The sequence below is a fragment of the Hyaena hyaena genome, unplaced genomic scaffold (assembly GCF_003009895.1).
Source record: "Hyaena hyaena isolate Hyena2069 unplaced genomic scaffold, ASM300989v1 scaffold_50, whole genome shotgun sequence".
NCBI classification, from domain to species: Eukaryota; Metazoa; Chordata; class Mammalia; order Carnivora; family Hyaenidae; genus Hyaena; species Hyaena hyaena.
Genome location: NW_024080682.1, coordinates 82198 through 153632, shown reverse-complemented (window position 1 = coordinate 153632; position 71435 = coordinate 82198). Strand labels below are relative to the sequence as shown.

Here is a 71435-nt window from a genome sequence, read left to right as displayed (position 1 = left end):
ATGAAATTCCATTATTAACTGGGGTTCACTATGTACTGTGTATGTTATTATACTGATTTATTTGGTCTTATGTCAATATCAGACTGATTTCTTTACACTCAGGCATTTTTTCATCCCATGGGGCCCTTAAAGTATTATGTAATTCTGCACATGAGAAGTTGGAATTTCAATTGGAATTAAACACCTATCAATTTTGGAAGAATGCATACTTTCATAATATAGTATTTTAATTCAAGAAGATAGCAAGTTTTTCTATTAGTTTAGATCTTGTTTCATGCTTTTTAATGTGGATGAATTTTTTTTTATAGTTAAGTATGTCATGTATATGAGTGTATGTACAATGTACGGAATATCAATCAAGCCAATGTCCTGTTTAAGAAACAGAGTCTTGACCTTGAGGTTCTCTATCCCTATTTCTTCCTTCTTGGTCACATTGCTCTTCCTCTCACCCAGGTGTAATCACTACCCTGTCTTTTGTGACGATCATTCCTTGATTTTCTTTAGAGTTTTACTGTAAAATTTATGTCTGTTGCTTTAATTAATACATAGTTTTAGGGTTGTCCGTTTTTAACCTTGACAAAAATGGAATCACGCTCCATATTCTCCTGGGAAGTGCTTCTTCTGTTCAACATAATGTATATGAGATTTTCTCAGGTTGATGCTGATACCTGTACTTTGTTCCTTTTTACTGCTGTATATTTTTCCATCATATGAGTATTCTGCAGTTTGTTCATCCAGTCTACTGTTGATGGCTACTTGGGTTGTTACTTGGGTTTTAACCTTAATGAGCTTTCTTATAAAAATATACCATCACGTGTTTATGTAAGAGTTTATCTAGGGCAATAGTCTTCCAACATTTTTGCTTTTCTAGTCACTGAAGGAATTTATTTATTTATTTATTTATTTATTTATTTATTTATTTATTTAAATTTCTGAGAGAGACTGAGACAGGATAAATTGCGAAGGGACACAGAGAGAGGGAGAGAGAGAGAATTCCAAGCAGGGTCCACACAGTCAGCACAGAGCTTGATGTGGGGTTGGGTCTCACAGACCGCAAGATCATGACCTGAGCCAAAATCAAGAATCAGATGCTTAATCCACTGAGTCACCCAGATGCCCCTTCACTGAAAGGATTTTAAAACTCTAAGTGTTCTCTTGAGCATTTTAAACTGAACTTCTAAAACTTTTTCATCCTGAATGCTTCCCAAGAATGCAATTTCTAGCACATTGTAGATATCAACATTTTAAAATAATATTGCTACTTCTTTAAAAAATAATGTAAAAACATAGAAATTGAATACCTAAAAGCTATTTAAAAATATATGAAGAGCACCTGGGTGGCTCAGTTGGTTAAGTGACCAGCTCTTGATTTCGGTTCAGGTCATGATCTCATGGCTTGTGAGTTCAAGCCCTGCATCAGGTTCTGTGCTGACACTACAGAGCCTGCTTGGGATTCTCTCTCCCCCTTCTCTCTGCCCCTCCCCGGCTCATGCTCGCGTGTGTGCGTGCACATGTGTGCGCACACACATAGACACATTGTCTCTCAAAATAAAGAAGCATTTAAAAAATAAATAAAAAATTAAAAATACATGTGCAAAGTCTTTTAATAGTTGGAAACTTTGCACTGTTCCTTTTTCTCCTTCACTGTCCACTTACCTGCCCCACTGAATTGTGTTTTATTATAATAGATTTTTATGCTGGGAAATTCTGATCACTCTAGTCACCTACATTTCTGCTATAAAAATATATGAAAAATGAAGAAAATTATGTGACTATAAAGCTTTAAGTTTGAATCGCTTAGGTAGCAACAAATACAGAAGTAGCTCTTCTGTATTTGGTTATTACTTAGCTGTTACTGGTACCCAATTGATCAAAGCAACACACATGTATATTTATAGAAAAAACCCAGAATTTTATTTTGGAAATGCATTTCTCAATGGGATGAATGAGATTTTTTCCCCATTTCTTCCATATATGTGCATGACTATTATTCCTTGCTAGAATGGGGCAATGTTCAGATTAATCCTATTCCAGTATTTTGTTTTAACCAATGGAGGCATTGAGAAGCCTCACTCACATAAATAAATAAATAGGAGCGGAAGCACTTTTGTTACGGCAATGCCACTCAATTCTTAGTACTCCTGCCAAGATAAATGCCAAAACTACAATAGCGATCTGCCATTAATTTTTAATTGTCTGTTAATGGATACATCTGTCTTCCTTTTTGTTGAACACAAAGTAGTGTAAACTGCTTGACTTGCAAAAGCATTTATCAGCCAGTCATTGGAGACATGAGATTTTGCAGTCTCTGGAAAGTGTATCAAAAAGGTTTTACCATAACCTATCAAATGACTGTACTATCTCTTACTTTCTCGCTGAGAGGTTGGAAGGTATCTTGTTTAACCCAATATATCTAAAATGTTTAGGTAAGTGGAAATATTGTGAGCTTTGACAAAGCTTTGTCAATATATTTTGAGTGGAAAATTCTATGTAAAGAGAAGTTAAAAAAATAGTGTACTGAACTCAAAGTATCCGTCATTAGATGTCCACCGCAACCATACGTGGCAGGCCTGGTTCATCTAAACCCTATCCCTTCCTCTCCTGATAATTTGAAAACCAATCCTAGATATTATCATTTCATCTGTGAACATTTCAGCACATAACTCTAAAGCAGAAGAACTCTCCCTTTTATTAATATCACATCTAAGAAATGAATATGTAATATTAAATATCTAGGCAGTGTTTAGTCTTCCCCATTGTCATGATTTTTTTTTTGCATTTTATTTGAATATAGATCCACAAAAGGTCCATACATTGCAACTTATGAGTGATATGTATACTTCCTTCTGGAGACATATGATGTCCATCTGTATCTCTTTTACAGTTCCTTGTAATCATTGATGATCGCTGTCTAGATTCATTAATTTATTTATAGGTGATGCAAAATAATAATACTCTATCATTCCCGTGTTTATTCGCTATCATATTTCTATAAAAAGAAGGCCTTGGCCACTGGGAACCCTTTCAGGTTGCCTCTTGTGTCCTTTTGATATGCTCTCATAGAGTCCCAGATATACTCTCAAGGAAATTAAATGCATACTTTAAACATTCCCAAAAAAGGAAACTTCAGGCCCAGTTTATTTCACTGTTCAATTCTGTCAAATATTTAAGGAGAAAATATCAACTCTACACAGCACAACTCTTTCTGAGAATAGTGCACTTCCTTATTTTTTTGACACTATAAGACACTCCAGGCCCATCTTGTATTTTCCCTGTCCCAACCCTAAAATCAGTTTCCTCTCTAAGAAATCCTGGTTCCTTTTTATTGGAGAATGGTTTTGAAAACCAAGATCTGTGTGCTCACTGTTCTTGCTGCTGGGATGTATGTATTACTGATACACACACACACACACACACACACACACACACACACACACACACTTATGTCGCTATTAAAAAATAACAGTCATAAATTCATATTGGTATTTCTGACTCCAGTCCAGCATGAGGGTTTATGTTAGCATTCTTCCTTTGTTCATTTGTAATTTCTTTCTTTGACACTGAGAAACTTGGCTCTTGTCAGCTACAGTATATTTGTTATTGGTTGGACCATAGTATTCTACAGTTTCAAGATTGCTAAGTTTCCCATTTCAGGACAAAATCATTCAGTGTTTCACCATTATATATAATGTAATGTAACATAATACATACATTATAATACATTAATATATTAACATTGGCACTATAATATTTTTTGTAGATGCTCTTTATCAGAATATAGAGTTCTTTTCTTAGTGTAACAGAGTTTAATATGTTTCTTGCATTTTGTCAGATTCTTTTCTGCATCAATGAGATGATTACATGGCTTTCCTTCATCAGTCTACACACATGGGGAATTGCATTGATTGATTTTTGAATGCTAATTCAGCCTGGCGTTTCTGTGATGAAAAGCATTTTCATCCTTTCTAAATATTGCTGGGTTTCATCTGCTGTCATTTTGTTTAGGATTTTTGCATCTATGCTATGAGAGATATATATGAGGATTTTCTTTTCTTGTAGTGTCTTTCTTTGATTTTGGTATTAAGATAATGCTGACCTCCTAAACGAGTTGGGGAGTGCTCCTTCCTTTTCCACTTCCAGAAAGGGTTGTGTAGAGTTGATGTTATTTTTTCCTTAAATATTTGATAGAATTACATAGTGAAATAATCTGAGCCTGGAGTTTCTATTTATTTATTTGTTTGTTTGCTTGTTTGTTTATTATTTTGGGTTGTTTCAAAGTATGGATTTAATTTCCTTGAGGGCTATAGGACTACTTAGGCTATTTTTTCTTGAGTGAGTTTTGGTGGCTTGTGTCTTTCAAAGAAGTGAAAGATTGTTGAAAATCTATTTCACCTAACCTGTCATATCTATGGGTATAAGGTTGTTTATAGTATATCCCTAATGACTGTTTAATTTTGGTGAGATCAGTAGTGATGTCTCATCTTTTACTGGAAATATTGGTGGTTCGTTTCTTCTCCCTCTATTCCCTTGGTAAATATTTTTTAGAGCTTTATTAATTTATTGCTCATTTCCAAGAATCAGCTTTTGGGTTCCTTGATTTTTCTCTATTGTTTCTTCTGTTTTTAATTTCATGATTTCTGCTCTCATCCTTATCTTTTTTTTTTTTGACTTTTTTGCTTGCTTTGGGTTTGCTTTGTTCTTATTCCTCTAGTTTCTTAAGGTGCATACAAAATTACTTTTCTGAGAAATTTCTTCTTTTCTGATAGAGGAAATTTATGCTTGTTATGGTCTGAATGCTGATGTTCCCACATATTCATATGCTTATCACTAGTGTGGTACATTTGTTGTAACAGATGAGCAAGTATTGATACATTATTATTAATGAAAGTCCACAGTTTACACGAGGGTTCCCTCTTAGTGTTGTACATTCTACAGGTTTTGACAAATGCATGATGACATGTATCCACCATCACTGTATCCCACAGAGGAGTTTCACTGCCTTAAAAATCCTCTATCTCCACTTATTAATCCAATCCCCCAAACTATGGCAACCAAATGATCTTTTACTGTCTCCACAGTTTTGACTTTTCCAGAATGCCATAGAGTTGGAAGCATACAGTGTGTAGTCTTTACATATTGGCTTCTTTCATTTAGTAATCTGTGTTTAAGTTTCTTCCATGTCTTTTCATAGCTTGATAGATCATTTCTTTTTAAAACAGAATAATATTGGGGCACCTGGGTGGCTTAGTCGGTTAAGCATCCGACTTTCCCTTAGGTCATGATCTCGCGGTTCGTGGGTTCGAGCCCCGCGTCGGGCTCTGTGTTGACTGCCAGCTCAGAGCCTGGAACCTGTTTCAGTCTGTGGCTCCCTCTCTCTCTCTGACCCTCCCCTGCTCACGCTGTCTCTCTCTCTCTCTCTCTCTCCTAGAAATAATAATAATAAAAAAAATTTAAAACAGAATAATATTCCATTATCTGATGTAATGTAGTTTATTTATCCATTTACTTATTGAAAGATCTCTTGGTTGTTTCCATATTTTGGCGCTTATGAATAAAGCTGCTATAAATATTTGTGTGTAGATTTTTATGTGGACATAAGTAATATATATATTTTTAAAGTTTATTTATTTTGAGAGAGAGAGAAAGAATGCATGAGTGAGTGAGGAAGGGCACTGAGAAAGGGAGAGAGAGAGAATCCCAAGCTGACAGTGAGGAGCCTAATGGGGGGCTCAATCTCAGGAACCGTGAGATCATGACCTGAGCCAAAATCAAGAGTCAGATGCTTAGCCGGCTGAGCTACCCAGGTACCCAGTAATATATTTTTAAATTCATGAGAAAGTGGGGAATGGCCTTCTAAGAGTTACAGAAACCATAAAGAAAACAGTTGTTGAGATTTCCAGACTTGGTTAAAAATGTACCATAACTAACATATGACAAACAGCAGGGGGTGGTATTTGCAAGACAGCTCTGTTTTACCCAGCATACAGTGGATTTAAACCACATGAAGATTTCCAAACTCTTTGGTTATTATATTTTGTTTTATTTTACTACCTGTGTGCCTGTGGCAGAAGAGGGAAATATCAGTGATCTCTTTTGGATCTGTCCAAGAAATTTTGTAAGTATTTGGATCTGTCAGGAATCACTAGATTTCAGTATACATCTCACTAATAGAGAAACTCATTATTAAGAAGGACAACCATAATTCCCCAGACTTTTGGAGATGACACCCAGGACAGAGCTACAATTTTCAAACACTCACTAACTCACAGACTTCTTTGTAGGACCAAATATTTGCTGTTTTTCTCTGTAACTGTAGGAGAAAAGGAACAATTTCCCCCTATCTTTATTGCTGACATTTATTTATTTATTGCCTATTTCAGAGTCTGTATCTCCCTCTCTCTCCTACCCTCCCCTGCTCACGCTGTCTCTCTCTCTCTCTCTCCTAGAAATAAATTTTTAAAAAAAAGTGCTGTCACTGGAATTCCATGAATTAATGCTGAAAAAAAGGGGAGACTTAATGGCTATAAACTCTGAGTGCAGAAAAGAAATGGGCAGAAAAGGATTGTTAGCAAGTATAACAGAGAGCAGGTGATATTTTGCTTTCTTGAATCAGAAATAAAGGCCTTTCTCAAATCAACTAGAAAAATACATACAATTTAATAGAAAAAAAAATCAACCAAGTCTGTGAAGAGGCAGCGTAGAGGAAAAGGAAATTGTCCCAAATAGAAGACCATCCCGCTTCAGTCTACAGAGTAGCTGAGGAAATGCCTAAATATAGAATCAAGATTTTTTTTCAGTGATTAATTTGTATTTTCTCTGCTGCATAGAAAGCAGCTGATGGAGATGGTGTCTGTGGTGGGGACACAGGAGTATTAGCCTGGGTAGCTTACAGCAACTTGTAAAACTACATGTTCACTTCAATCATGAAAATCATCCATTTGAGACCTCTGAGCAATGTCCCTTTCTTGCATATCAACTATTTACAAAATATATGCTGAGACAATTAAATGAGTTGGCTTCAGGCATAAAAATAAAATAAAATTCATGATAAAGCAGTTTCGAGCTGATAAAGGTCTATTAAAAATAATTATTGGGGAGCCTAAGTGCCTCAGTCGGTTAAGCATCCGACTTTGGCTCAGGTCATGATCTCACAGTTTGTGAGTTCGAGCCCCACATGAGGCTCTGTGCTGACAGCGTGGAGACCACTTTGGATCCTCTGTCTCCTTCTCTCTCTGCTCCTCCCTTCCCCTGCTCTCTCTCTCTCTCTAAAAAAATAAACATTTAAAAATAATTCTTTGTTTCGGAGGAGTTGATCTTTGGCCCTCTTTTTTTTTTTTTTTTTAATCCTGGCAAAAATGAGGTATCAGAGGCATTTCTAGCTGGTGAAAGAAAATGATGTTCTCTATGTATTAGACACATGCCTTTCTGTCTTCCATAGCAAGAGGGCAGATTTCCACCCCATTCAGTGTACTAGCCATTATTATTTGAGAAGCGAAAATTACAATATTAATATGGGAGACTATTTTGTAAGTCAAGCATGGCTTTCACTGCAAAATGTGAATTGTGTTTCTCTGCATCATGATTGCCCTTCTCTCTAAGCCAAGAACTAAGAGTTCCCTGTATCTCATTTTTCTGCTTAAAGGTGCTTTTCAAGAAGCAGTCGGAACTCAAGTGTGCAAGCCGCCAGTGGAACTCTGCCACACTCAACCTAAGAATGTCTCCAGAAAGGAGTTTCGACCACCCAGGATGCAGGGGCTCCATGACAGGGCCAGTGGGCACAGGTAGAGGTGGAGCATTGCCCAGGGCAGTGCGAGGGGCCCAGAGCACCCCTGACCCCTTCAGTGCTTGTCGCTTTGACTCAATCACACCGTGGGGTGGGGACGGATGTCTCCCTGGTTTTGTGCAAGAGCGAATCCACCTGGGGAAGAAACCTACTAACCCTTGTTTGCCCCTTAGGTCAGAGCACCGCTAACCCAGGGGCAGGGCAGTTAAGCAGTAAGCAGAGACATAAGAGAGAGAGAGAGCAGAGCCAAAGACCATCTCACCGAGGTGCCTGCCTTGAGCTTAGCCTTCACTGCCATCTTGAATTATGTGTAAGAGACTATCTTTATGCCAGAGAGGTACATGGCGGGGATAGGGAGGTGCATGTCCACTTGAAACTTTTATTTCTTCCAGAACCACCAAATTTGGGGTCCAGTGAAAGGCAGTGGCTGGCTTGGTTTGGGAGGCCTCAGAGATTCATTGGCTTCTCTGGGTCTCCATTCTCCTGACTAGCTTGGGTAGAGAACTTGTTTTGCACAGAAGCATCGTGAAGCTGTGGTGGGGAGAGAGAAACAGAGCTGTTACTAAAAGCAAAACAAAAGACTCTTCTCCTCTGAAGTCTCCGAGGGCTTCTGGGTCACTCGGAAGATGGTTTTTTTGAGGAAACACACCTGTTGTTCTTTTCCTGTTGCCAAGGACATGGTCTAACACCTCCCCCCACCAGGGAGAATTTGTGGCGGCTAGTTTTTTCATCCCTCACTGCTTGTGTGTGTGTGTGTGTGTGTTTGTTTAAAGAGACCAGAAGCCAATGAGAGAGAGAGGCTACACAGGAGAGGAGGGAAGGGAAGATTGCTCAGACACTCTTTGTAGAACGTGCAAAATATCCCCGGGCCCACCAGATAACAGGGTTCTCTCTCTCTCTCTCTCTCTTTTTCCATCTCCCTCTATCTCTGTGCTTTGTCTCTGTCTCTCTCTGTCCCTCCTGTACCAGGTCTACTGGTAACATCTGTGTCCGTCTGGACATTTGATCTTTCTAAGCCTTATCTTTATTCTTAAACAATTAGGATCAAGGAATATATACCCTAAAGCCCCCAATAAGAGCAACCTGAAAATATTACTGATACTACATTTTTCAGAATCTAAAATTTTGGACAGAATGAGCTCAGAGCAATAAGAAGCCCTTTGGTGATACTAGAAAGCTTATTTCCTGTGTTTGTGCAAAAGTATTTTCACATACACTCACATCCATTGCTGCACCCGTATGTGGGTGCACGTGTGGGGTGCCCTCCCCACTGCTGGGCGAGGGTAGATGGCTTGAACTTCCTCCCCTGCTCTTGCCCCAGAACTCATAGGGTGCCCTTTGGAAAATGAGCTGAAAACCTGCCTTTTAAAAAGTTTACTTATTTATTTTGAGTGGGGAGGGACAGAGAGAGGAGGAGAGAGAATCCCAAGCAGACTCTGCACTGTCAGCACAGAACTTGATGCGGGGCTCGAACCCACCAACTGTGGAACCATGACCTGAGTGGAAACCAAGAGTTGGAGGCTTAACCAACGGAGCCCCCTGAAAACTTGTCTTTTGATTTTACTCTTCATTTCCATCTCTTGTTTTTGTTGCATCCACCACTCAACTTGGCGGAAACAGTTTCCATTTTAAAGCGAGGGGGAAAGATTCCAGGGGGTATGGCTCAACGTGATCTGCTCAGGTGAAACATTTGCTTTTTGTCTGATAAAGAAATACGCGTATTGTTTCAAAATCGATTTAAACCTCGTCGTTGGGCAGAGTGTAGTTATAAGCAGCAGGGCTCTATTCCTGGGAGATGACCCGCCCTATCCTCTCACTGATTGAATCAGTTTCCCACAAATGCACCTGCTTCTGCTTCCGCTATCAGCACGGCCATCTCCAGCTCCCTCTAGTGGGGAAAGGAGGGATGACATTACTGTTACTCGGTCGTCCAGGGGAGTTGGAGGTCGCGGCAGTTCCCGCAGAGCTGGCTCCACCTCTCGCTCCCCGCGCTCGCCCTCCGACCGCCAGTGGAGTGTTGCAGGACGCAGGGCTTCCCGAAGCGGATGCAGGGGACCCCCTTCCACTCTCCTTCGTTCAGAGGTGCTTTCCTGGCAGGAAGGAGCACCCCTCTGCCTTCCACCAAGTGGATGAGGTGCTTAATAGCATTTGTTAACGAATTAATGGGAGGGCGGATGGCTGGAAATGAGGGGGGCGGCTTGATGGGCAGCCCTGAGTAAGGTTTTGAGCAGGGGGGAAGCGCTATGTCTGGAGGGGACTGAGGGGCCACCAGGGCGCAGCGAGGCGCGCGGGGCCGGAGCGGGGAGGGGTGACGATAGCCACATGGCCCCAGATGGCCGTAGGACTGGAGCAGTAGCACTGTGACTGGGGAGGGGAAAATTCCCCCAAAAAACAATCGAGGAAGCCGAGAAAGCCTGAGATGGCCTGGAGAAGGAACCTCTTATTTCACTTCTCTTCCGCTCAGGCTGGCTTCCGGGGCGAGGGGCCTAGGCGCCCCCCTCCTCCCACCCTGCCGCGCACGAGGCAAGAGACACCCAGGGGTGCAGGCAGGTGCAGCCCTGTGAGCGCCACCGTCCCTCCGTCGCGCGGTGCTGGGCAAAGACGGCTTCTTATCTCTGCCGTGTTAGTGTTAGGGACCCCTCAGTGCAGCCCTTCCCACCCCCAGGTAAAAGGACTGGATGTGTCACCTGACCCTAAGGTCCTCTCTCTGCCAGTCTCGGCACACCAGTCCCCATCTTGTACACCTGCGCCCTGCTCGCGCTCCGGAGACCACCTCCGAAGAGGATACGGGGCAGTATGTGGGCAAACAGAGCACCTTGGTTTCAAAATCCTCAACACTGAAAATAAGCTTTAATCTCAAAAACATCAGCTTTCAACATTGTCAACCTATGGAATGACATCTTCAAAAAAAAATTCTCCTTATAAGCTCCATCCTTGAAAAGAATGAGCCAACGATGAGAATTACGTTCAGATTTGCTCGTTCCCCAACTTCCAACAGAGGGAATTGGGCTAGATTGATGTATCAGTGTTCTCCAGAGAACAGAAGCAATCGGATATATATATGAGTACGTTTATGTTATGGAAACTGGCTCATGTCATTATGGGGGCTGATAGGTCCAAAATTCAGACAGGCTGGCAGTCTGGAAACTCCGGCAAGGGTGGATGTTCAAGTCTTGAGGCAGGATTCTTTCTTCTCTGGGAAACGTTGCTTTTTGCTCTTAAGGCCTTCAATTGATTGCACAAGGCCCACCCATGTTGACAGGCAATCTTTACTGAAGGACATCCAAAGAACACTCTCACAGCAGCACCTAGATAGGTGCTTGATTAAACCACTGGGCACTCTGGCTTAGCCAAGCTGACACCTAAGATTAACCAGCACACTTGATTTGAAAGGCCCCTTCATGGATGGCAGGGTGATGGAAAGTTCTCAGGGCTGGTCTCCATCCAGCAGACCCACACTAGCTTGGACACAAAAGCAAGGCCTGACTTGAATACTCAGTACTGTGGTTCTTCAATCTGGATAACTCTTATTCAAATTGGACATTCAGGGCTGCCTGGGTGGCTCAGTCGGCTGAGTGTCCGACTTCAGCTCGGGTCATGATCTCTCAGTTTCATGAGTTCAAGCCCCACTTTGGGCTCACTGCTGTTAGCCTGTCAGAGAAGAGCCTTCTTCAGATCCTCTGTCCCCCTCTCTCTGCCCCTCCCCTGCTTTCACTCCACCAAAAATAAATATTAAAAAAACCCAACAAATTGGCCATACAGTGAAACTGACTTTACAAACCAGGTGAGACTAGTTTCCATAGGAACTGGACAAAGAATAGCGATCGTAAGGGGTGGTAAGTTGTTACCTTTTCTCTCTTTTGTCTCTAAAATACCATTTGGATAAGTTACGAGACATTACCAGGAAGCTGTATGATAGAACGATTCCCATGTTATTTATTAAATTATTTTTTTCTGCCAAGTTGATCCCTGTGGCTAGTTTGGCATGTGGGGGGGGGGGGAAGCAGGTAACACCCTAAATGGTATGATCCCAAGGGCACTAGGAAATTTGTTTCAAAAAGTAGGGTTTGTTTTTTTTTCTAATTCACCTGTCCTGGACTTAAAACTTACACAATTAGAGATTCATTCATTAGCATTAATTCCTTGAAACTGTTACGAGGGGAAATACTCTAACAGTTTGCATGCAGCGAGGTCTTGGCTTTGCAAAGGGCTCTGCAGGTTTCTCAAGTGAAGCTGAGAAGTCATTCTTGGGTGAGGCCTGAGTGGTGGGGAGTAAGAAGAAAGAGAAGGATCAAGAAAAAGGTGCCTGGGGGACAATGAAGGAAGGTGAATGGGCCGGGGAGAGATGCCCCTGAAGTAGACTATTTGACCTAAGAACATGGGAGCAGGGATATTTGGTAGCTTAACAGTTGGTCTGATTATAACAGATCAGGTCTTCCCTCTATTTGCTGATAAGCACTCCATGCCACCGCGCCGCTGGACTCAGGCAATTTACAACCTGTGTGACCAACTTGTCCTGTTTGTCTGGGACTCTCCCCATGTCCTTTGATCAGGGGACCTCTCGGTTCTGGGTAAACTGGGATGGCTGTTCATTCTCCATACTACCAGCACCATGAAACACGGGGCAGAATTGCTTTTGTGAGTTTACCAAACGGGGATACTTTGCCGGGCAATCTTTGTGCTCTGACAGGTGGGGAAGAGAGGTTAAATCCAGGATTATCCTCACTGAGGCTCGTCCTGGTGGGCAAGGCAGGAGGTGGGAAGAGGGCCATGGAGAACAGCATCCTCTGCCAGCCAGTGTTCGAGTCCAAGCTGGGGAGCCAGGCTGTGACCACAAAGTGCCAGGCGGAGACAATGACCTGGGATGGAAGGAACATCCTGGTGGTTGACACGCCTCCCATCTTCGAGGCAGGGGATCAGGCCCAGGAGATGTACAAGGACATTGGAGATTGTTACCTGCTCTCTGCCCCGGGGCCCCATGTGCTGTTGCTGGTGACTCAGCTGGGGCGCTTCACCGCCCAAGACACGGTGGCGGTGAGGAGGGTGATGGAGGTCTTCGGGGAAGAAGCCATGAAACACATGGTGGTCCTCTTCACCCACAAGGAGGACTTGATGGGCGGGTCGTTGGATGAGTACATCACAAACACGGACAACCTCAGCCTGAGGAGCCTGGTCCAGGAGTGCGGGAGGAGGTACTGCGCCTTCAACAACTGGGCCACCGGGGAGGAGCAGGGGGAGCAGCGGGCCCAGCTGATGGCCGTGGTCGAGAGGCTGGAGAGGGAGGCCCAGGGCGCCTTCCACACCAATGACCTCTTCTTTGAAGCCCAGATGCTGCAGCGAGGTGGGGGCGGTGCCCGTGGGGAAGAGCACTACCTGGCCAGGGTGCGGGAGCAGGTGGAAAAGCAACAGCGAGCCCTGAAGGAGAGCAGGACTAATGAGCCACCAGGGCGCTCCTCAGAGTCAAAGGCTGGGTCACCTCCCAGGAGTTCCATGTGTGTCTCAGAGGGTGCAACTTACCTTTTATTCTTATTTTACTTATTATCCTGCCTCATCTTTAATTCTGTGTCATCTGGGGCGCCTGGCTGGCTCAGTCTGTGGACTGTGTGACTCTTGGTCTTGGGATCATGAGTTTAGGCTCCACACTGGGTAGAAAGTTTATGAAAAAAAAAAAAATCCTGTCCTCTGTATGCCACAGCATGTCCTGTGTGTCACCAGGTCTGAAATCCTCATCATCTGCGGAGGACACAGCTTGTTGTCTGTGTAGCTCCCATTCTCTCTTATCCTTACAAACTTTGGGTTTGGCTCAGGCCCCCAGCTCTCCCAAATGGAGCTCTGGGGATGCCTGGCTTGTCTATATACAACCCCATTCTCTTGTCCAGTGACTAGTTCAGGAATGGGCCTGAGATGCAATTCAGGCCAATGAGAAGTGAGTAAAAACCTGCAGAGATGAAACCAGAAGGTCTCTCCTTTCCCAGGAGACACCTGCAGGAAGAGACCATCGCTGTTTTTCTCCTGGGCATTGTTGGGTGTGAGTGTGATGCTTGGAAACCCAGCAGCCTTCTGCAGCCAGCCTGAGCTTGAAGGCAACACTTCCAGCAGACAGAGGGAACGAGCCTGAGCCCTGAATCAGCCAGTCCTGAAGCCCACCCTGTCTCTGGATTTCAGAAACGTCAACCAACAAATTTCCTGATTGCTTCAGTTCTTTTGGAACTGTATTTGGAAATATTTGAACTAATGAAGAATTCTCCATATTCCTTTTTAAAAATCTTCAAATCTACTAGAACTTTCCTGTTCCCATGCTTCTTCCGAGGAAGGGACACTGAGAACCAATGAGCTGGTTTTGTTCCTAGAATTGGGAAAGGCCTCCCTCTAATACTAAGATGCCTGCTCCATAGTAGATATTCAGTGAATCCCGAGTAAAGCGAAAACTCCATTTAGTTGGATGATTTTGAAGAAATGGGAGAGGGTAGGGGGAATACGAGCCCTGTGAGGCAAGTCTTCTGTGTTTCCTTTACAGTTTTCAGGAGAAACAGAGCCTACCTTACAACACTTTCCAAGGAATTTCTTTGGCAAACATTCCCACGTGAGTAAACGTTTAACGAAACCCTTTCTTCATCGTTGCTGTAAAATACCTTTGGGTATCAGCCCTCCAGCTCTATTCCCCATGGAGAGGTGGGATGGCAATGGCAATGACACAGACCCCTTGTGTGAGCCTGGGGACGAACCAGCCGCACGCCTGCAGGGAGGCTCTCCTCCTGAGGTCCTGCACCCCAGTGCTTTCTTGGGTCAAGTTTATGACTCATCCAGATGCCTGGAGGAGGGAGGCAAGATCACCCGGTATCTCCTGGATATGGACTGATGTCTGATGGCTTCAAGGTTGGCATATTCAGATCCAAAGCCTTCACCTTGCTCTGCTCAAGCCACTCTCCCTCTGAAGGCTCAGGGCAGTGGAGGGATCGACATGTCCCAGGGTGGCCCGAGATAGAAACCTGGTTACCTCCCTGATAGATACAGGAATCTCCTGCTTTTGAAAGTTCATGGTTCACCACTTTGCTTTTATAAAAGACTTCCATTAGTACCTGTTTCGCTTAGTGAAAGAAATCCGGAGAGGATTTTCATTTTCATGACAAATGGCAAAATGTGAAAATAGAGTTCAGCGTTGGTTTTGCAATGAACCTTTGGAGGGGCAGTGAGGGCAGCCCTGTCAGTACCTTCCCCACATAGCATCTCAGCATCCAGCCTCTGGAGCTCCGGGCTTTATCTCAACCGATTTGTGCACCTGTTAGCAAGATGTGTCTGGAGGTTAAGAATGGTTATTTTGGGGGGTCTGGGAATGTTCAAAAAATTTTCATATAAATTAATGGTAGTTGTTTCTTTGCCTTAGGCCATGTTGGCTTTCAAAAGGTTTCCTAGGAATGTCCTGCTTTTGGGAAGCAGAGAGAGGCTGTGTTGTTGCCTGGGACCACCTAGTGTTGATTCCGCCCCTCCTCAGTGCTCCGCATGGACATCTTCTCCTTTCCATCCACTTTTTTGTTGTTGTTGTTATAGCTCAGGCCCTGACAGCTGAGATGGAAAGCTTCTCTTCTAAGTGTTGTCCCTGCCCCCAGGTTTACATTTATATAATCCAACCTTGGCGTTGCTGCTACGGAACTTCCTAAAATATACTAAGCTCCTTAAAAGCCTCCAGTGAGGTCCTTTCTGTAGGAGACAGACATGGAACCCTGAGGGTGGTGCCCAGGACCCCCCTCAGCCCTGTCTCTCCTGACCCCTTCCTCCTGCATGCTGATTCACCTCTTCGTCCTTGACCGTGGCCTCCCCCAGCCGGAAGTGGCTGTTTGGAGAGACCAGCATGTTACTAGACAGCACAAGCAGCGCCCTGTCTAGGGAGCCTGCGTGCTCTCCTTTTGGCGAACACCTTACCTCCAAACAAATTGCTCTTATGCCCATTTCCATGTGCCCTTCATCCCTCCAGCATGCGGTCACGTGTGCGGAGCAGGGGCTGTGTACCGTTTTGTGTTCTATTCCTGGTGCCCAGCCTAGAACGCGGCACTCGGTACTCATGTAGTAAATGCGTGTGGAGTTGGGCCAGAATAACACAAGGAAGGAGAGACGGAGTAAGGTTGGCCAAATTGGGAATACTTCCTACAGGAGGCAGTCCTTGGCCTAAAAACTCAGAGCTCCTTAGCATGTCTAGGGTTTGAGGAGCTTGAACATAACACCCTTGGAACAGGTCTGGAGTCAGTTACACTTATGGCTGTAAGGTTCAACATGGCGTCTTTATGACGAATAGAGGTTTGGAGAATGACTCTCGGGAGTCACATGGAGTTCTTGAGACTCACCCCACATCCAGGTACAGGCTGGCTGGGATGATTGGGGATCTCCCTCACAGGGACAAAGGAGCACAGAAGGAGGGGCAGCTACCAACGAGAAGGCAGGGGAGGGGCCACTAGACACACCCTCATCTGGCTTCCTGTTTCCACTGAGTTCATGACCTCTGCTCAGATTCCATCCCAATGTCTGCCCTCTTCTCTTTACTACCATCGAACAGTCGGACAAGACCCTTTTCCCAAAGTCGCAGAGAGAGCACACGTGATTGAACTGGACTGTACAGTTTGAGGTTAAGATGTCGCATTATAACACAGCTCGACCAGGAACGGGAAATATACCTTGAGATGGACCCTCTCTGGCCTGCTGTGTGTTTCATATTGCCTGCGAGGGAAGAAAGGACTTCACATTTTAAAATGGTAGCAGAAATCAAAGGAAGAATAATGTTTCATGGCCACATATGAGAGTTACCTGACATTCAAATGTCACTGTTCATCAAGTTTTATGGAATGTGGCCTTGCATTACCTGTGGTGGTCAGGGCAGAGCTGGGTAGACTATAGACCATAAATAATTTTTTTTAATGTTTATTTATTGAGAAGGAGAGAGAGAGAGAGAGAGAGAGAGAGACAGCGTGAGCAGGGGAGGGTCAGAGAGAGAAGGAGATACAGAATCTGAAACAGGCTCCAGGCTCCAAGCTAGCTGTCAGCACAGAGCCCGATGTGGGGCTCGAACGAACTCACAAACTGTGAGATCATGACCTGAGCCGAAGTTGGACACTTAACCGATTGAGCCACCCACGTGCCCCAATTTTTAAGCCTAAAATATTCACTATCTGGCTCTGCCAACCCCTGCTTTAGGAAATTACAGTTCCTTCATTCCTCTGCCACTGGAATTTCTCAGTGACTGCTTTTCCTAAGGCTCAGCCCCTACCCTGCTGTGGTACTCCTTTCTCTCCTTCTCCATCATGCCAGGCCCCTTCTTTGCATTCTCTCCTGAACCTCTTCTTGCCTTGGAAAGTCCTCCCCCCCCACCAAGTCCCCTCAACAACCTCATCATCCTCTCTCGAAGTTGTGGGGATGGCAATGGGCGTCTTTTATGACCAACTCCAGTGAAATCAGAGCATGTTTCTGGATAAAATAAAGAATTCTGCTACCAGCTTTTAATATAACATGTGTCTTCTCAACAGCATCACTGCGCAAAATAGGGCCCAGAGGTGGGACATCCCCACAGCTTCACAGTCCACCACCTTCCTTCCTGCAGACGTCCTGTGACAGTTTCTTGTCTCATTTTTTTTTTTACCATTATGATTTTTTTAATGTTTTTAATTTATTTCTGAGAGAGAGAGAGAGAGAGAGAGAGAGAGCGTGAGTAGGGGAGGGTCAGAGAGAGAGGGAGACACAGAATCTGAAGCAGCTCCAGGCTCTGAGACATCAGCACAGAGCCCGACGCGGGGCTCGAACCCACAACCTGTGAGATCATGACCTGAGCCAAAGTCTGATGCTCAACCAACTGAGCCAGCCAGGTGCCCCCCATTACGATTTTTAACAAAACTGAAAAGAAGTATTTTTTTCCTTCAGATTTTATTTACCTAAAAGCACTTGAAAAAAAAATACAGCATGTCTGATGCAAGAAAGAAAAACTTAAGGGAAATTATGTAAAAAAGCAAATAAAGAATGTGACACAGACAGAGAAGGGGACTCAAAAAATGAAACAGCTGATTGCAGAAATCATCTGAAAATGCTCAGTGTGCATGAGTAATACACAAGTTAATTAAAACGGCAAGAAAAATCAGAAAGCATATAACAAGGAAAGCAGATATTCCAAGGTTAGAAAACACCCATATTTTGATTCTGAGGAGCACCCTGAGGGCCCAGTTACTCCTGCTCAGTCTCAGGGCTCGCTTTTGCTTTTCTATATGCTCCCGTACCTTGGCCAGGTAGCGCTCTTCCCCACGGGCACCGCCCCCACCTCGCTGCAGCATCTGGGCTTCAAAGAAGAGGTCATTGGTGTGGAAGGCGCCCTGGGTCTCCCTCTCCAGCCTCTCGACCACGGCCATCAGCTGGGCCCGCTGCTCCCCCTGCTCCTCCCCGGTGGCCCTGTTGTTGAAGGCGCAGTACCTCCTCCCGCACTCCTGGACCAGGCTCCTCAGGCTGAGGTTGTCCGTGTTTGTGATGTACTCATCCAACGACCCGCCCATCAAGTCCTCCTTGTGGGTGAAGAGGACCACCATGTGTTTCATGGCTTCTTCCCCGAAGACCTCCATCACCCTCCTCACCGCCACCGTGTCTTGGGCGGTGAAGCGCCCCAGCTGTGTCACCAGCAACAGCACTTGGGGCCCCGGGGCAGAGAGCAGGTAACAATCTCCAATGTCCTTGTACATCTCCTGGGCCTGATCCCCTGCCTCGAAGATGGGAGGCGTGTCAACCACCAGGATGTTCCTTCCATCCCAGGTCCCTGTCTCTGCCTGGCACTTTGTGGTCACAGCCTGGCTCCCCAGCTTGGACTCAAACACTGGTTGGCAGAGGATGCTGTTCCCTGTGGCACTCTTCCCGCTGCCTGTCTTGCCCACCAGGATGATCCTCAATGAGGACGATGCTGCAAACCAGTTATCTTCCTCTCTGCCTATAAAAAAACCAAGTTGTGTGTGTCTTACTAAGTTAGTGATTCTTAAGATTTTCAGGGCATGGATCTCATGGAATCTCATGAAAGTATGTGTACCTTTCTCCCCCCAAAACAGTCACATCTAAATACATATGAAAGTTCATATCCTTTAGGATGTTCTTGGATCACAGAAAGCCTACATTAGAAATTAGAAGCTTGGACCCACAGCCAAGGGAGGGACTGCCCCACTGAGAAGGATACTCTAAGTGATTCATGTAGAGCAAGGAAAATACAGCTTTTTTTTTTTTTTTTTTTTTTGAAAAGAATGTGGTCCCTATTCTTTTCCATAGATGGTGCTTTGGTCAATTTCATGCTAGATAAATGTGAGATTAGAAGGAGGTAGAGGATGAGAAGCCACGAATGGGAAAAGATTATCACCTCTTTTCCACCCACAAACCCCCAGGCTCAACGCATACATCTGAACCTCAGGAGTAAAGTGTGTCTCAGCTGTCAGAGCTGTGGTGACCTCCCGCCAAGGACCAGCTGAATGTCCCTGGGTCTCTGCTCTGTGGTTAGGCAGTTGGATGCTTGAAACTGACATGGCAGGAGGTTGTTAACTTCAAGGACAAAGTCTGGGAGATGCCCCCTGTATGGGAGGCTGAAGAAAAGTGGAAGAAAGGACATTAGAGGCACGTGTGTTGGAGACATCTGGCTGGTGGAAGTACAGGAAATAGAAGTGGTGTTGGGGGTGGAGTAACACAATCCAAGAGCTAAAATCTTCAAGGGATGGATGGGGGTGAGAACCCAAGGACTTTTAGAGTTCTTAAGAGTTCAAGTGAATTAAGTCCACTTGAGGCTCCTAAAATCTATTATTTTATTCCTTCTATTCTGTGTTGGTTCCTCCTTTTCTTTTCTTTTTTGCTTTTATAGTTTATTGCCAAGTTGGTTTCCACATAACACCCAGTGCTCATCCCAGCAACGGTTCCTCCTTTTCTTAGGCATTTGGAGCAAGCATGGTTACTAACTCTCTGTGAGAACTCTTCCTCTTTCCAGTTGGGAGCAGGCAAGAAAAGAGGAATCATTTTCACAATCTGGTTCCAAGTCCTTCAAACCCTGACATGAAGTTTCACTTCCACATTTCCCACCGATCATGTACACGTGAGACTATGGGGCATGATGATGATAGGGAAAGGGAAGAACATGTGATGGTTGCCTTTTTCTTCTTCGGCTTATTTTTTTAAATGTTTATTTGTTTTGTGAGAGAAAGAAAGTGCCAGCAGGGGAGGAGCAGAAAGAGACGGGGAGAGAGAATCCCAAGCGCTGTCAGCACAGAACCCAATGCAGGGCTAAAACTTGAGATCCCATGAGATCATGACCTGAGCCGAAATCAAGAGTTGGCTGATCAACCAACTGAGCCACCCAGGTGCCTACTCAGTTTAAAATAACTGAGTTTCTGTCCCCTTGTTTGAGGTGAAGGTCGGTGGACACAGAATAGTGATGCTACAGGTGCCTAGACTTCCTGCAAACACTGAGGCTTTCTTACCTTCAGTCATAGTTCCATATCCGCTCCTCTGAAGCCCTTCCATTCTCTTCTGGAATAAAAAAACAGGAAAGGAATAAAAGCAAGTGTCCATATGAGAGTTGCTAAGGCCTGAGAACACTTTCAATTCAGATATCTAAGAATAATTATCCTAGGATGAGCCATTTCCATTTAATTCCATTTTCCATTGCTAATTTTCTAACTCATATTTTCAAACATCTATGAATAACTTTATGCAAGCCAGGCGAAGTTAAGTTAGGTTATGTTAACCCAATGCATTGTTGCTTTTTTTTTTTTTTTGCAACTTACAGGAAATGAAGAAAGATTTTTAGAACGAATCAGTTGATTCTCTCTCCCTAACTTGAAAAGGCATGAAATGAAGAAAGCATCCCCCTATGGAACCAGGAGTAAGGCATCATTATTATTAGTGGGAATCAAAGTAGGAAAACTTGCTAGAATACAGGGGGAAAAAACCCCTGTCTTGCTGTAAATGATACTCGTTTGTTTGAAGTACTGAGAGTTTTCACTCCCAGAAACTGTATCAGATATTCCATTGGCAAAGAGGAAAGTACAAGGCTCCTTCCAGCAGGAAAGCGGGATGGGGACGAGGGTGCCTTCAGATATCGATAGCAGAGGACATAGTTGTAGAGGGCATAGCCCCAACACCTTCCTTACCACCGCACCCCCACCCTGCCCCACACCAGGGAATTTGGTGGAGAAAAGGTGGTGCCGTGACTAAAGGGGCGGAATCAGCATAGAGGACAAATTCAAGATAAACCCACTGCCTGCTCAGATCTTTTTTTTTTTTTTTTAATGTTTTATTTATTTCTAGGAGAGAAAGAGAGAGACAGCGTGAGCAGGGGAGGGTCAGAGAGAGAGGGTGTCACAGACTGAAACAGGCTCCAGGCTCTGAGCTGGCAGTCAGCACAGAGCCCGACGCGGGGCTCGAACCCACGAACCGCGAGATCATGACCCAAGAGAAAGTCGGACGCTTAACCGACTAAGCCACCCAGGCGCCCCTGCCTGCTCAGATCTTAATCCAACTTCTTTCCTGATGGGCTCTGAGGTCCTGATCCCCAATAATCACCATTTTTGGATCCCAGCAGATTTAGTCAGAAATCGGCACAAGGATTGGCATAAGTGTCTCATTCAGATGAGGCAGAATATTGGGTCATTCTTGGTATTAAAAAAAGTAAGTGCGCATTAGAGAAGGCAGGCAAGAGATATGCAACTATGAGTAAGATGAACTCTTAGGTTCTTTGTACTTATCCAGGTTTAAAGACTCTGAGGTTATGAAACACACTTTTTAAGTGGAGAAATGCACAAAGTAGCCGCCATCTGCAATGAACAAATGTAAATATTTGGGCATGTTTACTGGAGCTGTTCTGTTTGATTGAAAAGTCAAACATTACACAGGTACTTCTAGTAACACTGTTTGCCTCCCCCCCACCCAGCCTCATTGCCCCTCCCTCTGTCCTCTGAAAGACAATATTCTGAGGATTTTATGGGTCATTCTCGCTTGCCTATTTATACTTCTGCATACATATGTCTTTATGGATCATATATAGTACTGTTTTTGTATTTTGAAGTTTTTATGTAGGTGACCTTATTTATGGAACATTTTATTAATTCTCAACAAACATTGGAGCTGTTTCAAACTATATGCTTGTATACAAACAATGCTGCAAATGAATGCCCATGTAGGGGCGCCTGGGTGGTTCAATTGGTTAAGCATCCGACTTCGGCTCAGGGCATGATCTCACGGTTCATAGGTTCGAGCCCTGCATCGGGCTCTGTGCTGACAGCTCAGAGCCTGGAGCCTGCTTCGGATTCTGTGTATGTCTCTCTCTCTGCCCTTCCCCTGCTTTCTCTCTCTCTCTCAGAAATAAATATTTAAAAAAAAAAAGAATGCCCATGTACATACGTGCAGCAATTTACCTGAGATATATGGCTGCCATCTGACTAGGTATTGCTAATTATGCACCAGCCATGTATGAGAATTCTCAAACCTTCACTGGCACTTGGTGATATTAGACTTAAATTTTTGTCGCTCTTCTGGGCATAAATAAGGATATCTTAATTGGTCTAAACTTGCATTTTACTAATTACCATGGAACCAAAAGTGTTTTTCATAGCTTATTGGCTATTCAGGTGGCTTCTGTTATGTATAAATAATTTCTGCACATTTTTGTGCTCATGCAGTGGGTGTGTTTTTTGTTTGTTTGTTTTTGTTTTGTTTTGTTTTGGCCCTCCTTAGGGGAAACCATCCTCTTTTACTTTATACGAGTATATTAAGACAATTTCCTTCTTTTCCTATCTTCCTTTCCTTCTCCTTCCTTTTCTTCCCCTCTCTTCCTTTCCTTTAAAAATTTAAAAAAAAATTTTTAAATATATTTCTGAGAGAGAGAGACAGTAGGACACTTAACCGATTGAGCCACGCAGGCAAGCCTCCCTCCCTTCCTTTCCTTAAGCCCAGAGAATAGCACGTCTTTCATGTGTTGTCCTTGCCTTTGGTAAATTATACTCCAGCTTTTGCTAAAACTGTTCAAGTTCTCTGACATCTTTTGTATCTTCAGATGAGATTTTCTGAGGTTTGGGAACCTCAGAAAATATGCTGGAATCAATCTATTGATTCAGTAAAGACGACGATGATGGAAGTGAGGCTGCTGATAATGGTTCCATCATGTGAGCATCCGCTGTGTAGCCATCTGTAAGCTTCAGAATTCTTTCATGTCCGTGATTATAACTGTTCTTCTAAATTGCCTGTGATGTGAGGGGCGCCTGGGTGGCTGTCGGTAACAGTCCAACTGTTGATATTGGCTCAAGTCATGATCTCTTGGTGGTGGGATTCATCCCCTTGTTGGGCTCCATACTGAGCATGTAGCCTGCTTGGGATTCTCTCTCTCTGCCCTTCCCTCTCCCTCTCTCTGTCTCTCTCAAAGTAAAGAAAAATTTAAAAAATAAACAAATTCCCTGTGATGTGACCAAGATAGTCTTGAAATTTCTATCAAAATATTAGGAAATTGAGCAACAAATGACTGGCCCAAGGTCACCCGATTGCCATGGAGCTAAGATATATAAAAAGGCTCCTTTAAGGGGCGCCTGGATGGCTCAGTCGGTTGGGCGTCCGACTTCGGCTCAGGTCATGATCTCATGGTTCATGCGTTTGAGCCCCACGTCGGGCTCTGTGCTGACAGCTAGCTCAGAGCCTGGAGCCTGTTTTGGGTTCTGTATCTCCCCCTCTCTCTGACCCTCCCCTGATCACACTGCCTCTCTCTTTCAGAAATAAATAAAACATTTTAAAAAAAGGCTCTTTTTGACTACATATTCTCCTTGATTCCAGAGGGGGTAAAAGAGACTATTCTAAACAAGTCCACAAGCATCTTGGAACACCGCATACAATGCTAGCATCCCACGGTCAGGACACCAACTGATAGGCTGGAAGCCTGCCTTAGATTCAACACGGAGAATTGTATTGCAAAATCTGGGGTGCACGTCTTTCCAAAAAAGAAAAAAATAATATTCAAAAAAATTGCAGGAGGCAGGAGTTGCTCTGAATTGAAGTAGTTTGGTTTAAAAACAATCTGGTGTTTTTACTTGACTTGATTAATGTGACCCAAGTGGTGCTACGTGGTTGTCGCAAACGGCCAATCAAACTCAGGTTACGTTAGTGGAAGTGCAGTATAGTGGTTCTTCTGACCCATCTTCTGAGAGGGCCAGGCTCCAGTGGGAGACATGTCTCCCCCTGAAGGATGGAGTTTTAGGCAGATATTAACAAATAAGAAAGTGTCCAGAGGCAAGGCAGAAAGATATGGACAGAAATGCTAAAATGAGTCATAGACAAAATATTAACAGGATGGAATAAAGCCTTGGAAAAGACTGGGGGAGCATCGTATACCTGAAGGAATGTGGTATGTGTCAACCTCAACGTAGGCAGAAGTGAGAGAACTGGGAACGAAGGCAGATTTCTTCTCCGGGAGGAAAATTCTGCTAACCTTCTCCAAAATGGGATGAGGTATCAGGAGAGAGTGGCAGGCAGTGTGTAAGCAGAGATAATGACAGCAGCAGCCAGGGATGGTGGGAGGGTCTAGCTTAGGTAGGAGTTTAAAGCAAACATAATGCGCATTCTGATCTTAAAATTAAATGAGCCTGATTTCATCATGATGCGACTTCATTTTGTCAAACCATGAGAAAGCACTCTCTCTCATGCTGTTCTGGAAAAGATAAAGAAAATATTTCTTGTCTAATTCACAAGTATCTCCTTCACTCATCTGCCCAGTCCCTAGATTTCCTGGCTTGAGTCACTTGTTCCGTACTTGGGTCACTGTGAGGTTGTGACACAACTCTCACTAAGGGTTAGCAGACCAAAGAATTGTCCCATATGCCCTGAGCATGTTTGCCATAGACTAGAGTCCTGCTTATTTCATGTCATGGGAAGGGTGGGCGGTATTTGGGGCGAATGGAATGGCTTCCGATCAAAGTCATGAGACAGCGTCCCCTGAGGGGTCTTTTTGGAACGCCTGGCCCATGGGGTGGGGGATGGGGGGTGGGGGATGGAATAATGACCCTACATTTGTCCCTGGCAACCCTAGGAATCCCTCCTCCTCTCCCAGACCTTTCTGGGCCTTGGCACAAGTCAGGGACCCGGGGTGGTGGGGAGGGTTATGAGAAGTCTGAGAGAGTGAAACTGACGTGTGTCCCTACCTGTCCAGGGCATCTGGGGCGTTTGAGTTTTCTCCTTTGTCACAGGGGAGGACCAGAGCCGTCCAGCTTTAAGAAAGCCTGTGGGGTTCATGAGGATCATAGGGGCCGGGAAGGAGACAACGGGCCTGCTGTGCCACGACGTGAGATGGGCTGCGAGCGCAGGCGGAGGGGTTCCCAGCCTGTTTCCCAGCCACCCCGAGCCCCTGTGCCTGTGACGCCGACCATCACCGCCCGGGTTCACTGAAGGGAGAACCCACAGGTCCTGCCCCCCGGGGTGAGATGACACCGGAAGTCACCAGCTGGGACTAAACCGTGGGCCCTCAGACCCCCAACGACGCTGGGGCCTTACCGGCTCCCCTTACCAGGCGCGGCGCTGCGGGCTCCGTGCTCTAAGGCGGGTTTCAGGGCGGCGGCTGGCGGCCTTGGGGGGAGGGTGGGCCGACGGCTGCTCTCGGGGTGACTCTCGGGCCGGTGGTCTCGGGGTGGCGGCGACGCCGGCGGCAGGCGGCTCTCGGGGGACCGCGGCTCTGGAGACGGCTCTGGGGCGGCTCCCCGGGTGCCTCTCGGGGGCGGGGTCGCAGGGCGGCCAGGGCGCAGCAGGAAGCGGGGCGGGTGCACTTATGGAGGAGCCGCGGAGGAGGCCGTGGGCTCCAGGGCTCGGCCTCAGCGCCAGGCGGCAAAGGGGGATCGGGGAGCGCGGCCCGTGCCCCCCGCAGACGGCGACGGTCCCCTCGGGGTCCGCCGTTTCGCTGCTCCCAGCACCGATGGCACCCAGAACCCCGCTTCTCGAATGCTCCTGCTTCTCAGGGACGGAAAGCCCGGGCTGGTCCACAGAGGGACTGAAAGAACAGCAGTCGGACGTGATTTCTAGGGCTTTCCAGACCCCGTGGGTTGGCTGCCCCTTCTCTTCCTCTGAAAAACCAGCCCTGAGGGGGTTGGCCGGGTGTGGAGTTGATGTGTCCATTGATTCCAGGGGCAGGTCTGGGAGGCTATGGCTCTTCTGTTTGTCAGGTGATGGCACATTTCAGGCTAGAGTAATGAATATAAAACAGTTACTTTGCATTTGTTTCTCTGGCCTGAGGAAATTATTGGGGCTACATCAAAAGAAAAAGCTTCTGCACAGCAAAGGAAACACTCAACAAAACTGAAAGATAACCTAGGGAAGGGGAGAAGGTATTTGCAAATGACGTATCTGATAAAGGGCTAGCATCCGAAATATATAAAGAACTTATACAGCTCAACATCAAAACCCAGATAATCCAGTGAAGAAATGGGTGGAAGAAACGAGCAGACATTTCTCCAAAGAAGACATCCAGATGGCCAACAGACACATGAAAAGATGCTCAACATCACTCATCGTCAGGAAAATGCAAATCAAACCCTCACTGAGATACCACCTCACAGCTGTCCGAATGGCTAAAGTAAAAAACTCAAGAAGCGGGGCACCTGGGGGGCTCAGTCCACTAAGCACCCGACTTCGGCTCAGGTCATGATCTCACAGTTTGTGAGTTCGAGCCCCACATAGAGCTCTGTGCTGACAGCTCAGAGCCTGGAGCCTGCATCAGATTCTGTGTCTCCCTCTCTCTCTGCCCTTCTCCCTCTGATGCTCTGTCTCTCTCAATGATAAATAAACATTAAAAAAAAAAAAAACTCAAGAAGCAACAAGTGTTGGTGAGGTTGTGGAACAAGAGAAAACGCTCGTGCACTTTTGGGGGGAATGCAAACTGGTGCAGGTGTTGTGGAAAACAGTATGGAGATCCCTCAGCACATTAAAAATAGAACTACCCCATGATCCAGTAATTGCACTACTGAGTACCCCAAAATTAAAAAACACTAAACCAAAGGACACATACACCCTTATGTTTATTGCATCATTATTTATGATAACCAAACTATAAAAGCAACCTGTGTGTCCATCAATAGATGAATGCATAAAGAAGATGTGGTGTATATATACAGTGGAATGTTACTCAGCCCTGAAAAGAACAAAATTTTGCCATTTGCAACATGAATGGCTCTAGAGGGTATAATGCTAAGTGAAAGAAGTCAGTAAGAGAAAGACAAATAACATATGATTTCACTCATATGTGGAATTTAAGAGAGAAAACAAATGAACAGAGGAAAAAAAGAGACAAACCAAGAAACAGACTCAACTATAGAGAGCACCTTGGAGATTTACCAGAGGGGAGGTGGGGGGATGGGTGAAATAGGTGATGGGGATTAAGAGTACACTTATATGATGTGCAGTCAATGATATATGGAATTGCTGAATTGCTATATGTATACCTGAAACTAATACAACTCTGTATATTAACTATACTGGAATTAAACTCAATCAGTCAAACAAACAAAAATCAATTATGTTGCAAAACGAGATCCGAGCATGATATGTGTTTTGGCTGAGCCCAGTCTTATCCTAGAAAATCTCCAGATTCCTTTCTGTTCATATTTGAAGTTAGGCTTAGAGTCACTTAATAATCATTGCCTGAGATTTTGAGGGGAATATAATTTGAAACAATCTCTTGCAAATTCAGAAAACCTGTCCATCAAAATAGAAGAGAAAGAAAACAGTTTTTATCTTGGAACAGGCATTAAACCGGAAGGCGATGTGCATTACAAGCCATCCTCGAAGAGATTGTAAAAACAAGGAAATTGTAGGTTGCCATGTGTGGTCAGGATAAACTGTAACTATTCCTCAAGTAAGAAGATTTGACCATATTATTTATTAAACACAGTTTGCCCTAAATTCACCTGGTAATTTGGTGGGCCACCTGTTAGCTAATTCCTCTGTGAGAGATGGTGAATGGGGTTGATATGCACAAGAGGTGCTAGGAACAGCTCAGTGACAACATAAGAAATGATGAGATGCCATAGCTTGTGTATTTCTGACACCCACAGCCTCTGCTGCCATTAACCTCGGGGAGATGTGCATGTACACTTTGTTCATCTGCAAGTTTAACCCAGTGAATAGTGAGTTCTATGTAGGTAGAAGGCAAGAAAGACAGCCATGGGAGGTAAGAGCGAGAAGGATCCCAGAGTTCATCTAGAAGATTTTCTTTTTCTCCTCTCATTTTAAAGATAAGGAGACTGATGCCCAGAGCAGAGGAATGTCACTCACAAAATCACATGGTTAATTTTAGTATACAGTGTAAAGTATGCATCAAGATTCTTTTTTATTTCAAATTGATGCCCATTTTCCATCACCATGTCTGGAAAAGATGATCCTTTCTCTAATAATTACTTTGTAATATTTTCCAAGAATTTATTGATTATATTTCCATTGGTCTATTTCTGGACTCTATTCTGTCACACTGATTCATATATATGGTAATATTTACTAATACCTTGCAGTTATGATGCGTGTAGATTGATAGCCAATCCTGCAATCAGGGAGTATGAATCCTCCAACTTTTTCTTATTCAAAATGGTTTTTGTTTTTTGTTTTTCTCCACATATAAATTTTAGAAGCATCTTGTGAATATCTACAAAGAAAATCCCACTCAGATTTTGATCGAGACGGTGTTGCTCTATCGATGAAACTGGGGAGAATTGACATCTTAACAATACTGAAGTTTCTTATCCACAAACAAGATATCTCTCCATTTATTTAGGTCTTCTTTGATTTTTCTCACCAGCATAGTTTTCAGCATAAAAATCTGAGATTTATCCCAAAGTAGTTCATGGTTTTTAATGCTATTATAATAGTACTGATGATTTAATTCCAATTTCCAATTGTTCATTGCTAGTACACAGAAATATAATCAGTCTTTGCATGTTGATCTTGCATTCTCATACTTTGCTAAAAAAATAGAATATTTTTTCCCCTCTTTGGGATTTTCTGCATTGATAATCATGTCATCTCTGGTTAAAGAGAGCTTTATTAGTTCCCTTCCAATTTTTATGACTGATTTCTTTTCCTTGCCTCAGTTCACTGGCTGGATGTCCAGTATGATGATGAATTAGAATGATAAGGATGGACATACTGGCCTTTTCTTGACCTTAACAAGAAAGTATCCAGTCTTACACTTTCTGTATTCTTACTGATTTTCGGTGTATGTGTTTTACCAAATACTAAGAAAGGGGGTTAAATTTCCAAGTATACTTTCGTATTTGTCTATCCTTTTGATTTGTATAGCCTTTGCTTCATGTATTTTGAAGAAGTTTTAGGTGTACGCATTTTTAGGAATGTTATATCTTCTTGGTAAATGAACATATTTATCCTTCTGTAATGTCTGTCTATCTTTAATAGCATTCCTTGTTTGAAGCCTGCCTTTCTAGTGACACAGTGATTCAGCTTTCTTTTCATTAGTGTTTTCATGGTATTTCTTTCACCATATTTTTGCTTTTCACCGACCTATATTGCTGTGGTAGACAGAATTCTAAGATGGGCCCTGAGATGCCTCTGCTAGTGGTGCGCAAGCCCTAGACTATCCCCTCCCCTTGAGCATGGGGAGACCTGTGGATAGGACGGATGTCACTTTACATGGCAAAGGTGAAGGCACTCTGCCATGTGATTAAGGTCCTTAATCTGTTGGCTTTGGGTTGGTCAAAAGGGGGATTACAGGGGTGCCTCGGTGGCTCAGTCTGTTAAACGTCTGACTCTTGGTTTCAGCTCAGGTCATGATCACACGATTTCATGAGTTGGAGCCTCCCATCAGGCTCAGAGCTGACAGTGCTCAGCCTGCTAGGGATTCATTCTCTCTCTCTCTCTTTCTGCCCTCCCCCACTCACACTGTCTCTGTCTCTCTCAAAATACATAAGTAAACTTTAGAAAAAAAGGAGAGGTGGGATTATACCAAGTAGGCCTGACCTAATCAAAAAGATTTAAAAGCAAGAAATTCTCCTGCTGGAGACAATATCCATATTCAACATCCAAATTGGGAACTGTCCATCAAGGAGAGCAGCCAGGATGACCCTCTGGGAACAACTCAAGCAACTCAATGCTGCCAACATCTTGAATGAATTTGGAAAAAGACCCTGAACTCCAGATAAGACCACTGAGTGGCTGACTCCACAACTGAAGCTTTGAGCAACTCTGAACACAGGACCCAGTTGGGTCTTGCCTGGACTCCAGACGCACTGAGACCGAGCCGATGAGTGTATGTTGTTTCAGGTTGCTAAGTTGGAGGTCATTTGTTAGGCACCGGTATAAAACTAATACACTTGTCATATTTCTAGTGAGTTTCTTTTAAACAGCATGTGGTTGGCCTTGCTTTTTAATCCAATCGTATAGTCCCAGCTTTTTATTCCAGGGTGTTTAGACCATTTATCACAGTCTATATTGAAGTAATAATAGACCATGTCACATGTCGTTTAAGGAACTTACACTAGTGTACTTACCATTTCTCCCTCCCAGGTGTTGTCATATGCCTGACTTTCACATATGTTGTAGATTCCTCAATACACTATTACTATATAGATATAGATCAAAATTTCCACATCTGCACTTTGTAACTGGCATCTAATCGTATCCTACCTCACATTTCCACTCGCTCCCAGCTCTATACACACAATAATGTGCAATATTCATTATTGTGAATAATACATGTAGAGTATGTAGGAGTGTGAAATATATCTGTTTACGAACATGAAATTTTTTATTTATGAGTATTTACTATTACGAAAAGTTTCCTCTTGGATTTGCTGTTTCTGTATCATAGTTTTATGGAATTTAACTTACAAAATGATTTCATCATATTTCATCATACACAACAACTATAAAGATGAATGTTAATATAAACATCTCAATAAGAAATGGAACCCCCTTGGGCCCCACCTCTTGGAGCAAGTGCATAAGGGACGGCTTAGAGACAGAAGTCCCGGACCACATGCCACACCCTGCTCTCTCCAATACTTCTTTTTTCAAAAAAATTTTTCTTTAGTGTTTTATTATTTCTGAGAGACAGAGAGAGAGGCAGAGTGAGCAGGGAAGGGTCAGAGAGAGAGGGAGACACAGAATTGGAAGCAGGCTCCAGGCTCTTGGGCTGTCAGCACAGAGCCCGACGTGGGGCTTGAACCCATGAACTGTGACATCATGACCTGAGCCAAAGCCGGACACTTAACCAACTGAGCCACCCAGGTCCTCCCTCTCCAACACTCCTTCTAACACTCCCTTGCGATGTCCCAAGTAGAGCTTTTTACCTGTGGATGTCTAAGCCTTCCCTTGATTCAGGCACACATTTCCATATGAGAATTTAAAAACCATAATACTTATATTAGAAGTCCCATTTCTACATGCAAACAAGACAGAAACAAATAATAGGAAATGACAACAATTGCAGGGCATGTGTGGACACGTGTGCATGAGACAACGTGAAATGAAAGAATAACGGGTTAAAGTCAGCCCTGCAGTGCGTGAATTTACACACGCGGCCCTGGAGGCCGAGCTAGGGGCACCGGCCCCCTCCCTACTGCCCTGCGGGTTCCTGAGTTGCCAGGTCACCGAAGGGATCCCCCATCTCTCAGAGCCCCCATGTGAGCCCTCCTGGGCTGCTGAGGACACTAAAGATGGAGATTAATAACGGAATTTTGCCCAGCTGTGCTTCACAGAGTGTAGCTCACTGCAGGGGCCACTGGGGCCTTCAGGCCTCCTGACCACAGCTCACCGTAACCCCGAAGTCCAACCTGCCACCCCCACTCGGCCACCCCAAGAACTCCTGACATCTAAGCACAGGTGCGCGGGCCCTTCTAATCCACGTAGAGCTGGGACGGCCCTAGCGGTCCCCCAACAGTCACCTTCTCCACATGTAACTGGCTGCCCCAATACCACCCTCCTTCCAGTCCCTGAACCCGGGCCAGGTGAGTAGATGCCTCCTGTTGCATCCACACCGCCGGACTTGAGCACGGCTGATTTGAAGAAAGAACCTAGTCCCTGAAAGTGTTCAGTCACATTCTGACATAGCAATAAGGAAACCCTATCGGTTGGTTACATAGCCTAAGGATGGCGTCTGATTTTCTGATGTGGCGTTCAAGCACTTTCATGGGCTGTCTTACCCCCATTAAAGTCCATGGTGCCACCATAGCAGGCGAATTTCAGGGGGTCTGAGGCTGTCCACCAGGGCACCCGTGGCTCCCTCTCTTCTCCATTGTGTGAAAGATCCTCTGGGGTTTTTGTTTGTTTCTGCAAAAACTCCATTTGATAACTACATTGAAGACATTCCTCAAATTTCTACCTCACTTTGAAAAGACATGAGCCATAATAAGTGCTAGAAACTTGGAAACTGTGTTATTTTCAGTAGAGTTACATTTATCTTTTGGCAGTAAGTTATTGTAAAGTAAATAAACCGATGTATCAGAAGTAAACATTAATGTGTATGACCCTGATATCACTTTCACTGCTGATAATAAAGCATCCAAGGGTCACGAAGGGACAGATCTCGCCGGGCATAAGAACTAGAACGGTATCAGGGAGGATCAGCGTCTGCTTTGCTCTGAGTGTTTGTGTCTTCTCAACATGTTTTAAACTTCATGCCTAAGAGGATGGTTTTAGGAAGTGGGGCCATGGGGAGCTGGATCAGTCAAGAGGGTAGATCCCTTATAACTGAGGATTGTGTCCTTATAAAAGAGGCCCCAGAAAGCGGGCTCATCCCTTCCACCCTGTGAGGACACAGCCAGAAGCCAGCAGTCTGCAACCCAGAGAGGTCTCTGACCAGACCCTGACTGAAATGGCATCTCCGTCTTGGACTCCAACCTCCATCTTGGAATCATGGGGAAAATTCTTCTGCTGCTTATAAGGGGCCCAGTCTGTGGTGTGTTGTTGTTTTAAATAGCAACGCAAGCAGACTAAGACACTGTCTACATTTTGATAAATGCTCAAAATAAAAATGCTTGTTTCCCTTTGCCATGAATCCACTTTCTACTAAACACTACCAGTCATTCCACTATTTTTTTCAAGAAAGGAAAAATGCATCGAAACTACTAAAACGAGCTAAGGACGTTTGTAGGTTAGACACATGTAAGTGAAAAACTGTCCAAATATTCAAAAGTGACACCAAACGCTTAAGAGTAAACTTGAGCCTCTGCAAAGTTGATAGTGTTCGACGCTTCGTATGTCATTAAGACTCTGCGTCTCAAAGTCCAGGTTTCTTTTGAAAGTGGTTTTAAATTCCCTCGGGGCCATGTACTCAACCCTTATCCTTCTGGGTTCCCCGCGTTTTGAAGGGCAGCGTCCTCGATTAGGGCCTGTGGCCCCCACAGGGGGAGCAGCAGGATAATTAACAGCGCGCCCCCCAGCAGCAGGAGAGCCTGAAGCCACATCCGCCACGCGGCCTTAGGCCAGCACCGCCCGAACCGCTCCCATGGCCGCGGGTCGCCAGCCGCTCGGCCACCAGGCGGAGCCTGTCCTCGGGGCGCACGTCGCGCCGCGCCCGCGCCAGGCCGTACGCGTCGTTGGTGAAGGGCGCGCCGTCGTGCTCCCGCGCCAGCCGCTCCACCAGCGCCAGCAGCTCGTCCACCTGCGCCTCGCGCTCGGCGCCCTCCGCGCGGTTGTCCAGGGCGCACACGCGGCCGCCGCACTCGGCCACCAGGGCCCGCAGCGCGCGGTTGTCGGTGGCGCGCACGTAGTCGTGCAGCGACGCCCCCTCCAGGTCCTCCCGGCGCGTGAAGACGACCACGGCGCGCGCCAGGACGCCGGCCCCAAAGAGATCGCGGACGCCGCGCACGGCCTCCTCGTCCTGGGTGGTGAAGCGGCCCAGCTGCGTCACGAGCAGCAGCGCGTGCGGCCCGGGCGCCGACAGCACGTAGCAGCGGGCCCGCTCGGTGCGGTCCGGGTCTGCGTGCCGCCCTTGGGCGCTGAAGAGGTCGGGGGTGTCGGTGACCTCCACGCGCCAGCCGGCCCAGCGGCGGCTCCCCACGTCGCAGCGCCTGGTCACCGGGGCGGTCGCGAGCCGGGACGGGAAGCGCCTGTGGCCCAGGATGCTGTTGCCCGTGGCGCTCTTGCCCGCTCCGGTCCTGCCGGCCAGGATGAGCCGGAGCCTGGGCTCCTGCGCCAGCGGCTGCTCGGCGTCCCGGTTGTCGTCCGAACCTGCGAGAACAGAGTGGAGTGGGCCGCCGGCCTGCGAGCGCGAGGCCCGCTCCCGCGGGGCCGAACAGACGAGGACGGCCGCGCTCCCCGCTTCTGCTTTTCCAACCGGGCCTTTGCAGGCGCTCTGGCTACCGCTGGGGCGGCTCCGGGGCACCTCAGCCATCTTCCTCCCATCTTCGGCCTCAGCGCGTGCACCTGTCCGAGCTGCGCACCGGGTGCACGTCGCTCTGGAGGGTCCCCCTCGATGCGCGCAGGCCGTGACCTCAGCTGCCATTGCCTCTGATCGTCCGCACCGTGCAGGGCGGTTCGGTGCTTGACGACTTCCGTGGCCTCTGCCAGACTTCTCCCAGAGGCCATCCCAGCGAGGCCACGCGGGAGGGCACAGCAGGCCCGGAGCTAAGGGCTGTCTGGAGTCCCAGACACCCCGGGTTGGGATCACAGCCCAGCACGTGCCAGCTGTGGAGCCTTGGGGACGTTGAGGGTAAGCCTCCAGCCTCTTGTGCACAAGGGGAGGGGTGACGGAGCTGCTTCTCCCGGGGTTGCTCAGAGGATTAGGCGACGTGGTCTCTTTCCTGCTTCCCTGCCTCCCGCTTCCCCTCCGCCCTCTCTCTATTCAGCCTGCTGCCAGCAAGATACCCTTAGTCCTCCATCCTTGTTCCCTAACATTCTCCCGGCTAAACCGTGTTCCCTCTAGTCCAGGATCTCACAGCCTCCGCATCTATGGGGATCAGGGTAGATTTGTTATGCTCATTGTACCCTTTGGGACCCAAGCAAGACACAGGCTTGTCAGGGCGCTTAATGTCCCACAGTAGGACAGGGGCAGAGGTCCAGCAAAAATGCCAAGCCGGGGCTCTTGCTGTTTCACCCCAGCGTGGGGACACGTCTGGGATTTGTCTCTGTTCAGTCTTGACTTAGCCCATGGCCTTGTGACCCAGAGCGGACGCCTAGGGGCAAGTACCCACTGAGATCAGCTCTTACCATAGGCATTTTCTTCATCTCTTGCCATCTTCCGTCCTCCCATGCCTACCTGAAAGAGTTCCAAACACAAGCTGTTCGTTCCTTCATTCATGCAGTCATTCATTCATTCATCGAAGAGACATAACTATCTCCGGTGGCTCCGGCAAGGTCCAAAGATGCGGTGACAGCCCAGGGAAACGGTCACGGTTCCTGCCCTCCCCTGAACAGCGGGATTTGGGGAGGAACCCCGGAAGGACCCGGTTGGCGTTGGAGCGACACCGTGAGAACACTTGGTGAGCCCTTTTCAGGGGCCCCGAATGCAGAAGACAGAGGGGAGGTGATACCTCGTCCTCCGTGTTAGTGATGGAGCCTTAGCTGTTAAGTTTCCAGGGAGTCTATGCAGTGGCATAAGCTGTAGGCACAAAGATTTCCCAGGAGATTCCGCAGCCAGGGTCACTTACGAAAACCCTGAGAATTAGCTAATCTGCTCATCCACCTTAGGGCGGTTGGCCTGGGGGAAAAATATAAGAAGAAATTTTGTATTTTGTTTTGGAATTTGAAAAAGAAACCAATCTCCCATGCTCATCTGAAGAGCCTGTGATCTGCTCTCAGAGAACTAAATAATTCGGCTCATGTCATCTGTGTAGATACGACCTGTGTGCTGGAGAGATGGGTCACTCCCCTCTGGCTTCTGCTCTTCCTGCCCCAAATCTGAGGCTTCTCAAATAAGCGATGATACTCAGGTCCAGCAGGATTTCCTACAGCTAGCCACTCAGCCACGAAGTGGGTCCGATCTCACGACGACCTGGACACAAGGGCACAGCTCTGCTCCGTCTTCTCCTCCAGCCCGGTGTCCCACTCACTCCCCATCGCGGTCAGCTGCTCCGCAGAGGACAGGTTCAGGGCCTTTCCCTGCCCGCCTGTGCACTCACCCCCACGACCACTGATTCTCTCCCAAGTTTCTGTCTGAGTCCTGTCTGTGCTCCACCGGCCATTTCAAATGCTACCTCTTCATGGGGACACCTGGTTACTGCAGGTAACCGTGCTGTGTCCCAGGGGTACCACATAAGGACAAGCAAAGGGAGTGGTTGATTGATAACTTGCCTCTGACCAGTTAGATGACAGGTTTGCCTTCTGCGGTAAACCCCCTGCCGGCTCCCCAAAACCCTTGGTAAAGTTCATCCCACAGGCCTCAGGTGAGTAGTGATCTTGTGTGTAAAAATCAGCAAACTCCCATAACTTCTCTGAACATTTCTCTCATGACACAGCTGAACTGAAGAAACAGCCAGAAAATTCAGTGCAAAGAACAGGAAATTAGCCAAAACAAGAAGTCCTTGTCAACGATGGAAATGACCTAATGTGCTCTAGGAAATCCACTAACCTCCTGGCCCTTTGGGACTTCGCAGAGGGTTTGGGATGGGATTTGAAACTTTCTTCCAGAGTTTCTGAGAGCTGAAATCTGGGGTTACAAAGGCATGTAGTCTTTGACAGATGTAGAACATGAAGACACCCATCATGTTAAATGGAGTTGGAGATTATTTAGTCCAGTGCTTCTTGAACCTGCTATCTTTTGGAAGTATCTACGGAGTGTTTTTAAAATACATATTTGATGTTTTGAATCACAGATCTGTACTTTATTAAAAGTGGGGTGCCTGGGTGGCTCAGTCTATTAAGTGTCTGACTCTTAATTTTGGTTCAGCTCATGATCGTGGGCTTGAGCCCCTCATTGGGCTCTGTACTGACAGCGCAGAGCCTGCTTGGAATTCTTTTTCTCTTTCTTTCTGTGGGTCTCCCCTGATCACACAGTCTCTGCCTTTCTCAAATATAAATAAATAGTTAAACTCAAAAAAAGTCTCACCCCTCCACCTGAGTGATACTTTTTTATTAAAATTTTTAAAATATTTATTTATTTTTGAAAGACAGAGAGAGCATGATCAGGGAAGGGGCAGAGAGAGAGGGAGACACAGAATCCAAAGCAGGCACCAGGCTCTACACTGTCAGCACAGAGCCAGATGCGGGGCTCAAAGCTCATTGGACTGAGCCACACAGGACCCCTTCACATCCTCCCCTCAGAGATTCTAATGCATCCAGTCCCGGCTCTGAGTTTCTGAGCCATTCATTCTGTCCAAGCCCTTTATTATAGCCAGTGTGCCGGTATGAAGGAGAAGGCTCCCAGCCCCCAGGGCCCTGGGCAGCTTGGGCGGGGGAAGGGATGTACGAGCACACACAAGCAGGTGTGCTGCAAAGGTCTGAAGGCCAAGTTCATAACTGTTGGTGGCTCCTGCAAGTCCCTGGGGCGCACAGGGCTGAGGGGGTGGAGTGTGTGAGCGGGGACAGCTCGCAGACACGATTTCCACTTTGTGATGTGTTCTGAGGTTAGGCTCGTTTGTCCTCAGAAATATCTTTTACCTTTGCTGCAGGCGCCCTGGGGGGGGGGGGCTGCAGCCTTCTCCAGCGTGTCCCGCCCCTCAAGCCCTTTCTGACAAGGCGAGGAGCGGGCAGGAGGAAGGCTGGAGAAGATGCTCACCGCTTCTTCTGAACTTGCTTTCTCTCAAACCCAGAGCATCCAGAGAAGCCTGGAGGTGTGAAGTTATTCTTTCTAGACCCCGCTCCCCTTCCTGGGAGGTAGTAGAATGCAGTGCTCACAGAGTGAGCTGCAAGCAGGCCCTGAATTCCTTACAGTCCCTCCCCCCTTCCTTCACTACCTCTCCCCCCCCTCCCCCCAGTGGCTCCCTTCCTTCCCCTGTGTGCTCACCTTTCCCGCAGAAGTGGTGTCAGGCTCTGCTGTTGTCTGCAGAAGCCCCCGACCTGGTGCTTTCCTTTGGGTTGTGAGTGCAGAAGGCTGTCCCTGCCAGCACAGCACAGGGAGGAAGTCTCAGAGCCCGGGAGGGAGGACCCAATGGTGCTGATTTAAAGGGACAGGACATGGGCCAGGAGGGCCAGTGAGTGGTGCCTTTGCATTGTTTCCACTGCATAACCCACTCCCTGCTTTGGACTGTGGGGATCTTTTCCGAAGGTCCCTGCGGCACCACATCTTGTTCCCAGGAGGGACTGTAGCCTCAGTGAAGGACGATGTACACTTCTGAGGCCTGTTCTCAATTTCAGCCTCTGCCCACTACTCTCACCTCCAGTTGCCTTTTGCTTTTTAGAGGTCTGCCTATACAATGGCCTCTTGGGAGTCTCCTTCCCCAGGAATCGGGGAGGAATCCTTGACTGGACATCAGTGTGGACACGCCCAGCAATGTGGTCCTCTCTGCCAGTTTCCTCGTTCTTAAAGAAAAGGAGGTCTCTTCAGCTATTAAAGATCAGATAGCAGGAAGAGGGTGGAATTTTCGTAGGAGCCTCAGTCCAGCCTCCGTTGGTATCTCTGACCCCGGTTTCTGTTTCTTCTCTCTGGGGGGTCATGAGACAGGTGAGAAAAATAGCCAGACATTGCGTGGAGAGAAGGTTACAACGGGGTACGGTGCTATGGGCCCTGGACCTGGTTAGGTCAGTAATCAACTCTGTGATCTTGCCTAACTCACTTACACTTTCTGGAGCCAACTCTCCCTGTGTGTAGTTAGGGGGTTCGCTTAACCTGAAGCTAATGTTCTGGGGTCTGATTTTTACCCCGTCTTGCCAGTTCATTCTCTCAGGTGAAGATACCCAACCCACGGCCCTCCACCTTATCCCCGCCCCCTCCCCCGCATCCTGTCCAGCTTTATTGAGATATAATTGAAATGTAACACTGTGTAAGTTAAAGGGTGCAATGTGCTGATTTGATACCCTTTGATATTGCAAAATGATTGTCAGCATAGTATTATTAGCTAACCCCTCATCACATCACATATCTACCATTACTCTTTTTTTTGAGTGAGAACATTTAAGATCATCTACTCTCTTAGTAACTATGAGTGTGTGATACAGCGGTTTGAACTATAAGTGCTGTGCTGCTCTTTAGACCCAAGAACTTATTTGTCTTATAACTGGAACTTTGGACTCTTGGACCAATGTCTCCCCATCTGCCCAGCCTCCAGCTCCCGGTCACCACCGTTGTACTCTCCATTTCTATTAGTTTGGCTTTTTAAAATTCCACGTAAAAGTGATATCATACAGTATTTGTTTTCCTCTCTCTGACCTATGTCGCTTATGATAATACCATCAAGTTCCACCCACATTGTTGCAAATGACAAGATGTTCTTCTTTCTTTTTGCCGAACAATCATATATATATCTTTTATCCATTCATCCATAGGCAGACACTTAGGTGTTTCCATAACTTGGCTGTTGTGAATAATGCTTCAGGGAGCTTGCGAGCGCAGATATTTCTTTGAGATCCTGCTTTCATTTGCTTGGATAAATACCAGAAGTGGGATTGCTGGGTCACATGGTAATTCTATCTGTAATTTTTCGAGGACCCTCCTTACTGTTTTCCACAGTGGCTGCACCAATTTATGTTCCCATGAACAGTGCACATGGTTTCTCTTTTCTCCACATCCTCCCTAACACTTGTTACCTCTTGTCTTCTTGATGCTAGCCATTCTCACAGGTGTGAGGTGACACCTCATTGTGGTTTTCATTTGTATTTCCTGTGATGATGGTGACACTGAGCACATCTTCATGTACCTATGTGCCATCTGTATGTCCTCTTTGGAAAAATGCCTTTTAGTTTCTCTGTCATTTTTTAATTGAACTGTTCATGATTTTTTTTTGCTATTAATTATATAAGGTCTTTATATATTTTGGATATTAACCCTTTATCAAATATATGATTTGCAGATATTTTCTCCCATTCAGTGGGTTGACTTTTTTGTATGTCAGTGGTTTCCTTTGCTAGGCAGAAGCTTTTAGTTTGATGTAGTTTTGCTTGTTCTTCTTATCTGTTGCTGCCTTTGATCTTGTGGTCAATCCAAAAAATTATTGTCCAGACTGATGGAAAGGAGCTTACCCCATCATACTCTAGATTTCAAGCCTCATAGATTTATTGAGGCTCATTTTATGGCCTATTGCTCATATTTAGGAGAATGTTCTTTGTGTGCCTATAAAGAATGCATATTCTACTTCTTTGGGTAGAGTACTCTAGTGTTAGGTCTAGTTGGTTTATACGTCGGTTAAGTCTGCTGTTTCGGTTCCACCTTCTGGTTAACTTTTGTATGCGTTGTTCAACATGGGACTTACTGTTGAATTGTCTACTTCCCCTTGACATCTGTTATTTTTTGCTTCCTATGTTTCAGGGCTCAATTGTGAAGTTTGTGTGTGTTTATAATTATTATATCCTCAAATTCTTTGTTCTAGCACTTCAGGTCTATGGATGAGTCCCACTAGTAAAATTTTCATTTCAGTTATTATACTTTTCACCTGCAGAATTTCTATTTTGTTTTTTAAAAAAAGCAATTTCTGTGTTCTTATTGACAAGTAAACAACAGCTAATCAAAGCCTGGAAAAGTAATCACTATCCAGACTTGCTACACCATGTTACCTAAAATGCCCAGTTTTTAACAAGAATTGTAAGACCTACATTGAAACAGGAAGGTGAGACCCACATACTGGAAAATCAGGCCATAGGAATCTGCCATTGCCTGGCAGATGTCTGGGTCAAAACAGCCAGCTGCGGTGCGTGCTCTGAACAGTGCCCTGGTTGGAGATTCCCAGGAAAACGCCCAGCTCATCCTCAGGCCAGCACTAGCCTGCAGAGAGATGGGAAAAGATGGCCTGTGCAGAGGCCAACAGACCTCCATGGTGGGGTTCCTCCGTGGCCCAACCTTCTTCCGTCAGTCCGTTGTGAGCACAACAGCAGGCACAAATAAGAAGTCAAGAACTTGTGACTTCGCCTTTGTGGCCTGATGAGGAAGACAGACTCAAGGGAGGTGAGGCAGGAAATTGCTGTGGCTGAGTTAGATGCATGGTTTACTGTGCATGAGTGAATTTACAAGAAATCACCCTGTTCCCCATTTCTTGAAAATAGAAGGGATTGTGGAAAACAGCAACAGAGAAATTCTTCCGTGAGATGTTGGCATAAACATTACAGTCATTCCTTTATCCCTCGCTAAAGTTTTGCTCATCGTGTTTATCATTTGTAATAAAGCACTCGAGACACTCTCTTTCCTCGAAGATGGAAGTGAAGCAACAAAAGACGTCCAGTTGAAACCAAAAGACGGAAACGAAGGCAATGGCAGAAACCGTGCAAACTTCGCTGTAAATCCTAGAGAGGGCAGGTCACCGCCAGGAGTGGCCGACAGCCTGTGAGTCTGTCCCTGACCCCCGTTCTCCCGAGCCAACTCTTCCACCGTTAGTGCCGAGGAATGGCTAAGAATCCAGGGACCATCCAAGCAAATGCTGTGGGGTTTGGCTTTGCGGGACTGAAAAGTCTAGGCGGATGAGCGAGGAAAGATGCTGCGTGTGTGGAGAGTAGCAGAGAACTAGGGGACAAACATCCCTCCTTACTCACTTCTTAGGCTCTTGGCTGTTGGTGCTGGCTGGTAAATAAAGGTGATCTCCGTAACTATCTGTAACTGTCCATTACTCTGATGGCCCCAGGGATGTCAGGGCCTTGGGAAAAGAAGGCCCATACTCGTATTCACACCTGGGCCCTCCTCGGGGTCTCTCTTTGCAGACCATGGTCCCCTGTTCCACCTGGAGATTTATAACTACAGCTGATCAACACCTGAGAACTTGCATGTAAGTGGTCGTGGGGTCACGGATCGTGCCTGGGGGAGAGTCTGGGGATTTGTCCTCGTTGGGCGAGGCCCAGATAGACTCCTGTGACACTGTTCTGTAGTAGGCATCGGATTTAGACAACCTAGGACTTCTTATCTGTAAAGATACTGGGGCACACGGGGGTTGTGGTTTTTTGGGAGTTGTTTGTTTTTGGCTTTTCTCCAAGCCATAGACCTTGATAGTGGCAGAATCAGACCCACACCCTTTTCTACTGACTACTTTTCATATATTAATGGGAGACATTCTGCACTGATTAAGAGGAAATAGTCCTTTTGTGCGGTGTTGGTATTCTGTAAGAGTGCGGTTTCGGTTCTTGCTGCTGGGACCGGGGCCTGCTTTTGCCTCTGACCCCCAGCTCATCCCACCCTGACAGTCTGCCTGTTCGCCTTAAGAGCTCAGGAGGCCTTAACGCACTATCAGGCCTTACATTCCTGTGTCTTTTTAAAAGAAACAATTTTTAGTTTTTGTTTCGATGTTGTATAATTGTTGCCAAAAACAAAAGTCTTCAGAGGACTGAAATCTAAATTCTGAGAAAGCCACAACCTCTGTCTCATCGCTGAGACCCATGGTGCATCTGGGCCAGAAATGTGGTGGGGAATGAGGAAGAATATCATCTCGCAGCTCAGCCCTGCCCAGAGTGTGCCACCGAAGGGGAGACCTTTGGGTTGCTCGGTGGATGGGAGAAGGCAGCAGGCAGGGGCGAGGTGGAGGGGGGATGCCTGGCGCTGCTCTGGCAGGTCGCCACAAACTCCAGCTTGAAACAGCTGAGACACGGATTGTGTCATTGCTCCCGGGGTCCAAAGTCAAGATGCCAGCAGAGACGTGTGCTCTCTGAAGGCTCGAGGGGAGGACCTTACTTGCCTCTTCTGGGCTCTGCTGGCAGCTGGCCATGTTGGTGCTCCCTGGCTGGCAGATATTTTTCCAGACTCTTTCTTCATGCATTTTTTTAGAAGCAGCAAGGAGAAACCAGGTTGCACCTTCCACTCTGTTCTCAGAAACCTCAGCTGAATATTCAAGTTCATCGCTTACATGTTCTTCTCTCCACCCAGCAGCAGACCTCAGTTCAGCCTGTCTCCCTGCCACTTTATAATTAAGTACCACCTTCCCTCTGGTGCCCAGCATCGAGGTCCCCACCTGTATCTGGGACCTCGCCAGAAAGTGACCTTGATGTTCATCCTTCCACCAACAGCCTCTTCAAGGCAAACTAGGCCTTTTTTTTTTTTTTTTTTTTATCATGTACCTCAGGATTCTTCTAGCCTCCATGCATTACCTAATTTCAAAACCACTCCTACATTTTAGGTAATTTGCAGAGCAGGACCCCACCTCTTCACAGCAACATCTATATTAGTTCTCCTGGGCGCTGCTGTAACAAATGATCACCAACTGCTGCTTAAAGAGAATAAACATACTGTCTTGTGGTTATGGAGGCTACAGGTGCCAAACCAAGACGTTCCCAGGGCCAGACTCTCCCTGAAGCCTCTGGGGAAGGATCCTTCTCTGCTGATTCTCAGCTTCTGGTGATGGCTGGCCTTCCTTGGTGTTCTTTACCTTCTAGGTGCTTCATCCAATCTCTGCCTCTTTTGTCACATGGTGTTCTCTGTGTGTATCTGTGTGTAAATTTCCCTTACTCTGAAAGGATTCCAGTCATTGGAGTCGGGCTCACCTTAATGACCTCATCTTAACTTCCTGACATCGCAAAGACCCCGCTCCAAATAAGGCCACATTCTCAGGTACCAGGAGTTAGGATTTTTTAGGAGGATACAATTCAACCTATGATGGATGGTACGAGAGGGACAGTGTGTGCAGTTTGAGGGTATAGTACCCCCGATCTCTTCCTTTCCAGTCCTAGTTGCAGTTACTAGGTTAAGCTCATTGGGGTAGTTTTCTTAGGTCTCTGCTTCTTGGAAATCTTCTACTGCCTAGGGCTTAGAGCCCACATTGCTTGTCCTGGTATTCAACAATCATTATAATCTGTCTCAACTCTTCTTTTAAAGTTGTTCTTTGCTTTTATTTTTTTTTTAATTTTTGTTATAGAGAGAGACAGAGCATGAGCAGGGGAGGGTCAGAGAGAGAGGGAGACTCATAATCAGAGGTAGGCTGCAGGCTCTGAGCTGTCAACACAGAGCCCAGTGTAGGGCTCGAACCCACAAACTGTGAAATCATGACCTGAGCTGAAGTCTGATGCTTAACCAACTGAGCCACCCAAACACCCCTGTCTCAACTTTTCTGACAAGCATGAGATTCTTCTGGATATCATTGTTCCTGTTAATATCTGTTTCACACTTTCGTAAGGAACAAAGGTGATAACGATATAGAGATCAATAATGTCTGGGACAAGGTAAGCCCTCAACAAAGGCTGGTAATGATTCCTGCCCTCCAAATGGTTGGGTCTTCTCTGCCTGTATCCAGTATATTTCCACCTTCAAGGCTTGGCTCATGCTGTTTCTCCCTCATTCTTGTTTGAGTACAGGTTTTGAAAAAGCAAAATCATGGCTCTTTAGCAAGTATAAACACATCAAAGATTTTGTTCTACTCATGGGTTAACGAGGGAACTTATATGATACTATAATTTGTTCAAAGTTCATTTGAATGGCTCAATCAGTTAAGTGTCAACTCTTGATCTCATCTCAGGTCTTGATCTCAGGGTATTGTATTTGGGCTCCGTGCTGGGTGTGAAGCCTATTTAAAAGCAAGCAAGCAAGCAAGCAAGCAAGCAAGCAAGCAAACAATAAAAGAAAAAACCCAAACAAACAAAAATACATAAGTTGAGAATCTAGGGTTGATGTGTTCAAGAGAGTAGTAAAATGTAATTTTTGAGTTATATATTCCATAAAACAGAAATGTGCAAAAAAACCCTCTCTGTCCTTACGAGTTGTAAATTATCTCAGATGATAACCAAGCACAGCACCATAGAGAAAAGAAAGAACACTCCAGGAATCTCTCTGGCTTATTTCTACATTTTGGATCATTTTAATAGCATTCTATACTTAGTGATCATAAACAGTAGAAGATTAGTTTTATTATGCATGCCTGAGTATTTACATAGATACGGCAAGAATCTTAATTAACTAGAAAAGCCTTCTTGAGTTTGCTCAGCAAATCTAGAGCCTAACCGTATTAAATTCCAAGGAATAAACTTCTTTTGGAAATTTTCTTTAAAAAAAATTTTTTTAACATTTATTTATTTTTGAGAGAAAGACAAAGCATGAGCAGGGGAGAGCAGAGAGAGAGGGAGACACAGAATCCGAAGCAGGCTCCAGGCTGTCACCCCAAAGCCTTATTTGGGGCTCAAACTCATGAACCATGAGATCATAACCTGAGCTGAAGTTGGCTGCCTAACTGACTGAGCCACCCAGGCACCGCCTTTTTTGGAAATTTTCAAAATGAATCTTGACTTGGACTTTTCAAAGCCCTTGCCATTCTTCTATCCTAAGGGTAGGAAACCAAGACCCAAACACTTTGTCCAATAAAATTTGCATGATGTATCCATGATTCTCAGTGGATTTCCCTCTTCTTGAGGTCTCCAAAATTTGCCAAAGTTTCTGGACTGCCAGGGAATGGACTTCCTTACTACCTGAGAGACTGGAATTCTGGAAGCCACACATCATGTTAGTTTCCTTAGGAAGCTTTTGTAGACGTTAGCTCCACAGAGAACACCATCACCAACCATTGCTCCTTAGTAGTGATCTGGTGGTCATTGATTAAATAAAAATCACTGTCAAGTATCATACTGTACATATGGCCTTGCTGCAGAATTGTCTTTTCCAATGGTATCTTTGTAAACAAGAGGATAGATTTTTATTAAACCTATGCAAATGATTCTATCATCATGAAAGTGAATGAGACTCAGTAGAAGCATTTGTTTCTGAATTCTGAGGGTTAGTGCAGATCAGTTAACATTTAAATATGGTTCTTATGGGTTTACAAATATACAGTGTACTAACTCATGAATTAGAGATAGTTTAAGGAGAAAGAGATAAGGTTTCCTCAAATAGCCATACAAGTAGAACATTAAAGAGAATGCCATCAATATTGCAAACAAATAACCACAATGGTATTTCTTGAATCAGTTCACTCAGTTCTATGTCATTATTTCACACTCTGCTGGATCTTGAGTCAGTTGTCCGATTCCATGAGGTACATATGCTTCTAGACGAGAGTCTCTATAATCTTGGCTCTGCTCACTGGTACTGTCTGAGCACTGACTCAGTGCTGCCATCTTGGAAACCTTCTCTAAAGAGTATCTTTGAAATAACAGTAGTTCACAGCACCTCCTACAGTTTTTCCCTTGAAGCTCCAAGGCTGTGATTCGCTGCTGAAGACACAAATTCTGAGTGGTGGTTTTTGGCAGTCTTCAGAGAAGCCTTAGAAGGAAGCAGAGATCTGTTTGAGAACAGGACTGAAGGGTTGTGTTTAATAACCAGATATATCAGAGTGGAAGACAGTACAAGGATCTTTGGGGGCATGGCCTTTATTTCATGATGGCTTGGTCAATACTTCCTTTGAGGGATCTGACCCCAAGCGCCCTGTCACACCTAACACCTGTGTCTCTTTTGTGACAAGGCTGCTCTTAGCCTGAAAGACACAGCTCTTCTTACATGTCCATGGAGCCAGAAGACAATTTCAGTAAAGACATATGAGCGCAGGTGATAAGTGATCGAGATCCCTTATCCTAGTAGACAGGTTGTGGAGGTGCTGAATCTTCTTTTTCATGCAGTGCCCTTTGGGGGTGGAGTAAGTAGGGAGAAACCAGGAAAGCTTGAGTGATAGCCAACAATTCACTTAAAGGAGATTGTTACAAAGTACAAGTGACTAGTTTTATTTGGCAGCAAGATAGAAGGCTCCAGAATCCCCAACCCCCAACATGATGGTATTTGAGGATAAGGTATTTTGGCAGTAAGTGGGTATTCATGAGGTCATGAATGTGGAGTCTTCATGACAGGATTCATGCCCTTGTAAGAAGAGATACCAGAGAGCTGCTTCCTTACTCCATCATGTATAGACATGGCGAAAAGGTGCCATCTGCAAGCCAGGAAGTGAGCCCTCCCAAGGGAATTGAGTTGGCTGGCATATTGGGCTTGGGCTGCCTGGACTCCAGAACTGTGAGAAATGAATTCCTATTGTTCCAGCTCCCAAGCTGTGGTATTATGGTGGTTCAAACTGACTAAGACAGCACCTATGATGTGCAAGTGAGTCTTAGAAGGGTAATCTATGAGACTAGCATCAAGGGTTCTATTACTACTACTAACTTATACCTATTTATGGCCTGAGTACCACTTCATGTGTACGACTTTATCTGGTTTCACAATGACCCTCTGAAGTAGGTACTCCATTTTAAAGATTAGGAAAGTGAGTTGCAGAGAGATTGTTTTACCCAAATGTGGCAGGCTGAATTTTGGCACCTGAAAGATGGCTATACTCTAATCCCCAGTGCCTGTTAATGTTACCTAATTGCATAAGGATCTTTGCAGTTGTGATTAAGTGAATAATTCTGAGATGTGAAGATTATTCTGGATTATCTGGGTGGGCCCCAGATATAATCACAAAGGCAAGAAGGCAATATCATGGAGGCAATATATGTTGATGTGAGGTGGCCACAAGCCAAGGAAAGCTGGCAGCTTCTAGAAAATTAAAGAGGCAAGGGATGGATTCTCTCCTGGAGCCTCCAGAAAGAAGTAGCTCTGCGGAGACCTTGATTTTATCTCCATAAAACTAACTTCATGTTCTTGTCCTCCATGTCTGTAGGAGATGAAGTCTATATTGTTTTAGGCTACTAAAGTTTTGGTAATTTGTTACAGCAGCAATAGGAAACTGACCCACTCTGATTATAGAGTTGATATGTATATGTACTAGAACATGTGGGGAACCATTCTTTTTAATCTCCTGTTATTATTTCTGCAATGTCGTAATAAGTTCAGCTTTGAAGTTATTTAGATTTGAGCAGCCCCACAAAGAAGACTCCTGGAGAATTCAAAGAATGTTTTTTAATGACCCCACAACTTTTTGAAAAATTCATTATATCCACATTGTTGTGTGTGTGTGAGATGGAAAGAATAATAGGAAAATGTGAAAAGGAAGCTATGGCTTTGTCCACATTCATCCCTCTGCTTCTGAGTATATTGAGGAGCAACATCCTAGGTCAAGAGGGCTACTACAGGGGTTACAGGCGGGGACCAGCAGTGGAGAGGCAGGTGGCTCACAACATAGGTGCAAGTGGAAGGGAGCCATCAAAGATGAGGAGCGTGGTTAAGTGAATAATATATATATGGGGAAACACCTCTTCTATCAAAAAAATCTTCTAGAAGGAGATCATTCCTAAGTTAGGGCTCAGGATGGCACTGGTAGGAGCCATATGGTCCTCTTTGACCAATGATCTCAAGGCTGTTACCCTCTGAGACCCGCATCTGATTGCCTGTGTGCGGCACCCATGGATTCTTCTGTCAACTACTCTCTTGTTCCCTCTAGGAACCTACCAGTGTACCTGAGCATAATACCTGGAGAAGCATTTAGCTGACCAGGAAAACAGCCAAGGTGGGTCTGGCTGGATAAGTTTCACTTAAGGAATATGTGGCTTGAAATGAAACTAGGCAATGGTTGAGGTATTTTGAGCAGGAGACATGGTTCTGGCTCTCCTCTAGACCTATCTGTATGCAGCCGCATCAAGACCAACTTCATGGGTATGTGACCTGAACAGTTGTAAAGGACCCTGTGCATAGAAGGGCTTATTAGCTCTATTGATGTCATGTTGAAATTCTTAATGTTTTTGTTTGTTTGTTTGTTTGTTTGTTTTTGACAAAGGGCCTGGCATTTCCATTTTGTGTCAGACTTTGCAAATTACATAGCTGGTCCTGGTCTGTGTCCTTTTTGGAAGGTAGAAAACAGCTACCTGGGTCCCTCTAAGTCATTAGCACTAATAACTGGTCCAATGATATGGACCAATAATATCATCATTAACACTGCAATTTCCAAGTATAGCTGCTTTTCTCCATGGGTTGCCACCCCATTGCCCACTACTCCCTGCTACATTAAGTCCACTAGTACCCACCTTCAAGCTTGAGCATCGACTAGTCTGATGTCTCAATGTAGTGAACAAAAATATATAATAAAAAACACGATAATTTTTTGGTGATGCAACAGACATTTGGAAGATCTGGTCGACCATGAGAACTTTGACCATCTGCCTTTGATCTCAAAGTTTTCAGAACAGGTTGGAATGCATGCACTGGGTAAATCTGGGAAAATCTCTCTGCCTGGGTCTGGGGTAGGGGAAGATAGGAAGGTTGTAGGGGAAAGTTGAGTCTCCTTCCTGGGTTCATCTTTTCTTGTCAGATCATGCATATTTTCAGGATTGAAAGAACCATATGCAGAAAACTAGAGAAGGTGTGTGGTCTTTGGAAGACTTTTTCCAGGCCACATCTTCCTCTTTTTCTCTTGGTTCCCAGTGGTTTAGATTCTTTTGGCTTTGTACGTGAGTGCTGTTAAATTTTTAATGGGTAACTTGAGACTTTCATGAAAGACCATCATGAAAACCCATACATGATAAAATCACTGGGAAGTATCCCCAAGCTCTAAGTTTGGACACACCTCATCACATATCTGAGTTTCTTCTTCCCAGAATCACACAGGGTCTCCTACTCCATCCAGGGAAGATGATCAGACATCATGCCTGGCTCTGTGTGCATGATTTGGGTCACTTAGTAAGGACATTTGGGATCCAACACTATAACCCCAAACAATAAATATCGCTTAGGAAATTTTGGTGTGATAGCAGGCACATGGAGAAAAAGGTTTCACCTCGGCAAAACTACAGCACTCCTCAAAGTATAGGGAAATATATCTGTCTCTTTAAAGTCAAACTGTTCCTTCACTGGCTCCACCCAATCTGAGCTTCCTGGCTCAGAGGTTTAAAGGGTGCAAACACTTTTTCCTCACAGTTAAAGCAAAAGCACCAGCTCAAACAACTTCTTTGGAGAAGAACCAGAACTCCTCAGCTCATTCAACAGAAGGTGAGCCTGGTTTCAGAGCAATGAAACCAGGAGGGGTAGCAGGACACAGGGGTGTGTGTGGGGGTGGGCTCTGGTCTGAGAGGGCACCGAGTACTCTGCCAGCAGCCCAGCAAGGCAGATGTTGCCACAGGGGTCCCGGTGGAAAATAGGGTGGGGGTAAGGTGACTGATTGTTCCAATGTCCACATGTCTCCTATTCAACAGGACAAACTTGCTGAACAGCGTATCTTCTATCAGTTGCTGTCGTGACAGACATTGAGTGCTGCCTGACACTCTATCCATTTCCCTTAGTGGGAAATTAGTCTCCTCAAAGCAAGTCTTTAGAGCTGGAAGGCAATTTAGAGAACAGTCTGTCCCAACTCCTCTTTTTCTTGAAAGAGATTCTGAATCCCAGACCGTGTGCATGTGGTTTCATCAATCTCCCAGGGATACCCAGGACACTAATGGCACAGGAAGTCTAGAATTCAGCTGGTTGTATCCTTTGCAACATTTAAGAAGAGAAATGGCATGATTGACAGTGTAACAGAGGATGTAAGGAAGGGGTGCCATGGGGAGAGAAGGAGCTATTCTATAGAAAAAAAAAATGTGCCTGAAGCCCTTTGGTTGCCTTCCCTCATTCCAGGCTTGTCACATTTCTGGACAGAGTGTGAACTACCTCCCTTTGTCTCTCCTGATCTATTTCTGATCAGGTGTAAACAGAAATGTAGAATCAAGGACCTGAGAAGGAACCAGGAAGAGGCCAGAGCATGCAAGGGTTATGCATGAGTGTAGGGGAGTCAGACATACTTTGGATTGGATCCGTCCTCTGCCCAATGTCCATTAGCACCGTGACCTTGGGCAAGTTTCTCAGGATTCCTGAGCCACATCAATTTCCTCATTTAAAAAATGAGAGTGGGGGCACCTCTCTGGCTCAGTGGGAAGAGCATGGGACTCTTGATCTCAGGGTTGTGAGTTCGAGCCCCACGTTGGGTGGAGAGATTACATAAATAAACAAACAAAAAATACATACATACATACATACATACATACATACATAAACTTTAAACATGAGAATAATAAAAATTAGCTTCCTTGCAGGCTATTTTTGGGAGAGTAAGTAAGATAATGACCAAAACATATTTATCAGTGTGCTTGGTATATGGTATACATTCATTTTTATTATGGGAAATTTCCAACTCCTTCAAAGATAAGAAGAATAATGTAGAGCACTTCCATGTTCTTATACCAGGCTTCAACCATGACCAACTGATGTCAACCTTAGGACATCTAATAACCCCTCACATTCACCCCAGAGTATTTTAACGCAAATGTCAGACATTGTGTCACTGTATCAGTAAGTATTTGAATATGTATATCTGAAAGATAAAGACTATTAAAAATATACTATAAGCTGATTTCAGATATCAATTTGAATTTTAAAAAATTACCAGATGTATCCTGATTCACCGTTTGTCTCATAGATTTTTTAAACTTATTTTTAATGTTTTATTTATTTCTAGGAGAGAGAAAGAGACAGTGTGAGCAGGGGAGGGTCAGAGAGAGAGGGAGTCACAGACTGAAACAGGCTCCAGGCTCTGAGCTGACAGTCAGCACAGAGCCCGACGTGGGGCTCGAACCCACGAACCGCGAGATCATGACCTAAGTGAAAGTCGGACGCTTAACGACTAAGTCACCCAGGCGCCCCGTCTCATAGATTTTTAAATTGAAATCAGATCCAAGTACGGTTCATAAATTGCAATTCTTTGATATCTCTTAAGTTTAATTTGATGAAGAAGTTTCTACCTTCCTGGTTTTTTGTGAAATGTTTCTGTTTAAGAAACTGGTGGTCTTTTGTCCCAGATTATTGGACAGTGTGCATTTTGGTCTCTAATCCTCAAGATGTCATTTGACATGTTCTTCTAGTTTCAGTGTTTTGTATAAATTTATATTTAAGAAGAGGCTTGATCAGATTAAGGTTTGCCTGGTGATTTGGGTGGGAATATTTCATAGACGCAGTTGTAAACTTCCATTAGAAGGCACCTTATGTTTTCTTCTGTCTCTTTCCGTGATGTAGCAGACAGTAATGATTGCCTAAAGTAAGTTTGTTTCCTTAAGGGTCACAAATTATAATATTCTAATTCTATTATTCTTTCCTCATTTATTGGATGGCATAATCCTATAAAAAGAGACTTCCTTCAACAATACTTTCATTTCCATGAGGTGTAGTTATATAAGACAAAAGGAATGCTCTTTCCCTTTATTGGCCCATGTGCAGAATGATGACATCATTTCCTAGCATACCCCAAAGGGAACACTTCACTTCTTTTAAGATGATAGTATTATTATGAATTCTTGGATTTCAACATATTTGATATATATAGTTTTTAAATTTTTTAATGTTTATTTATTTTTGCGAGAGATAGAGACAGAGCACGAGTTGGGGAAGGGTAGACAGACAGAGAGAGACACAGAATCCAAAGCAGCCTCCAGTCTCTGAGTTGTCAGCACAGAGAGCCTGATGGGGGGCTCGAACCCATGAACTGTGAGATCATGACCTGAGCTGAAGTTGGACGCTAAACCAGCTGAGCCATCCAGGCGCCCCTATATTTTAAATATTTTAATTCATTGGAATTGTTATTCTCATTGATACTCAAATTACCCCATCTCTGTCCCGTCAGCCTCTTCAAGTTGGCTCTTTAGTCCTTTTGATCAGATCCAAGCATTTTTTTTTTTTTTTGGTAAGTCCTCTCTACACCCAAAGCGTGGCTAGAACTCATGAACCTGAGATCAAGTGTTGCATGCTTTACCGACTGAGCTAGCCAGGTATCCCATGCTCTGAGTAGTTCTTGATAGCATCCTTGCTTTTATTATGACAAGATAGTCTAGGATCCACTTGCACCTTTCCTGGCCCAGATCTGGAATCAGTACCTTCTCCTAAAAATCCTAATGTTTTTGGTGGGAAATGGCATTTGAAGAGCACAGCATGCGCGCTAAGTGTGCTCATTGCCACTGGGCTTGTCACTGGGCTTCAAATTACACACGTGCACAAAAAGCCAAGAATAGGACAGGATTCCTGAAAACAATTCAAGATTTTTTTCCCCCTATTTGGCCATATGCTCTATTTCCTTAGGGATGGACAATGAAATGACTGCATTTTCAAGTTTCTTGGACCATTCTTTGTGTGGGTTGTCTGTTACTCCAAATACCAGCTATTCCATTTGCTCTTGATTTTTACTAGTTATCCTAAAATATAGTTTTTGTTTTATAATTATGTCAGCTATTTACAGATTTCCTCCACTATCTGAAAGCCGAATGTTCCTATGAAATCCCTTATGAATCAAAATGACATAAAGTGGAGGAGCAGTCACCATTAATTTATATGGAAAAAGGTTTGAGCATTCCCGGATCCACCCAAAATAGCCTCCCTTCTGTGTTTCTGATAGCTTTAGACACAACTTGCTAACAGATGCACAAAATCAATTGACAGAAAGCTCACATGCTCATCTGGCTCACAGCTCTGGTGGCTGGATGCTGAGCCCCTGTGTGGGGTTCCCAGGGAAGGTGCTTGGCAATTGGAAGGCCAAGGGCACGCTCTGGCTCTCTACTAGCTCAACTCCCTGTAAAACAAGTGTGAAATGCTGTATTCACTTTCAGCTGTTATTGTAAAAATGAAAAGCCCTCTTAGAATTTATTTCAGCCAGCAATAGCAGGTACATATGTTGGTCTTTCATAAAAGCAAAGAGGTGTAATTTGAACTTTCAAAAAGAAGGAAGTACATGTTTTCAAGACAAATTCATGAAATCTAAGTATATTCAAAGTAGTTTCCAGCTTCTACCCTGTCCCCCAATCCCCATGTCAGTCACTTCTTTCTTTGTTGACGATTCAAATTATCTGCCATTCCTTTTTCATGTACATGAAATATATGTTGTATTTTGTACCAATAGTTCACGTTCCTCCCCATTAGAGAAATAGTAGTAAAGTATACATTATTTTCTCTACTTTGCCTTTTTTTTTGCTTAATGAATATCCTGGAGATCTCTCCATCCTGGCATATAGAGATATTTCTTATCTCTTTCTACAGTTGGGTAGTACTTCACTGTGTGAATATACCTTAGTTTATTCAAACAGTCCCCTAGTAGTGGGCATTTGGTAGATTTTTGGTCATTCTCTATCACAAATAGTAATGCAGAGAATAAACACATGCCTAATCTTTTCCTGTATTTTTTTTCAGTGTAGCTCTGGGGTATAAGGAAGGAAAACTTCCTCTACCCTTCAAGGTCTTCCAGCTGCACTAAGAATTACATTTCCTTGAGACAGATTAGCAGGAGAAAAGAAGCCTGTGCACGGGTGTTCAGTAATGAAACTGAGACCAAGAGAAATGACCAGGGAAGGCAGTTTATATATTTTTTAGACATAGAGATAACAGATCTGTGAAGAATTGACAAGACAAGGAAACTTAACTTTGAGAGCTTCTGTTATGGAGGAATTCTAAAGAGACTTTGGGCTGGGGGAGTAAATTAGGAGAAAGTAATCGGTTGTTTAGACAGCCTTCATGGCTCTAAATCTCCCATCCCTGGTCATAAGGGTGTCTCTTTACCTCCTAGGACAGAAAAGGCTCGTTTCACATGGGAGATTTGTTTTCTGCTTGCAGGGGGACAGAGGAGGGTCTGAGTGACCTTCCCCCACAGGCTGTATCTTAAGTAACTTTTATTTAAAATAGTCAGTATGCCAAAGTGGCACATTTTGGGGTGACCCACCCTTGGCCACTACAGGCATAAATCCTAAAATTTGGACTTATAATCCAAGGATAAATGTACATGTACTTTTGTAAGATCTTCCTAATTTCTCCTCTATAGGTTTTAGATTGTTTTTCTATTCCCATTAGCCACAGAGAAGAGGACCTGTTTCCTCTCAACCTTTACCAACCAATTATAGCAGCAATTTTTTGAGTTTTTGTCAAGCCCGTAGGTGAAGAAATAGTATCTCAGTGTAATTTTAATTTATTTCTTTTCTTTTCTTTTTTTCTGTGTTTGATTTATTTTTCTGTACTTTGAGTGTTAATATCTTTTTATATAGTCAAGGGGCATTGACATTGCTTTTTTTCCTTTGAACTGTTTATGCATATGCTTTCTCCATTTTCTAACTAGCTGTTGGTCATTTGTCTCTCTGATTTTAGGTATTCTTTGTAGAAGAGGACAATACCCTCTTTGATATAGGTTGGAAAAAGTATCCCTCCAGTCTGACATTTGTATTTTAAATGTCTGTGGTATTCTTTGTCTCACATTGTCTTTTAGGTCTTATGAAGTCAGATGTATGAATCCTTTTCCTTACTCTCTTTCTTTTTTCCCCACAATTTTTATTTTTATTTTTATTTTTTTCTTTTATAGTTTATTGTCAAGTTTGTTTTCATATAACACCCAGTACTCATCCCAACAAGTGCCCCCCTCCATGCCCATCAACCCCATTCCCTTCTCCCCCACCCCCATCAGCCCTCAGTTTGTTCTCAGTATTTAAGAGTCTCTTGTGGTTTGCCTCCCTCCCTCTCCTTAACTATTTTTTCCCCTTCCCTTCCTCCATGGTCCTCGTTAAGTTTCTCCTGTTCCACATATGAGTGAAAACATATGATATCTGTCCTTCTCTGCTTGACTTATTTCACTTAGCATAGCACCCTCCAGTTCCATCCACGTTGCTACAAATGGCCAGATTTCATTCTTTCTCATTGCCATGTAGTATCCATTGTACAGATAAACCACATCTCCTTGATCCAATCGTCAATTGACGGACACTTGGGCTCTTTCCATGTTTTAGCTATTGTTGAGAGTGCTGCTATGAACATTGGGGTACATGTGCTCCTATGCACCAGCACTCCTGTATCCCTTGGGTAAAATCCTAGCAGTGCTATTGCTGGGTCATAGGGGAGTTCTATTTTTAATTTTTTGAGGAATCTCCACATTGTTTTCCAGAGTGGTCGCACCAGTTTACATTCCACCAACAGTGTAGGAGAGTGCCCATTTCTCCACACCCTCTCCAGCATATAAAGTCTCCTGATTTGTTCATTTTAGCCACTCTGACCAGCGTGAGGTAGTATCTCAGTGTGGTTTTGATTTGTATTTCCCTGATGATGAGTAACGCTGAGCATCATTTCATGTGTCTGTTGGCCATCTGGATGTCCTCTTTGGAGAAGTGTCTGTTCATGTTTTCTGCTCATTTTTTTTCACTGGATTATTTATTTTTCAGGTGTGGAGTTTGGTGAGTTCCTTATAGATTTTGGATACTAGCCCTTTATCCGATATGTCATTTGCAACTATCTTTTCCCATTCCGTCGGTGGCCTATGACTTTTAGTGATTGTTTCCTTTGCCGTGCAAAAGGTTTTTATCTTTATGAGGTCTCTACAGTTCTTTTTGCTCTTGATTCCCTTGCCTTCGGAGATATGTTGAGTAAGAAATTGCTGTGGTTGAAGTCAAGATCGTTTCCTGCTTTCTCCTCTAGGATTTTGATGGTTTCCTATCTCACATTCAGGTCCTTCATCCATTTTGAGTTTATTTTTGTGTATGGCTCCTTAATCTCTTTCAAGTCTTAGAAATAGTTTCCCTGCCTCTAGGTTACAAAGCATTTCTCTGACTTTCTTCTAGTATTTATATGGATTGATATTTAATGTTTAGATTTCTAAGGTATTTAGAATTTGAAGGGCGTGAAGAAGTGAATGCAGTTTTGTCTTACTCTGTGTTGTTTTATAGTTATCCCAATGCTAGTCATCAGTCCATCTTTCCCCCCATTGCTGTGAGATGTTGCCTTATGGAAGATAATTGTAACATAATACAATTGAATTGGACACTCATGAATATAGTAGGTCAATTTGGTCTATTTCTGAATTGTCTGTTTTTGTTTCATGTACTTCTTCTCTATTCATGCACACATCATACTGTATGAATTATAGAGGCTAAAATATTTTACTATCTGGTAGAGCTGGTCCTCCCTCAATGTTCTTCTCTTTCTTGATTGTACAGGCTAATTTTATTTTTTCACTTATCCAAAAGAAATTTATAGTCAACTATTTAGCTGCAGGGAAAAAATAGTGGTGACAAAATTTTTTTAACTTGTATTTATATAAAATCATGTTAAAGAAGTATCTATTAAATCAGTGTTTAATCTGGGGAAATATATTTTGTGCATCTAGGTATTTTTCTTCTTAATCTACTAATGGGGATGTGTTCTAACAATCTATTTTTTCCTATGAAGCCACCCTATATTTGTGAAATAAATCACATTTAATCGTGGGGGATTACTTTTTAGTGTCTAATCATTTATTTGGGGTTTTTGTATTAGTATTCACAAATAAGACACACCTGTAGTTTTATTTATTGGCAAAATCTTTGATAGCCTTCAGGATCAATATCATATTTCTGTTACAGGAAGAATTGGAATGTTTCCTTCCTTTTTAAGTCATCAAGAACAGTTTAATAAAGGTTTAAGTGAGTTCCCCACGAAACCATCTGAACCTGGTACGCTTTTGGAGGGGAACTCTTTACTTTGTTGTTTCTTCCTTGGTGATTGAGTTGTTTCATCTTTCTGTCTTTATGAAACCAACATGGAGAGTAGACTACTGCAGGTTTTCAGGGAGGAAGGCAAAGGTGACAAGAGAGAAGTGATGGTTTCCATTTACCTTCAATGACTCTTTTTCTTCTCCTTCCCCTCGTTTATGCCCTAGAGCCTCCTGGTGGAGACATGGCGGACCCTCAGGACAACACTCTGCGGATTGTTCTCGTGGGGAAAGCTCAAAGTGGGAAGAGCGCAACAGCAAACACCATCCTGGGGAGAAAAGCCTTTGAGTCTAGAGTTGCTGCCCACGCGGTCACGAAGGTCTGTCAAAAAGCATCCGAAAGATGGAAGGAGAGGAATCTTCTTGTTGTTGACACCCCAGGGCTCTTTGACACCAAGGAGACCCTGGACACCACATGCAGAGAAATCAGCAAGTGTGTCCTCTACTCCTGCCCTGGGCCCCACGCCATCGTCATGGTTCTGCAGCTGGGCCGCTACACGGACGAAGAACAGAAGACCGTGGCATTGATCAAGGCTGTCTTTGGGAAGCAAGCCCTGAAGCACATGATCGTGTTGTTCACTCGCAAAGATAACCTGGAGGATTAGAGCCTGAGTGTCTTCTTAGTAGATTCAGATGTGAATCTAATATATATCATCAAGTAGTGTGGGGAACGCTATTGTGCCTTCAATAACAGAGCCTCTGAGGCTGAAAAAGAAGTTCAAGTGCAGGAGCTGGTGGAGCTGATAGAGCAGATGGTGCAGAGCAATGGAGGGGCTTACTTTGCTGATTCCATTTATGAGGAAACAGAGGAGAGGCTGAAACGAAAGGTAGAATTCCTGAAGAAGATCTACACCGATCAATTAAATAACGAAATTAAACTAGTAGAAAAGGAATACGCTCATAATTCAAAGGAAGAACGTGAGGAAAAAATAAAACAGCTAAAGAGGAAGTATGATGAACAAATAAAGAATATCAGGGAAGAAGCTGGGAAGAGCATATTTGATGATGTTTTAAATAGGATTATGAAGGTGCTTTCAAGAATATGGCATATGTTTTGGTAGTAATGCCCATTTCATTTTTTCTTCTGAATTTACGATGACTTGTGATAGCAGTAGATTGTAGTTTCTATAGATGGCTGTGACAGTAGCTTCTACTTTTCCTACAACCTGACTCTTACTCCTGCCACTGAGTTGTGGGGTTTGTGTCCTCTGTCTTGGAACAGGGCAGATTGTGGGACTGTTTCCATAAATAACAGACGGTCGAAGCAACACCTTGTGACTCTAAGGGTTAGTTATGGGCAATGCTTCCGGGCCCTGTTGGCGTTTTTGCCTTTGGGACTTGACCGTCATGTTGTGAGAAAGTCCAGGCTGTGCCTTGAGAGACTCCCATGAAGAGGGCCTGAAGTCACTGGCCCACTCCCCTGGCTCACCTTTCATCTGTGAGCCAGACCAACTTGCCCACCATGCAAGTGAGGCCACACAGAATCTGGCCCTCCGGCTGCCCCGCCACCTCAGATGAACTTGCAAAAAGCAAAGATGACCCATTCCCACTGAGTCCTGCCCAAAGTGCAGCTTCATGAGAACAAATAAATGATGGGTTTTGTTTTTAACCACTGAGCTTCAGAATGGTTTGTTATGCAATTGAGAGCTCACCAAAATGAAATGTCTTCCCAGGTCTGAGTTCCCACTGCCTCCCCTTCCCACCTGTTCCTCTTCACACAAAGTTGGCATAATCAGGCAATGGCATATAGAGTTCAAAGACTCAGGAAAATTCAATCAGAAATCCTGCACACATGAAGGGTCAGCACCCCTGGTCATGTGCGATGTTCCAGTGCACGGCCACAAGTACTTTCTTAGGGAGGCGCTGGGTTTCTCTGGAAAGATTATTCTGTGGTTCATGGAGATCTGGAAGTCGCAGGGTGCTCTTATTGTGCTTCTCTCTTTTCTTTTTAGGTACCATCCTTACTTAAAATGTCTCCAACTGTACCTGAAAATTCCCATCTGGGCCACATACTTTTCATTAGCCTCTGCAGCCCCACACTTCATGTTAGCTCTTTGCCCCTCGAGGCTGATCTATATGCACTACATCGGTGGGATCTCTTGCTCTCTGACTTCTGCCTGGGCAAGAAATGGGAAGTCCAAGCCGGAGATGCTGTGGGAATACAAAGCAAAGCTGGGCCATCCGTTCTGCCACCTCTCTCCCTGCAGGGCCATCTCTGACTAGCGGCAACTCTACACCAAAGGTCACAGCTCCTCCCTTGGTGGCCTTTCTACCCAACTCTTCTTCTTCTTTTTTTAATTTCAATTTTTAAATTTTATTTCTGAGAGAGAAAGAGAGAGAGAGAGAGAGAGAACATGAGTAGGGGAGGGTTAAAGAGAAAGGGAGATACAGAATCTGAAACAGGCTTCAAGCCCTGAGCTAGTTGTCAGCATAGTCTGACCCGGGACTCAACCCACAAGCTGTGAGATCGTGACCTGAGCCGAAGTTGAATGCTCAACCGACTGAGCCACCCAGGCGCCCCGACCCAACTTTTCTTCTGTGTTCCGGTTTTTGTTCACCCCCTCAGGGTTGGAATGTAATTTTCTCACTGAGACTAGCAATGTCCCGTTTAGTTTCAAAATTTCCTGTGTCCACAGCTTGTAAGAGTCCCGTCTCTAAACTTTCCCCTAAGTACCTAATGAGAGCAGACTATCTTTTTCCTGCTAGAATCTGACTGATAAATCTTATGATACCCACTTCTCTTTCAGAGCATTTTTATTGCTGTTGATGGTTTTAAATATCCTCTGTGTTTGTTTTCTGCCACTAGAAAATCCCTCCTTACCCTTCCAAGCTGTGACATTGGCAGTCAGTAGATAAAAGATTCTGTCTTGCTAAACTAATACACAAACTTCAATGTTAGATGGGTGACTTTCTGTCACTCACAAGGATTGCAGATAACCCAAATCCAAATTCACGGAATTTTTATGGTTGTCCTTTGTTTCATCTGTGACCATGATTGAGAGTATTTGCCATTTCAGTGAATTTTATGGAGACAGATTAGAGATTAAGTCTGGAAAACAAGATTCTAAGTACCCGCTCATTCTGAGATTCGTTACAAGTCTCAGTAAAAACAACATGGAAGAAAAAGCCTCTCATGAGAAAATGTGTGTCAAATGACACTGCGAGACCAAAATACTCTTTGCCGTCATGCCATTCTTATGTTCAAAAGTACTTCCTTGTAAGTGACTCATCTGGGTGATAATATCTCTAGAGAGCTAAGTATTCATCCCCTGTCCTGACATTTTTCATTTTAGGGTCGTTTGAAAGATATTTTCCCTCAGAGATATGCAGAAGCATTCTTATTTACAATTAACCTGTGTTAGGGCCATTTGAATGTTCTGCTTACAAGAGGTGATTTCTTTTCTCCCAACCTTAGATTCTAGTTTGAAAGGTAAGACATGCCCAGAGGAATAATGAATAAATGAAATAAATCATTACCTCTTTACTTGGCTTTTGAAATATTGTTCACTCACTTCTGTTAACATATTTTATGTACCATTTTTCTCTGAAGGCGGTTCTAATTGAGTGCTGAAGTCTCTGGCATTTCTAGCACTTAATGTGTGCATTATCCCTGCTGTTGAAATATGTGATAGTCATGACCCATAATGGGGAATTTAAACTAGGATTTATAGAGGAAGACCTGAGGAAGAATTATGGTGTGAAGTCTACTGTGAAGGATGTATAGGATGTGTCCACCTGGCTGATGGGTATGATGATCATGCTCTGTTGAGAAACAGGAAAGTTTGGGGCAAGGGGTAAGATTTTCAGGGGAAGGGTAGTCAGGAGCAACAGTGTTCAGTTAGGTTTGTGACAAGTTGAATATCAGATGTCAAAGGTAGGTTCCAATGTAAATGACCTGCGTTAATTTGATATCTGGGTCAGAAGGTTATGTGAAAGGCTTGGGGTGAATGTGGAGGATATTGACATAAATATCTCCCTCCATTTCAGCTGAATCTTTAATAATTGCCAATAGCCCACAGTCCAAAGCCATATGCTAGAAGATCCATATAAGATGCCCAAAGGAAGAAGCAAGAACCAGTTTTGTGAGATTTAGTCCTTGAACTAATCTGATAGATACTTGAAGGGGTCAGGAGGAAAAGACCTTTGTCTTTAGGTTTGATTTATTTAAGTAATCTCTACACCCGACATGGGGCTCCAACTCACGACCCTGAGATCAAGGGTCGCATGCTCTTCCAACTGAGCCAGCCAGGTGCCCCAGATGGAAAGACTTTAAGAGAACATTTCAATTATTTCAATTATATGACAAATTAAGTTTGGTTCATCTTGGGGTTCATCTGTAGAGCAATCGTCTCCCCAGTGCAGAAGGTGACCCAGGTGTAACTGTGTCACCACATAAGGGACTCCTCTCGGCCTGCCATGTTCAGTGAGATGGAAGTTCCCTCTCTTCTGAAAGCTAGTGAGGCGGCCTTTGGACTTTTATGCTGCCAGAGCGGTGTGGGCAGAGTACCTTAAGAGACTTGATGTGTGTCCTTTGGAATTTGGCTTTGCTGCCTGCTGGTCCCATGGGATATATGAAGGCTGTTGCTGTGTTCTGTGTAGGGAACAGGGTACACACGGTGGTGGCTGTCTTGGAAGCAGTGAAACTTTCACTAACGGAGGGCTAAAGCCTATGCTGCTCATATCAAATATTAGCCGCATGGTAGGGAGGCAGCCAAAGGCAGTTTGAAGGGGACTTGTCCAGGGGCCCAGCAGGGATCCCAACAGCATGTGTGGGGACCAGAGCTCTGGAAGTCTAGGCACCAGGAACAGACATTTAAGCAAGAGGCAGAACGGGAGAGAGTGGTCATTAGTTGGGTTTGTGATGGCAGATTCCCAGGGAAGACTCTCTGAAGAGTCGTTAACGGTGCTCCTTGGGGAAAAGAGCCACTAAGAATGCCACCACCATCCCCCCGCCAGGGCCAGACCACACCTGCCTTGTTGTCAGTGTTCCTGTGTCTTCTCCTCCAGCCCATGAGCGATCAGAGCCAAGGCAAGGACAGCAGCAGAAGGGCAGGGTGGGGAGAGCGCTGAGCAGCCCTACCTACACTGCAGTCACTGTCCCGGGCGCAGGCACACGCAGGGACAGTAGACGCTTTTCCCTTCAGTGAAAGTAAAAAAATTTTAAGTGCTTATTTATTTTTGAGAGAGAGAGGGAGACACAGGATCTGAAGCAGATATGTATTTTGCTGATTTATTTTCAATCTTTCTCTTTCCTAATAGGCACACTGAAAGCTACATTTTAACTTTTCAGAAGCTTTGAAATGCATTAATTTAATTATGCTTGGTTCCAAATACTGACCAATTTCTGTTATATCTCTTTGACCCATCAGTTATTTAAAACTGTGTTCTCCAATTGCTAAACATATGACATTGTACTTTTCCTTTAATTACATTGTGGTCAGGAAATTTTGTCTATATTATCTCACTCCCACAAAAATTTTAGAGCATTTCTCCTTGGATAAACGTAAGAGCAATGTTAATAAGTGTTTCCTACATAGTTGTAAACAACTGGCTCAGAAAGTCTAGGAAATAGTCTGTATATGCTCATTAGGTCAAACTTATCAATCATGTTGCTTAAATTTTCTGTGTACTTTTTGATTTTTTTGTGTCTTCCTGTTCTAGCAATGAGAGATGTGTGTTAAAATCTGTCACCATATATGGAGATTTGTCTATTTCCTCTTGTGATTCAATTATTCCCTTTGTAAATGTGATGCCTTCCTTGTGGGGCATATCAATGTAAAACCATGTTTGTCTTGATGAATAGGAGTACTTACACCTGATGAACAGGTCAGGTGTGTGGAGACCATCCTGTCGTGTGCATTCAACCATCTCTCTACGTACCCCCTCTTGACCCTCCTCCGTGATTTTCCTTCTTTTTTTCTTTTTTTTCTTTTTCTTTTTTTTTTAAAGGAAGACTTTTTTTTAAATTTTTTTTTATGTTTTATTTATTTCTAGGAGAGAGAGAGAGACAGCGCGAGCAAGGGAGGGTCAGATAGAGAGGTAGTCACAGACTGAAACAGGCTCCATGCTCCAGGCTCCGAGCTGGCAGTCAGCACAGAGCCCGACGCGGGGCTCGAACCCACGAACCGCGAGATCATGACCTAAGCGAAAGTCGGACGCTTAACCGACTCAGCCACCCAGGCGCCCCGATTTTCCTTCCTATACAAGGGTTCACCTCATATCTTTTATAATTTACAAATTTATTTGCTTTTTTTGTTCATTTTCTGCTCCTTCAAGGACCACTAGATGACTCAGAAAGGCAAGGATCCTTACCTGCTCTCATTGATGATGTATTCAGTTGTCCAGAACAGTGCCTGGCACAAGATAGGCCCTCGATAATTGTTGAATGAAAAGTCTTCGTAGTTTGATATTCTGTTCTTATTTGTTTTGAATTTGCTTGTAGGTTTACCATACTTTTGCTTTCTTTTTTTTTTATTTATTTATTTTTTAATAACTTATTTATTTTTTAAATTACATCCAAGTTAGTTAGCATACAGTGTAACAGTGATTTCGGGAGTAGACTCCTTAATGCCCCTTACCCATTTAGCCCATCCCCCGTCTCAAAATCCCTCCAGCAACTCTGTTTGTTCTCTATATGTAAGAGTCTCTTATGTTTTGTCCCCCTTCCTGTTTTTATATTATTTTTGTTTCCCTTATGTTCATCTGTTTTGTATCTTAAAGTCCTCATATGAATGAGGTCATATGATATTTGTCTTTCTCTGACTAATTTCACTTAGCATAGTAGCCTCTAGTTCTATCCATGTGGTTGCAAATGACAAGATTTCATTCTTTTTGATTGCCGAGTAATACTCCATTGTATATATGTACCACATCTTCTTTATCCCTTCATCCATTGACGGACATTTGGGCTTTTTCCATACTTTTGCTTTCAAGTGTTCCCTCACTTAACCTTTTTGATTTGGAGTTCTTCTTCAGTCCCCTCCAAAACTCTTTATTTTTTTTAACTGAAAACTTTGGTGCATTCATCATAATTAAAATTTGCGACCTATTGGGATGCATATTGAAAGTTTTATTTTTGCTTTCTACTTGTCCAAACTGTTCCATATTTCTTTTTCTTTCCCTTCCTCTTTGTGGTTTAACTTGAATTATTTGGGTTTTTTCCTCCCACACTCTGTTTTCCTGTACTAGTTTGGACATTATCTATGCTTTTTCTGTAATTGCCCAGTAATGACAACATACATTCTTAAATTCTTAAAATCTCAAGAAATCTATGCTTTACTCTTCTTCATATACAACAAATTAGAACATTTTAATTCCTTTCCCACCCTCAATCCCAGTCTATGCATGGTTATTGTTGAATATTTAATTTTCTTACCCCCCCCCCCTTTTAAGCCTTAGGAAGCATTAGTATTATTTTACACAGTTTGTATGTGTTTAAACTTACCTTTTTTCACCTGTGATTACTGTCTGGATTACTTTCCTCTTGCCTCAGATACACTCTTTCCAGATTCTTCTAATGAGATTGTGCTGTTGGCAAGGACTCTCAGTCTCGTCATCTGAAATGTGTACATGTATTTTGCCCTCATTTCTGACAGCGATTCTCTGAGTCTAGGATTTCAGGTTGGCTGTCATTTCCTCCCAGCACACTGAAAATCTGCCTGCACTGTTTCCTGGCTTCCTCTTTTACTGTTATAAAATCAGCAGGTGCCTGGCTGGCTCAGTTGATACAGTGCCTGACTCTTGCTTTCAGGGTTGTGGGTTCAAGCCCCATGTTGGATGTAGAGCTAACTTTAACAATAATAAAAAAAAATCAGGGACACCAGGATGGGTCAGTCAGTTAAGTGTTGGGCTTTTGGTTTGGGCTCAGGTCATTATCTCACAGTTCTTGGGATTGAGCTCCATATTGGGCTCTTTGCTGACAGCACAGAGCCTGCTTGGGGTTTTCTCTCTCCCTACTCTTCCTTGCTCATTCTCTATGTCTCAAAATAAATACACTTTTAAAAAGGCAGCATAGGGGCACCTGGGTGGCTTAGTCGGTTAAGCGTCCGACTTTCACTTAGGTCATGATCTCGTGGTTCGTGGGTTCGAGCCCCGCTTCGGGCTCTGTGCTGACTGCCAGCTCAGAGCCTGGAGCCTGTTTCAGAGTCTGTGTCTCCCTCTCTCTCTGACCCTCCCCTGCTCGCGCTGTCTCTCTCTCTCTCTCTCTTTCATAGAAATAAATAAAACATTTAAAAAAATTTAAAAAAAAAGGCAGCATAACTCAAACTATCTCTTCCTCAAAGGTCACCTGTCCACTCTTTCTGACTCCGTTTAAGATATTCTTTCTGCTTTGATGGGCTACAATTTTACTATGTGCTAAGGTGTGAATGCTTTCTTTCTTTTTTAATAATTTATTTATTTTTTAATTTACCTCCAAGTCAGATAGTATATAATGCAACAATGATTTCCAGAGTAGATTCCTTAATGCCCCTTACCCATTTAGCCAGTCCACCCTCCCGCAACATCTCCAACAATCTTCTTTTTGTTCTCCATATATAAGAGTCTCTTATGTTTTGTCTCCCTCCTTGTTTTTATATTATCTTTGCTTCCATTCCCTTATGTTCTTCTGTTTTGTATCTTAAAGTCCTCATACGAGTGAGGTCAGATGATGTTTGTCTTTCTCTGACTGACAAATTCCGCTTAGCATAATACCCTCTAGTTCCATCCAAGTAGTTACAAATGGCAAGATTTTATTCTTTTTGATCGCCGAGTGATACTCCATTGTATATAGATACCACCTCTTCTTTATCCATTCATCCATCAATGGACATTTGGCCTCTTTCCGTAATTTGGCTATTGTCGAGAGTTCTGCTATAAACATTGGAGTGCATGTGCCCCTCTGAACCAGCACAGCTGTATCCCTTTGTTAAATACCTAGTAGTGCAATTGTTGGGTCATAGGGTAGTTCTATTTTTAATTTTTTGAGGAACCTACATTTTGTCTTCCAAAGTGGCTGCACCAGTTTGTCGTGTGAATGCTTTCTTAATTTTCTTCTTTGGGATTTGTTCAATTTTCCAAATGTTTGGATTGGTTAATTTCATCAGCGTAGAAAAAAAAATTCAACTGGTATCATTTTGAAGATCCTCTACCCCCATCCTCTTCTGATTTCTCTCTTAAAGCATCTTTGCCTCCTTATACTGCTTTCTGCTCATTTCTTTTTCAAAGTATCATCCAGCCTACTAAACAGAAGACATGGATTTCTGAGTCTCCCTTCAAGGGGGGAGGGATCCAGTGGGGTTTATGGTGAAGGGCCCTCACCAGACTTCCCATTATAATAAGGCCTTGCCTTGCCTTGCCTTACCTCTCAAAGGGTGGCTTTGAGAAGCGAAGGTTAAGATTTGGGGTTGGTAAAATATCCTTCCAGGGCTGGCTGGCTGCTCTCCTCCCATGTCAGGTGTAGGTTTCCACCTCCACTTAGCTCCAGACGTGAGAAAGCATACCTTCTTTCCAGTTCACCCATGGCTTTAAGAAAATACATGTAATACTTTTCAGTACTTTTATTTGATTTCACTGGGAGGATGGACAATCTAGATACCTGAAACAGAAGTTTATTTTTATGTGTTTAGGGAGTTTTTGCCTTTTTGGTTCCTGACTCATTTTTATGTTTGTCTCTGTCTCTTCCTGCTCCTTTTTATCTTGTAATCTTTCCTCAAGTACCAATTCTTCCTGCTTGTCTCTCTCCATACTTAAGCATAAATCACCAGATAAGGAGTTCCATGTAACCAGAAGTTGTAATGTATGCTCCATGAGGTGACACAGCAGGGCAGGCTGTTAGGCGGAGGGAAACCTACAGGGCGGCAGGCAGAGGGTCTTCTGAGGATGTTCTAAACCTTCGAGAAGAGCCCTTTATTGCACCCTTGGAAAGGGATACTTCGAAGTGTGGGGTTTTTTTAAGTTTCTTAAAAATTGATTTTTTAATGATTTCTTTTTTTTTTTTTTTTTTTTTTGAGAAACAGAGAAACAGAGCGCAAGCAGGGGAGGGGCAGAGGAAGAGGAAACACAGAATCTGAAGCAGGCTCCAGGCTCTGAGCTGTCAGCACAGAGCCAGACATAGGGCTCAAGTTCATGAACTGTGGATCATGACCTGAGCCAAAGTTGGACGCTCAACCAACTGAGCCTCCCAGGTGCCCCTGAAGTGTGGGGTTCTGAATTAGGGAGAGTGAAGAGACCATGGAATCAGTTTTCTCATATTCACACCTTCAACCCTTTCCTATCTCGCAGCCCACAGCCCCGTCCATGGCAGCTGAAATTCCTGAAGACCCACTTCCCCAGGGTGTCCCCAGTGATGACAGTGGCCACGCCCTTTGTAGCCTATTCGGGGTTGTGTGCCCTGTGGACCCCCTGCCCCGGGGCCTCTTATCAGATCTATAATTTACCAAGATGTTCTCCAATTCCGCGGGTTGCCTTTTCATTCTATTGAAGGATTCCTTTGTTCTGAGGAGCTTTGTAGTTGGATGCAGTCCCTCCTGCCTTCTTTTGCTCTTGGCGTCAGATTCAAAACCTCATCACCAAGACCAATGTGAAGAGCTGCCTGTCTGTCCTTGGAGTTTTGTGGTTTCAGGTCTGACATCCTCTCTGCCTTCCAGAGACCTGTCGAGACTGCTTGTGCGATGCACGTACGCCCAGGCTCTCCTGACATGTGTTCCTGTCTGTGGTCTACAGTTTATACTAATCCATTTTCCACAATGGTCAGCGTATGGCCAGTTTGCCATCTTGACTTTGAGATCCCTGATTTCCTGTTGTATAGAAATAAAATGTAGTAAGAGAGAATGTGCAAACTCCTTTGATGTTAATTACTAGGCATCATTTGTGCCCATTCACAACTTGAGAAAAGAGACATTCGAATTCAAATTACAAGTTGGTATTACTTCAAATAGGCAATAAGAAATCGACCTACTAGGTTTCTATAAGCACTTTGGGCTTTTAAAAGCTCCATTGTTAGGACCCTGAAAGTCAGAGTCAAGTGGACAGCCCTCACTGGTCTATTTACTCAACTCAAGCCCGTGCTTAATTAGGTTTCCAGGGTAGGGCTGCATAGGGATCATTACCTTTTACCTTAACCACGTATCCTGTGAGGTATTCACAGCTCTGTGTAACGGGTGAGACAAAAACAGAAGACGATGTGTTATGAAATGTTTGTGGCCAAGACAAGAAAGAAGTGTGGTTATGCACAGGTAAATTTACAACAACTGTGCTTGTTCTGTTGAGAAGGTTCTGGGAATTGGGTAACTGGCTAACGTAGACCACAGACTTCCTGGGGACTGAACTGTGAGGTGCATAGAATCATCCTCTCATCTCTTTATTATTTCATTTCTAGTAAAGCGTTACAGATATTTTTGAATGGGTGAGAAGGAGGACATGGGTTGGGAAAAGGTGTCAAATTACAAAGCAGAAACAAGAAATGCTTAAAGGAGCAGACATTGTCAAAAGCAAACTGCAAAACCGTTGAGGTTTTGAGCTCCAAGGGAATAGATTCAATCTCTGGGTGAGAAAAGACACAAATTCATATTGTTACAAGTCATGGACACACGTAGTGTGACAGCTTGTGTCCAGTTTTGCATGATTGTATATCATGTTGGAGCTTCTGGGTGGTTCAGTAGTTTAAATGTCCAAATGATAACTTTGACCCAGGTCATGATCTCATGGTTTGTGAGTTCAAGCCCCATGTAGGGCTCTGCATTGACAGCGTGGAGCCTGCTTGGAATCTCTCTCTCCCTCTCTCTCTGCCCCTCTCCTATGCATGCTCTCTCTATCTCAAAATACATGAGTAAATGAAAAAACATCATGGAAATCTACCACAATTGATTATCTTAATTGCATCCAATTGTGCCAAAATACTGCAATTTTCAGCTTTATTGAATTATGATTTACATAAAGTAAAATTCATCCCCTTTAAAATACATTGAATAATCAATTAAAAATATTCTAGCAGTCTTGCTATTTTCTACCAGTCTATATATGGGTATTCATGATATATTCATTATACTTTATTTTTTATCTTTTGACCCCTTTCCCCAGTGTCACCCATTCCCTCACATCTGGGAACCGCCAACCTATTCTTGTATCAATGAGTTTCTCTTGTTTGTTTTTTTTTGTTTTGTTTTGTTTTTTTAGATTCCATAATAAGGGAGATCATAAATATTTGTTTTTCTCTGTCTTATTTCACTGTGCATAATTTTCTTGACATCCATCCATGTTGTTGCAAATGGCAAAAATTGAATTTTGGTGGGGGTTTTTTGGTGACTAATATCCATTACACACACACACACACACACACACACACACACACACACACATGCTGTGATTTTTCTATCCACTTATCCAGTGGACACTTATTATAAATAATGCTACAATGAAAATGGGGATGCAGACATCTTTTCCAGTTAGTGTGTTGCTTTCTTGAGATAAATACCCAGAAGTGGTTTCACTGAATCATATGGTAGCTCTATTTGTAATTTTTTGAGGAATCTCCATACTGATTTCCACAGTGTTTGCTCCAGTTCGCATTCCAACCAGAAGTGCAAAAGCCCTCCTTTTTCCCCCACAATCTTTGCCAACTTTTGTTAGTTCATGGGTTTTAGATACTCGCCATTTTATCAGATGTAAGGTGATATCTCGTTGTTGTTTTGATTTGCATTCCTTGAGGATTAATGATTTTGAGTATCTTCTTGTGTATCTGTTAGCTCTCTGTATGCTTTTTCTTTTTTTTAAGAAATGTCTATTCAGATCTTCTGCACATTTTTAAATCAAACAGTTTGCTTTTCTCTGTTGAGATACAGGAGTTCTTCCTATACTTGGGATGTTAGCCTTTTATCAGATATATGATTTACCAGGATTTTCTCGTACTGCGTTTGACTTTGTGGAAAGATTCCTTTGCTCTGTTGGAGCTTTGTACTTGGATGCATTCCCTCCTGCCTATTTTTACTTTTACTGCTCTTGCCTTTGGTGTCAGTTTCAAAAAAATCATCACCAAGACCAATGTGAATGAATTCAGTGCCTGTTTTTTTCTAGGACTTTTAGGTTTTCAAGTCTTACATTCAAGTAGTTCGCCCATTTTGAGTTAATTTTGTGCATGGTGTAAGACAGGGGTTCACTTTTAATCTTTTGCATGTGGCGGTCTAATTTACCCAACATTATTTATTTATTTATTTATTTAATTTATTTTTAAATGTTTTATTTATTTCTAGGAGAGAGAGAGAGAGAGAGACAGCGTGAGCAGGGGAGGGTCAGAGAGAGAGGGAGTCACAGACTCTGAAACAGGCTCCAGGCTCTGAGCTGGCAGTCAGCACAGAGCCCGACGCGGGGCTCGAACCCACGAACTGCGAGATCATGACCTAAGTGAAAGTCGGACGCTTAACCGACTTAGCCACCAAGGCTCCCTGACCCTTTATTCTTCTTAATTTAAGTCCATTTGGCTGTTTCTTTTGCAATGTTTAAATGTGGTACATCAAATGATTACTTTTAGATTTTTTTTATATCTTTAAAGAATTTTTTATTGTTTATTTATTTTTGAGAGAGCGTCATGAATCCACAGTCTGTGAGATCATGACCTTGGTCATGAACGACCATGAGTCACACGCTTAACCAACTGTGTTACCCAGGCACCCTCTTTTCTAATAGAAGGCTTTAAAGCTAGAAATTTCCCTCTACACTTGGCTTATTGTGAGAGATCTAGCTCAAACCTGTGTGTCATTATAAGTGTAACCCATAACAGAGAATTTCCCTATGTGTAGTGATCCTTGTAACCCAAATAAAGAATATCTAAGAAATGGTCTAGGGATTTAATAGTACATAAAATTTTTATTATATTTTATGTCAATCTCTCTCTCACCGTCACACGTAAATAGAGAAACAACCTTCTAGCTGGCCTTAAGCTTAGAAACAAAATATAATCCTACTCTTTCTCTCTTTAAATTACTTCAGAATCAAAATAGTGTGTTCACATCCTGACTGTTCTCTTGACTCCCTTTGTTTGCCTGTCTTGTCCTTGTTATTTAGCTTATGCTGTTCTGAAAAGTTTCTTATCCTCACTGCTAGTGCTCTGCTATGCCTTGTCTCCTATTTTAGAGTAGTTACCTTGTACTTGTATACACAGGGTGACCACATACTGTCCTCAGAGATATTTATGATTCTATTTTATCATTTTGGAGTTATTAGTTTGTATAATCACTCAACTCCTATGCACTCTAATAAAGTCTCAGTTATGGGATATAATTGTAGATTGGCACCTCTTCTATAATGGG

At 44.0% G+C, this 71435-nt stretch overlaps 3 protein-coding genes across 3 annotated transcripts; 2 read left to right on the top strand and 1 right to left on the bottom strand.

Moving 5' to 3' along the window:
* The first annotated feature begins 12364 nt into the window (after positions 1-12364).
* On the top strand, positions 12365-14642 carry LOC120230907 (GTPase IMAP family member 5-like). The gene is given in 3 exon segments (XM_039230695.1): positions 12365-13217; positions 13220-13275; positions 14301-14642. Coding segments are annotated over 3 exon segments (1251 nt in total).
* A 3098-nt stretch (positions 14643-17740) lies between these two features.
* On the bottom strand, positions 17741-37785 carry LOC120230906. Its single transcript, XM_039230694.1, has 9 exons — positions 37689-37785; positions 35588-35812; positions 34955-35003; positions 33173-33976; positions 31560-31800; positions 25317-25880; positions 24955-24988; positions 20254-20302; positions 17741-18731 (listed from the first exon to the last, which is right to left on the bottom strand). The coding sequence occupies exons 3-9, from the start codon at positions 34995-34997 to the stop codon at positions 17851-17853; spliced, it is 2616 nt and encodes an 871-aa protein (XP_039086625.1). The 5' UTR covers positions 34998-35003; positions 35588-35812; positions 37689-37785; the 3' UTR covers positions 17741-17850.
* Positions 37786-49575: 11790 nt separating this feature from the next.
* GIMAP7 (GTPase, IMAP family member 7) lies at positions 49576-58762 on the top strand. The gene is given in 2 exon segments (XM_039230769.1): positions 49576-49634; positions 57322-58762. A coding segment is annotated over 1 exon segment (876 nt). The 5' UTR covers positions 49576-49634; positions 57322-57338; the 3' UTR covers positions 58215-58762.
* Positions 58763-71435: the final 12673 nt, after the last annotated feature.

Excerpts from the sequence above, each read along its gene's own strand:
- LOC120230906 (XM_039230694.1), bottom strand. The coding sequence starts at position 34,997 with ATGGGAGGACGGAAGATGGCAAGAGATGAAGAAAATGCCTATG. Across the intron at positions 25,881-31,559 it reads GGTTGGACTTCGGGGTTACG|GGCTGGTTTTTCAGAGGAAG; the intron begins GTGAGCTGTGGT and ends CAACCCCCTCAG. Across the intron at positions 24,989-25,316 it reads AGCCCGCAGCGCCGCGCCTG|GAGAAAACTCAAACGCCCCA; the intron begins GTAAGGGGAGCC and ends CCTGTGACAAAG.